We start from the raw sequence: 72089 nt of genomic DNA, 5'->3' as shown, positions 1-72089 counted from the left end.
ACTGAACTGTGAACCTACTAACCTCATTTTCGTCCGACATTTCCACTGGTATTTTAGCAACACAACGTACTGCGAAAACGCAGGTTCGGTACTGTGAAGAATAGCGCGTCTGTGTCGTCTGGTAGCCGCTTTGTGTTCGTGGCGCTGTGCGCGCTGCAGTGTGCATGCGCGGATGTGCGGCCGCTTGCTTTTGATTGGCTTGCGCGACGTGAACCGACAACAGCGCTTCGGTTCTCTAGACCCGAACGGTGTCGCTCCCGAAATGCATACTGAATAATGATGGGACTAATTCGAGTAGTAGACCGTTCGGTGCTCTTGAGTGCCGAAACGATCGGCACAGTGGCGGAAAGATACAGAGTAGGCATCCAGGAGAGGCGCCGCAGGCACCGTCGTGCTGTTAGGAAAGGCACTCTCTTCGGCCGCCTACTGCCATAGTCCATCAACGCCACATTTCGCCGCACTGTCCAAACACATACCTTCTTCGTACGTCTCACGATGTTTTGTGTGGTTACTTCACACAGTGTTGCATGTCTGTCAGACTGACAAGTCTTCGCGAGCGCCACTGCTCTCGCTAGTTAAGTGAAGGTCATCGGCCACTGCGTTGTGCGTGGTGTGAAGTAATTCTTGAATTTTGTTATTTGCAGTAAATTATTGACATTGTGGATCTCGCAATACTAAATTCTCTAATATCCCATGTGTCCAGCTCCAACTACCATTCCGTGTTCAAAGTCTATTAATTCCCGTTGTGGGGCCGTAACCGGTTCAGAAACCTTTTCACATGAATCAGGTGAGTACAAATGACATCTCCACCAATACACTGCCCTTTCATATCTTGTGTACGCGATACTAGTACCATCTGTAAATGTGCATATCCCTACCTCATGACTTTTGTCACCTCAGTGTACTTCGTCACATTAAACATTTCGTAACGGAAATAAACAACTGCCGTGCACTGGCATTTAGTGGTATCAGGACGGAAATAATATTACTGTTGATGTGTACTGACAGAACCATGTGTAACTGTTTTCATCTTTCAGCTAGCATTAGCAGGTACTTTTGCGAAACATTCCAAACTCAATTCAGTGTAAACTCGGCTTTACAGAACACATGTAACGTTTAGTGGGAGTTTCACCTGCAACGCTCATTTCAAACATCCAGTGTGCGTGAACAAGATGACCCGCAAGGGTAGCCGAGAGCGCTAACGCGCTGCTTCCTGAACTAGGGTAGGCTCGCCGGCCCCGGATCGAATCCGCCCGCCGGCCCGGCGAGAGCTGATGTGACGGCCAGCCTGGATGTGGTTTTTAGGCGGTTTTCCACATCCTGCTAGCTGAATACCGGGCTGGTCCACACGTTCCGCCTCAGTTACACAGCTCGCAGCCATCTGAACCCACTCAAACAATTCAGGGATTCCACTAGACACAGACAGTTGGGTTACACTAATTCCGCCCTGGGGGGTACGGGGTGGTGGCAGGAAGGGCATCCGGCCACCCCTTAAACATTTACATGCCAAATCCGATTAACGATGGCCGACCCTGAGTAACTGCGGGACAAGGCTCAAGCGATAGATAGATAGTGTGTGTGAACAAGAAGCAATGTGGCTTTTCTGCTGTCACAGCTCTAAGCTTGCTAAGGTACTGCTTGAGTTAATGTAGTTGCTATCCTCATACTCCCAGCCCCTCCATCCCTTCTTACAATGCTAAATGGGTACTACGATTCCTTTCAGGGTAGCCCTCCATGTAATTTCGCTGGAGCTGGTGCAGAATTATATCAGCCTTTTCTGTATGTTGTTCAGTAATGCGCAATTTCAGAGCACTGGCTTCTAACAGTGGATTTCTTCTCGTGTGCGTTTTAACAGGAATGTGGAATTGCTGCAGCGGTGCCTAGGCGTGATGTTGCTGGGGCAAAGTATATCCATCGGCTCTGCAGCCTGCTTCCAGATGTATCAAATTGCCACGGTCAGTGATCACATCCTACTACTATATTGTCACGGGAGTGATTGTAGATATTGTTTCTTCCGTAAACGGAAGCGAAAGCGGCATACTTATTCCTTTACATACAGTAATTAAAACATAAAATTCACAACAAAACGAACTTTTGCCAACATATTTCCTGCAATAATTACGTATGATTTGGGTAAACTGTGTATCCAGTCGGAATTCGGTGAAAGTGTCCTGTCTTTCATTACAAGACATACGTTGGTCTCCATTAGACACTTTGAACTCTGACGAAAGAGTACACTTGCCAGAGTTACTGGTAATTTAAAACTCAAGTAGGCATAATAAGTTGTACTAAACAGAGCAGTGCTGTTAATTATTATTAACTTCCTGGTATTTTTTTTTTAACAATCGTATTGACCAACTAGGATCACGTTAACAACTTGAGGTGCTCTTCTTTCTTTGTTGTTGTTCCCTATTTTTCCAGAATTCCCTCATTTTCTCCCCATGAAGTCTCTTCCTTTCTTCTGTCCACGTTGTTTCCGATTTTTTATTTCTTCTGCTTTGAAAGCCTTCCAAATTTAGTATTTTGTTTATAAAACGGTTCTTTCTGTTATTTCTGATTCTTTGCTGTTGTTTCTTTCAAGATCTTGTCTTACTTCTGTAATCCATGCTACTGTCCATTTCTTCTTCCAGAAATATAGGAGTATTTGTTTTGTTAGCCTATTTCCATCCATTCGGTAGAGATGCCCAAAAATGTTTAATCTTCATTTGGCCATTACTTCAGATATTTTCTCTATATTTTGTGAACTGGGGAGGTTACAAATTCATATTGGTACTAGTTATGAAAGGCAACGGCCTTGCCGCAGTATATACACAGGTTCCCGTGAGATCACCGAGGTTAAGCGCTGTGGGGCGCGGAAGGCACTTGGATGGGTGACCATCCAGCCGCCATGCGCTGTTGCCATTTTTCGGGCTGCACTCAGTCTCGTGATACCAATTGAGGAGCTACTCGACCAAATAGTAGCAGCTTCGGTCAAGAATACCATCATAACGACCGGGAGAGCAGTGTGCTGACCCCATGCCCCTCCTATCCGCATCGTCCTCTGAGGATGACACGGCGGTCGGATGGTCCCGTTGGCCACTCGTGGCCTGAAGACGGAATGAGTACTAGTTATGAAAATCTGATAAAAGTTAAGATTTTTATATTATACGGAAACAATGACTAAGGACTGGGACAGACGGTGGAATAACTTTAGTAGAAATGTTCATGAAGTCAAAGTCAGTCCTGTTGCTAGTTGGTAGCCTTCCAAGAGAAACCTCAAAACTGCGTAGAAGCCTAATGGTGGAGATTATTACATGACTGAAATAAAACGTGATTTGAGCTCTATGGAAGAGCATCTTACTAAATACCATGTAATGATAGATTGGAGTAGCGAGGTACTTGGCTAAGAATATTCCTCCAGCTAAACTGAAGTTCTTGCCAGTCTTTGATCAGAATGATTAACACTGGATGAAGTGGTCTGCAGAACAAGGTCACACGGAATTAGAGGACTCGGAGAGGAGGGCACCCACTCCTCAGTTAAATTGTACATTTGACTCCATTTTAGCTAGTTGCCCAGTTGAACCCCAATGAAGCTTTCACACGATGTTTCATTTTTATACTACAATTACTCTTTTCTGTACAAACAGCAAGTAATTTTTCTTTTTTTGGTATCACTTAATGTGAATGAAGACTGTTTACTAACAGCTAGTGCAGAACTGTTCAACTGTGATCAGAGAGGTAATGTTGAGTTTCTCTCGATTATATATTTGTGTCTAAAGCGACCATCACAGTTGTGGGGTACTACAACTTTGGTCTTTTAAAGATAATGCGCCTAGAAAACTAGAACAGACCAATTGCCAATGCTTATGAGACACAACGTGCAACGTCTTCACACTCTTATAGTGGTTTCCGTCCTACAGCACAATCTGCCATCATGATTCTCTTCTTTCTACCATGATGGCAGGGCACCTCTGAAGCAAGATGGATGTCATTAATTCGATAACATTTTAAAGTGCCAAGAGGAATTTTGTACCACGTGGAAGATTTAGATTAATCCAGTCAAACATCTTCCCAAGAACAGAATGTACCAATGAGAAGATTTTAGTTTTTCTTTTACTGGACTTAATTAGCACAATCGTTTATAGTTTTCTGCGTGAATAATCCTTTACAAAACATTCTGATAAATAAGTCATTATTTTATTACTGGCCACATCCCCAAAAAGATTTAAAATGGCTTAATGGTGTGAAATGGGTTAGTAATTAGGAATGCTACGTATATCTACAGTTTTATAGATATGTGTAACTTCACCATCTTTTGGTTTGCCAGAAAATCTAACCTTTTGTGATATAGGTCCTGAGTCTGAAGAAACTCAAAACTAAGATAGCTTGCAGGATGTGACGTTGTTGCTAATTGGCATACAGAAATTTTTTATTCTTTCATTTCTTTTACTTCATTATACGCTGTACATATTTCTTTCATGTTACAGAACATTTTTCACTTTGCTCACTAGCATGATATATGAGTGAACGAATCTCTAATTTTCTGATTATACAAAATTTCAACTTATGTTCGATCTTCTTTCTAATGCTTTTGTTAAATGCACTGTGTAAAACTGAATGTAGCTCAGAACTGTTGTGAAAACTGTGAGGCGGCAGCGACGTTGATAGCTGCAGTTGAAGAGTGATAGTCAACGGGTGTGTAGTGGTGTAGCGTGTACGTGTGTTTGTTGCAAACAGTGAAAACAGCATGTCGCATGAAAACACACGAAACATTATCGCCGAGATTTTGTATTGTTTACACAATTTACTCTAAATTGGGACGTGAACACTATGAGAGAAATAATTAGAGTGTTTCAGTATCTCTCGTTTTGGGAAGTGTTATGTTCGGCAGTAATAAAGCACATGCAGGTAACCACAGATGGTAGATGTTTGCATCTAACGGAACAGCACACACTAATGAAGTTAAAGGTTGTTATTTTATTTACAACCTAATGAATGGCCGCACGCAGTAAAATATTAATCACCTCTGTGGAAACATTTGAACTGTTTATTACCCGTGGGAATGTTTCCACCGGAATTACAAATTCCCGTCAGTAGAATGCGAGTTGAATGCGCATGGACCTTAGCTGTACGATCGTGAGTTATTGTGAAGTTTACACCTTTCGAAAATTGTGAGCGGATGGTTAATGACTGGAGTGCATGCAAAAAACGTTGTATTTGGACACATACGATCTTGAACCACGAAAGCAAAAATTACGTTCGACCAGTCTGTGATCAGAGGAACGCTACTGAAAATAATATCACCACTTCGAGTGTTCCATTCCAAGGAAGAGGACACATCCACTGCTGTTTCACAACTGATGCAGCAGCTTTATTCGTGCCATTAACACTGACGAGCCGCAGTGGACGTCACTGAGTACCGACCGCGAGCAGATAAGCTGCAACGTAAAATTGTCGCTCTTGCCATCACTCACTTCAGACTTAAAAAACAGATAAGCAGTTCCATCGGTAATTTCCTTAGTTATGTCACAAAAACTTTGTTTCTTTTAAAGCAATTTAGTTTCAGTGACGTGTGTCAGAACGTATGTTGCCTTTGTTGATTTCTCTATCATCCCTAGCCGTTGCTCTTTGCCAATATCATTCTATTTTCATATACATCCACGTGTTTACTCTGCTATTCACAATAAAGTGCCTGACAGAGGGTTCAATGAACCACCTTCAAGCTGTCTCTCTACCGTTCCACTCTCGAACGGCACACTGGAAAAACGTGTACTTAAATTTTACTGTGCGAGCCCTGATTTCTCTTATTTTATCGTGATGATCATTTCTCCCTATGTATGTCGGTGGCAACAGAATGTTTTCGCAATCGGAGGAGAAGGCTGGTGATTGAAATTTCATGAGAAGATCCCGTCGCAACGAAAAACGCCTTTGTTTTAATGATTGCCACTCCAATTCACGTATCATGTCTGTGACACTATCGCCCCTATTTCGCGATAATACAAAACGAGCTGCCCTTCTTTGTACTTTTTCGATGTCATCCGTCAGTCCCACCTGATGCGGATGCCACACCGCATAGCAATACTCCAGAATAGGGGGAACAAGAGTTGTGTAAGCAGTCTCTTTAGTATATCTGTTGAACCTTGTGAGTGTTCTTCCAATGAATCATAGTCTTTGGTTTGGTCTACCCACAATATTATCTGTGTCTTCGTTCCAATGACGTTATTTGTAATTGTAATCCCTAAGTATTTAGCAGAATTTATAACCATCAGATTTGTGTGACTTTTCGCGTAATCGAAATTTAGCGGATTTCTTTTAGTACCGGTACTCATGTGAATAACTTCATATTTTTCTTTATTCAGGGTCAATTGACACTTTTACACCGTACAGATATCTTATCTAAATCACTTTTCAAGTCGTATTGATCATCTGAAGACTTTAAAAGACGGTAAATGACACTATCATCTGCAAACAATCTAAGACCGCTACTCAGATTGTCTCCTATGTCGTTAATATAGATGAGCAACAATAGAGGGCCTATAACACTTCCTAGGGGAACGCCGGATGTTACTTCTGTTTTACTCGATGACTTTCCGTCTATTACTACGAACTGTGACCTTTCTGACAGGAAATCACGAATCCAGCCGCACAACTTAGGCGGTACTCCGTAGGCAAGCATTTTGGTTAGAACGGTGTCGAAAGCCTCCTGGAAACCTAAAAATATGGATATCGATAGCATTTATTACTTCATGAGTATAAAGAGCTAGTTGTGTTTGACAAGAACGATATTGTCAGAATCCGTGCTGACTACGTATCAATAAATCGTTTTCTTCGAGGTACTTCATAATGTTCGAATACAGTATATGTTCCTACTTACTCCTACTTCCCTTTTTGGGTATTAGTGTGTCTTGAACAATTTTCCAGTCTTAGGTAAGGGTATTTCTGTGAGCGAGTGGTTGTATATAATTGCTAAATATGGAGCTATTTTATCAGCGTTCTCTGAGGGGAACCTGACTGGTATACAATGTGATTTCAGCTGCTTTGTTACACATCCTGGCAGTTATTCCTGATTGGAATTCAAGAATGTTTACTTCGTCTTCTTTTAAGTTATGTTGGTTCTTATTGCTTGTGTTTTACACACCATCTGAAGGGTTATATTGCTTTAGGTGTATGCAGTGTTACAGCAGGCAAAGTAACGAGTATTATTGTGATATGTGGTTATTCGCGTAAATTTAGGCATCCACCATTAGATTCTGAGTGCCGACGAGTCATTGCAAGGCTGCTCATTCGCTACCGGTGCAAGGAGTGCTGTCAGTGAGAACTACGGCAGTTGTCCAATTACATGAATAGTGTTTACAATCAGTAAGACAGCATATTACTGCAAACTCATCACCAGGTCAGAGTTTATTCGGCTTTCCGGCTTAGACAGTTATAACTGAGCAAACCTAGAGCCTTTTACATCATTATTTTCGAAATCTCGTATGGGAATTTTTTAGATTTTAATTCTTCCGGGATGCAGTCATTTATTGGCTTGCGTTCCTTTTATCGTAATAATGTGGACGATCAGGCATTTAATAGTCCACATATAAACAACAACTTGTTGAAGAAAAAGCATTGAATTACTTTGGACTGATTAAAGTAATGGCATGTTTAATCGGCTTAAGCAATGTTTAGCGAGGAATCTTAGTGGCATCCTAAATCACTTGACTTGCTCCATATGGCTGTAGGTAGCTCAGACTTTTGGTTAGGGCTATCGGTTTTTCAGGAACTAAAGGCCGGAGGAGGAGACATCCAAAGTCGAATTGTTTTAGAAGTGGGACTCTAACGAAGCTCGAAAGAAATTACACGGTGTCAGCAAATGAGACGCATATCATAGTCTGGGGCTTCTGTAACTATAAAAATTTGTTATTCGGAAAACAAGACGATCTTTCATACTAGCCATGGCACCTTCAAGTTCCTAAACGACTGTCGCTTGCTGCATAATCGACTGGCTCAATGGGCCCAGTTCGTGCAGCAATACGATATGGAAATTAGGTACATTGAGGGTGCTGATCATGCAGTACCAGAAGCCTCATCAAGACTGTCAGAGAGCAATGAAGCCGTAGAAAGAGTAGAGAATATTGACGATACAATCGAAGTAAATTATTGGAAGACGGTAGAGTCGAAACATGGAACACTAGAGGCATGTCACAACATGAGGAGGTATCACTGTGCCGACAGTGTACTCAGGTCCTAAGATCAGTCTTAATGAAATACAAGAGCTCAACATAGAACATATAAAGGAACGTTATGTCTGAATAACATATGGAGAGTGTTCTTGCCGTCGAAGTACATAGAATCTATTACATATTATTTTAACTTAGTCTACGGACTTTGTGGGGGAAGGAAATGTATGCAGAGGTATTTGTGTGTGTGACTTTTAATAACAATGTTGCACAATTTTCTAGACCGAATTTTTCTAAAGTAATAATTAAATGGATAACTTTTTAATGACATTGCACAGTAGAGTTTTGCATGGATAGTGAGTGTGCTACAATTAAAGTCAGCTTATCGATCTTCTGTTTGTGTCTGAAGAAGGGATTAACGTAGAACACGTAAGAATTTCAGTTTAAAAGTAAAATCACTTTTTAACGAAGATTTAAGATAGATTAAAGTTTTAGAATTTAACTGCAGTCACGTTTCATTCAGAAATGATGAACGAAATTCGCTCCCTCAGAGCTGGCAAACAATCTTCGTAGTTTTAGTCCGACATTTCAGGGGAAATCGTACAGTAAGTGACCACTGCTCTTGTCGAGTCTCACTGAGGCTCACAGCGGTTATGGGAGCTAATAGGAACCACAAATACAACGAAGGTTTGCCCAAGGTAGGGAGTGATTTAATTCGTTTGTTTATTAGGACTTTACTCTATGGTGGATACAGTTGTCCGGTAAATACTGCACTTTGGTGATCAAGTTCGATAATGTAATGTGCCTTATCAAATTAGGAAAATGTATTAGTAACACCAGAAAAAAGTTTAACAAATATTTTCTAACCTAAAAGGTGAAAAATATTTACTTTCGATAATGTAGAAATACGTATAGGCCAAACCGGGCGAATGTCGGTGAGCGCGCGTGGCGTAGTGACACACTAAATGCAGGTCAGGTGACTATTTAATGCGAAAAAGGGTTGTGCGGCCTGCCTACGCAGGAAAAACAGCTAAACCCGCCATCAAAGTCTGCAGTGCGTGACCTCAGATTCTGTTAACTTCCAAAAAGGTAGAATAAAAATTCTTCGCTCATTACAATCCTATCAATGAATGCGACAATAAGCACACAAGCGCCTATGATACAATTCATCGTCATTTAATTTACAATCTGGAGATCCAGACCCACGTCCCATAGCTTATCACCTATGAGAGAGTCCGTACCAAACCCATCACAGGCGACAGAACCACCGTCCAGCTCCTCCAGCGAAGCGTATTTTAGTACAGCACATCAATCAGCCAGCTGGAGTTCTTAATAGCTACAGTCATATGCCGTTAGACATATTTGGTTTGTGCACTCAGATAATCCTTTCAGTATGTGATACCTACATGAATGCATACATTACATATTCTCAATTTCCTGTTAAACCTTAATATTTATTATAAATAAAATTTCTTCTCTCAGAGTTTCATTCATTGTCGGTCAATTTGTTTGAACTCTAGAGTCATAACTATTTAAGTCAATTATATTCCTGACCCGCAAGCATTTGCCTCTAAATAATATGCGTTTACATTTTGAGTTACTCCCGTTATAAATGGGCCATGGGCTTTGATGAGTACCACATCTTCTGCCTTAAATTTGGGCATTCTTACTCTTTCGTTTTGTCGATGAAATCCTCCCTGTGTCGGCTCTTTCCACAACGTCTTAGAACATTGACTTTTTAGTTTTGATTTCATAGCCATGGCATGGAGAAAAATATAGTGCCTCCGCTTCCAAACTCTTAGTTCGTCTTTCTTTTGTGATTTCTTTAGGAGTGAAACTAGTGCTCTAGTTGGACAATGACTGCATAACTTCTTCAAAATCATTTATGTACATGCTGCACTTCATATGGTTTCTGAGACAATTGTTAACTACAGTGTAAAATTATTTCATTCTCATACAATTACTCCGGATTACTCTGAGGATGGCATGTTGAAACATGGACCACCTCCATCAGCTTCTCAGCTGTCCCATCTCGCGATCGCTTCGACCAAAATTAAACAATGTTGTTCAACAGCATTCTCTTCGACTTCCCTACAATCAGGAAATAATTCCGAAATTACTTTTCATACACTGTCTTCGCTGTTGTTCACCTTACATTTTGAGAAAAAATATAAAAACTGAACTCCACCCGAACAGGCCATGAAGGCCCAACGGTACCGACCAGCCGCCGTGTCATCCTCAGCCCACGGGCGTCACTGGATGCGGATATGAAGGGGCATGTGGTCAGCACACCGCTCTCCCGGCCGTATGTCAGTTTACGAGACCGGAGCCGCTACTTATCAGTCAAGTAGCTCCTCAGTTTGCCTCACAAGGGGTGAGTGCAACCCTCTTGCCAACAGCGCTCCGCAGACCAGATGGTCACCCACCCAAGTGCTAGCCCAGCACGACAGCGCTTAACTTTGGTTATCTGAAGGGAACCGGTGTCACCACTGCGAAAAGGCCGTTGGCTTGATAAAAAATATACTGCACCTAAAATATACACAAAACCATCCTTTGTCTTTGGTAACGTACCGAAAGTATCTACAGCCATGATATCCAGTACTTCTTCTAGGGTGTATGGTTTGCACTGGATTTCAGCTGGCTGCATGAGTTACTTTTGATTTCTGTCAATAGTCACATGACTTTACTCATTACGCAATTTACTTGAACTGAAATCTTTTTTCAGCACTTAAATAATAAAACCGTCCACAGAATTCATTAACAGTTGCATAGCTCTATGGGAGCGTTCAAGCTCGCATTGTTACGGTGTTTACGACAAGTTTTTGTCATATTCGTGAACTTCTGAAAAACGTCTATACACTGAAACTTATCATTCAAATTTACTTGACTAGAGGAAACAGGGATCCTAACAACAGTTTAAAGGAAATATACCCGACTTACTCAATTTTCCAAGAGTGAGACACATATTCCGAAATACTTACTGATCTCTTTGACAATTCCGAAAATGATTAACAAGTGTAAGAACTACCTTTCTCTAAGTCTGTAGATGATTTAGAGATAGTGCTGTTGGGACATAGTGGCTGATGACTGATCTCTTCCTGTCTCAGTTTCGGTGACCAGTATTACAATAAGTCTTGGTGTTCGTTGACGTCATTGTGCTCTTGGCCTCACCCAACGTTGCCATCAATTTTAGTGCAGAAAATGTTGCAATCCGTAACAAATAATAGTTAAGACTTTTTCCCATCATCTGCTGATGACACCTCTCGTATTAGAGTTGGTTGCACGTATTCTGAGTTGTCAACATCACCAATGTGAAGACGGAATTCTACTCACGTCCGAACGCTCTGCCTAACTATCTGCATCCGTCGTTTTCACCTCATACATATAGATGGGTGTCTTAAGGTTAGCTTGACCCCCAATGAAAAAAGCAAACTGGAATCCCACCGTAACTGCATTTACATTATTTTACCAATTTAAAACTTTTATATCTGATTTGGCGTCAGTCAGTATATTTTAGAAAATTACAATTATGATCAGCTTAAGACAATTAACACTTATTGCATACTTATCTTCATTTAGATGTGTTGCGTGGCACCGCTTTCTAGCTGTCATGGCTTGTATTGTTCGTATGAGAAATTTCTCACGTAAGTTTTTCTGTTATAAACTATGAAAAATTCGGTCCAGAAATTTGGGATACGTTGCGTATGCCCAACTGTTGAAGAGTTGTCGTTGTCGCAGGATTGGAAATCGGATATCTCCAGGATTCTTGATGATCCGCGATATCTCACAATGAAGTGTAATGCTACATTGTGTCCCAACTTACCATCACAAAGAACTGTGATGTTGCTAGAGCCTACATACATTTGTGAGTGTAGGTTGGTGTCATATCATAAAGCAGTCCGCTAGCTGCGTGGTATGAAACATCCGTTCACAACGGCATAGTAACCCGATTCTCAGATTTTGAAGAACTTTAATAGGGGAAAGCCAAAAAAAAGTCCAGGGTTGAGTATTGACACATACGTTCTTGATATATTAGGTGGACTCTCTTCCTAAATTCCTCTTCCGAGAGCTGTAGCTGCTAAAAGACTTATTATGAATGTAAAAAATTTTACAGTGCTTGCTTTGCTGGATCTCTTCTGATTTTCAAAGGAAAATGCAGTGTATGCAAATAATTAGCACATGTACGGTTTTTTTTCTTGTTGTACGGCATGGAATTCCTCACCAAACATTAAGACGTTACAAAATATAAGTGGCAGGTTCCCAGAATTTCAGTTCATTTTCATTGTCTGGAGAAGAAGGAAGACGAGAAAGACATGCAAAACGCTGTCAAGTACTTACACTACTCTCTATTGGCAAGTTAAAGCGAAAAACATGCTGACACATTGTTTATCTCTGAGACGGCGATAAGCAGCTCTGCTGCTGGATCAAACCACATGTCCTCTCCGCCTTACTTCCTCTCATCCATCTCCACACAAATGTGGGAGATACATTTGCTGAATTGACAGACCGTAAGAGGGGTGGCTTTCTCTTATATCCTGTAGATGTGGAGATGCTTGTTAAGGTGGAAAAGTTCTTACAGCTTACGAATATTTCGCACAAGACATTAGTTCCATTTGTTGTGTGCACACTATGCCTGTCTTTTGATCCAGTGACGGGCTCTGAAGGTGTCGTAACTGCCTCGTATACAGCCCTCACGTAACAACACACACCGTTTGCTGCATGGTGTATGTTCATATGATTCGTATCATAGTTCCTGTAACGTAGTTGCTCTCTGAGCTTCAAGCACTCCAGTGGAAATCGATGACAGCTATGGTATCATCATTCGTCTAACAATAACACAGTTCAGCTGAATTACGGTGGATCTGTTACATGTTACATTTGTGGGCTGCCATTACGTAAGAGAACTCCACGTGCGCTTCACTTTCGTCAAATCAGTAAACCTCGTGGCGCATCACACAATGAACCACCTATATTACGAGCAGCCATATGAGATATCACCCTTTAACCACAGCTTGAGTTGGTTCAATTATCACTTCATTATTGAGCACAAGATTGGTTTTGGTCTGGACTGAGTAAGTGCCTATCTGTGAGCACAGAGAAATGTATTTCATTTTAGAAAAGGGTTACGAAGCATACAACGCAAGGCATCCTGGATCCACAAGGTTTAACCAGACACCATTTCAGTAACTTTCTGAAACTCTACAGCACGAGAATGTGCACCCTTCATGAGATGCACATCCTGATGGTACTAAGTTCAGCACACTGGAAGGAAAGCGATTTTCCAATAGGAATATCTGTATTCTACAGTCAACTTACATGCACTGTAACAATTGGTGCAAAGTATGAGAAAACGGCACTTGCTTGGCAGGAAGTTACTAGCTGAAATTTAGGTGTATGCAAGGCTTTGCATGGGACTATGGCTCTTTGGAGATGAATTCGAAAGTTGTGGCCTCATGCCAGGGAACATAATATTATTCTGGATCCTGTCGATTACTATAACGCACATAGGTTATCATGGGACACATTACTCGATACCACATTTGTCGCACTAGAACTTAAAACTGATGTCAAATGTAGTTTTCCTTAGAGCATAGGATTCATGTGTACATTTAAAATGTATTGATAAGTATGCAGACGCAAATGGGTCAAATGTTCTACAACAGCATAGATTCAAGTTACATGCTGTACTTGGATGATAACAATATGAAAGATTCGCCATGTAACAGTTTCTACCTACTAGATGATATCGACGGCTGACTGAAGCTGAAACCGATGGAATATATTTTTAGACAGTGACAGATGGTTCTGGCTTAGTGTAGGTATTGGAGATAGGCATGATGTACCTTAGTACTTCGCGTGACAAGCTCAGCGATTTTACACTGTGGCTGGACCACCAAGGTGTGTGGCATGGTCTCTTCCAAAAGCTGGTAACAGTGCTGGGTGATAAAAAGAGATATATTATACATTAAAGAAATCTCCAGCAGTTTCTCAGTTTGGCCTTTATGTATATCTGAGTGAGTGTGTGCGTGTATGAATCTGTGTATGTGTGTGTGTGTGTATGTGTAGAGGTATATGTTTTCTTTCTGTTAACATTTTAATGATGAAATTAATACTGACATATGGTGGGTATTTCCGTAAGACCGTGCAAAAATGTAACAGGACATAGAGAATGCTCCACTAAACAGTCTGAGGTAGTGAACTTGGGCTCAGAGAAGCCAGCTTAAGGAGATATGGAAGTAAACATTTCTACTGCTTTGTCTAGTATCACTGTTTTCCACCTTATTTACAACTAACGTTATTACAATTTTGCACGTGCTGTACTGTCTATGTACATGTACACTCTTTGACATAAAACTTGACCGGCGGCCGGCCGCTTCAGAGGCTAAGTCCGCGCCGATCGCGACATGGGACAAAAAAACTGGCCAACTCGCTAATTCTCTAAGTCCGGTTATCTGCACAATCTGGCAACACTGTAGACTGCGGCACTTCCTGGAGGAAAACTTGTCCCATGATAGAGAAAGTCTAGGCTGATTACGCCTGTGGTCTAGCGGTAGCGTGCGTTGTTTCTGTTCATAATGTCAGTGGATCGAGAGCAGCTGGCATAAAATATTTTTATAGCCTCTTCTGTCTGAATGCTGAAGACGTGAATGTAATGGTAGCGCAGATTCAATCTATTTCGCTTTGTGACACACCGATATCAAAATTTTATCCAGTAACGATTTTGCGGCAGATTTCCTGCAGACTGTCCTCCTCTGGACGCCGTATGCGGCAAAGCTCCGGGATCCATTTGCTGGCTACTGGCAGCGGCCGTGGCGACAGCAGCGGCGCTGCACTCCCCCGTTCTTTATCGAAAGCGCCTGCTACCGCTCATCGCTTTTGATGATTTAAAACGCTTTATTATTAAATGTTGCTCCACAGAAAATTTCTACAATTTCCATTCACGCTCAAAAGCAACGGAGACAGACGCCCTGATTAGTAGGCGGGTATTATATTACATTAATCGGCAAGAGCTGAGTATGGCCCGAAATTAATTTTATAGACTGGGACGAAATTAAACCACCTCACTACATTCGATGAATTTATAAATGCTTCATACCTCGTTTCTTTTCCTTTCAAACTCAATTATTTGTGCAACTTTTGGTCAATGTTTGGATGTTGTCATCAAGCCAGAGTGAGCGTCTGTGGTGTAAAATGTATTACAGTTCTTGTTTCATTCCTTATGGTAAGTCTATGCGATAAACTGTGTGACTACCTTGCAATGCATGCTCTGTAGCAGTGCAGGAACACTGCGCATTTGGAGTTCCATGTATGGGTTCATGAAGTATTTATTGTTGATCGGAAGTGATAGTTAAGGTCATCAGATTTAAACCAGAAAAATTTGTCGTTTTGAAGGTTTTAGAGAACGGAAAGGAATTGCTAACGCCGGTGTTAGAAAACGTCTACAGTTAAATGCTATTGCAAAAATTTAGAAGAAGGGAACTATATTAATGAACATGTGCACTTCATAAACAACCTTCTGACATGTTAGACCTATATGACGAACAAAGCTCAAATTTATATCGTTGACAGTCGGTTTGAATCTTTTCAGGGTCTATTTTACAGTGAAGCACCTTGGAATTTGCAAAGCAGAAATCCATGATATTAACTTAATTTACTAAGTCGAAATCGGACGAAGATTGATGTTTAAAGGCATTCTTCAGATTTCGCATAAGAAATTTTTACTAGCAGTTTGCAACTCCATTAATTAAAATGGAAAATAAAAGGTTGTAGTCAGCGGCTTCTACCGTGATTCGAACTGCTATGTCTTATAGTACAAGCACTGCAATGCACAAGGGAACCTCTGAGCTAACGACACACTGGCGGCCAGAGGCGGAATATAGTCACTGCGATGTTGCCTGAGCCTCAAAACGCAACCTTAAACACACGAACAGAGGAGGTGGAGATTACTGTTTTAACGTCCCGTCGACAACGATGTCATTAGAGACGGAGCACAAGCTCGGATTAGGGAAGGATGGGGAAGGAAATCGGCCGTGCCCTTCCTAAGGAACCATCCCGGCATTTGCCTGAAGCGATTTAGGGAAATCAGTGAAAACCTAAATCAGGATGGCCGGGCGCGGGATTGCACCGTCGTCCTCCCGAATGCACACACAAACAGGTGTTACTTATGTGAAGAACGCCGTTCTTGGAGTCCAGAAATTAAATATACTTTCTAATTGTGTCATCTTGCAGTGGATTATATCGTACGAGTCTTCGATGTGGAAAACGAATGTCAAGTGAATTTAGCGAGGTAACGCCGACCAACACCCGGAAGTAAATGCACTATCAGAGTGTTGACAAATACTTGCTACAACGCTGCCATTTCTAGGCTCTCTGACGAGGCAGCTCTTCAGCGAAATGCTTGCCGTGATTCTCCGATACGGTTCTTCAGAGTGGAGACGCGCGCGCCCGTTTGGTTTTTATGCGGCGTTCTCCCCTGATGGTTTCTGACGTCGCCTTGTGGGCTATGTATACATATGAGACATTCAATTATCATTAATCCAGAATCATACAAGTTTCAGCTTCCGGCGTGGAAGAAGGCTGTTGACGCCGACATTATATCATTTCAACGTAGGGAAAGCAAAACGGATCATTCAATGTTTCTCATTCAACATAAAGCATGTGAGATAATTTTCCGTAACGTTCATAATCATGTAAAAATACAAACGAAGTAAAAATACACCGGAAGCTTATTCGAATTGAATATAACGCTTTGCACCTCGATGTCGAATTTGTCCACTTGCAATCTTTTGCAGCATACACATAGAATGTCATGATTACCACGAGAATGAAGAAATATGTTGGTAAGGATGGAAGCAAGAAGAGACGCAGTCAACAAATATTCTATTCCTCATGGCATTCATTTCATTTGACACGTAAGAAGAGGTAAAGCGGGAATTTACTTTCGTTAACACGGAAGATATGCCGCACATATTGATAACGAGGAAATCTGCGTCTTCATACGTTTCCTCCTTGAAATCTGTATGCTCTATTATATACTAAGTAGCCCGATCATTGTTTCAGTAATGTTACCCTCTTGTTTGACCCCGTAACGATGAACAGATTCCAAATGCATGTCTCCCTTCCTGGGTTGCTTTTTGTGTTTTATTGCTTGGAATTCCTGAAGCAGACGACTGTGCCTTCCCCCCTCGTGGGTTAGGTCTCAAAACTAAACCGCTTTGTATCCAATGGCATAATTTATTCAGACAGCATCAGCATAAGACTATCAAACAAAGCCTTCCATTTACAGTTGCAGCACTCTAACCAGCACTGACCAAAGTGTAATCCACGGTCATGGTCCTAAATTACCAGCTGTCTGCTACTGTGGCAAAGTCCGTACTACACTTTCGATTCCGCAGCACCATTTTATCTGGTAACACTGTGTAGTTGCACAGTTGTGCTACCAGGTCTGTCCTCACACTGTCAACTTTATGTATCTCACTTCTCCTGTAGCGTAGATCACGAGGAGCCGAAGTAAATGAGTGTATTCTGCATGACGTAACATTCAGTATTCCCTTCTTTCATAGCCACTCTTCATGTGCATCGATACCAAATAGGAATGCGAAAACTCTTGCGAGTGAGAGAATGACAATAACAATCGTAACAAGAACAAGCAAATAATGAATGATGTTTATTCCAACGCAGAACGAGAATGGCTTTAAATATAAAAATCTGTATCTATATCTATATCCATATCTATTGATCTTTGAGTTGGCACAATGCAAATATATTCTTAGCATTTAGTTACTGAATTTAGTTCTGGATGTTTGCAGAGAAAAGGAAAAGTCGGTACTTCTCGCTAGTGTAATATAATGTGAACCAGCAACTACCCTTTCCTTAGAACACGACTCAAGCAGGTCCTCAAGTAGGTAGCAAGGCACTGCTGCATTCTGTTCCCTGACATTGCTCTGATGACGGTTAATGCAGATAGTTCCGATTATGAAATACAAAACGTATTGCAGGTTAGTTCCTAGGATAGTAACATTAAATTTGCGTTGTAGACGGCACATGAACGTGACGACTATCCATATTACTCATCAATATAAAAAGACAATATTTTGGGAATTTAGCAGGATTACTCAAAATGAATTCTGAAATTGGGTGACTGACTGCACAGGTGCTAAACGTCGTCAAGAGTATACGACGTCCTAATCGCATTAGGAATATGAAGATCGTCTTCGACAGCTCGCAACTTTCACATTGCTATCTCCACCCTACTCCAGACAGCCCTTGGTGGAGTTGCACTACGTTGCCGATGTTATGGAAGGCCTTCAAACCGACAACAGACCACATATTGAAAAATACAAGCGAATTCCCTTGCAGCGTAAGCTTATTGTAACAAATCTAAAAATTATTGGAGAGGAACAATGTCCTATTCAAAAAAAGTAAAATGTTACACACTGTTGACGTCAAACGGACATTATCTATGTCCTGTCTTGTGTCCTACTCATCTATAATATCAAGTGTACTATGAAAATGATTATATATAATGGATGATAGGGTAATGCATTGATACCAGATGGTGGGGGCCGTCCGGTGTGGCCGTGCGGTTCTAGGCGCTTCATTCTGGAACCGCGTGACCGCTACGGTCGCAGGTTCGAATCCTGCCTCGGGCATGGATGTGAGTGATGTCCTTAGGTTAGTTAGGTTTAAGTAGTTCTAAGTTCTAGGGGACTGATGACCTTAGAAGTTAAGTCCCATAGTGCTCAGAGCCATTTGAACCATTTGAACTATTTAACACAAAATGACATTAAAAATTAAAGTTATTCACGAGCAGCTAGTTGAGAATATGTATGAACATTAAATGACACGACGAACTGAAATAATATGACGAAGAGTTCAGCACTCACTGGGAATAGAGCCCCACACATATCGTTGTTGACTACACACAAAGAGACGTCAGCTACCGAATTTTTATCCACCAGCTGCTCAGAATTGCATCTTGAACTTACAGTCATCTCGCAAATAGTTCTGTGTCTCACTGGGAGTTAAAAACGTCAGATATCGTTAGTGTTGACAACGAATGAAAATACATTAAAAATCAAAATTATTATCCACCAGCAGATAGGTGTTCTCATGATAGAGCTTGATAATACATAATTAAATCTTTAGTGCCGGGCCAGGATTCGACCCCATTCACGCGTAATATGTGAAGGTGTTGAGGAATCTGCAGTTTTGAACAAACAACAAATTGTAGCCGAGCTGTATTGCCACGAAGGGATCAAATTCCGCGTTAAGGGCGGTCTGAGTTGCATTCCCAGTTTAGAACCAATTTTATCGACATACAGAAGCTCAAATAAAAGATGGAATAAGTGTCCTGTGACCATACATAGCGTTTGTGTCGTCACTTGAAATAAATAACTAGTATAAGAAAGGTTACTGGTGATAGAGTTTCTACATGTCGCCACTCCAGACTTTATTGTGGTTCAACCTACCGTCTACTTGGTAAAGAAGGAATATCATCTTGAATGTGAATTTTCAGACCACGCAGCCATTATATCTCCTTCACTTGGTGTAGCCAGGAGAGAATGGAATCTGTCTCTCCCTATCTAAAATCATTGACGGAAGTGGGAATCGAACCCAGACCATAGGTATAACAACCTACCATCCGTCCAACAGACCACGAAATCCTCTTCTCTGCGAGTCATTTTTCAATCGTAACGCAGTTGCGCCACACTGGATGAGAATTCTGACACACAGGCTCCCTGTAGTAATTTGCAGCATGTTCAGTAAATTCATTTACTTGGTTGACCGAATCACCATGAACTAGCTGCCTCGGCTACCCAGTGCATACATTCGACTATTTTGTAATCACAGAAATAAAATCACGTAACTGCCACCTACACACAACTGCCAACAGTGTAGGATGCAGAAGTTTAAATAGGAAGTGTTCCTTTCCACTTGAGCTATTCTATTGCGCTATCTGTTACTAGAAAACGTCGTTCAGTCCAAAAGAAAAGCTGTAACTGTTTGTCTCTCAGAAGTCAAGACCTGGCCATATGCATAATCTCACAGTGCTGTGGAATCCAAAAGTTCTGGAGGAATAGTTGCCGAGCTCTGGAGCTGCTGTAGCTACGTGTCAGCTTGTAGCATAGATAAGATGTCGCGAGTTCGAATACATTCAGTGCTACATTTTTTAAAACGCAATTCTGCTCTCTGCTGAAGGTATCAATCTAATGGAACTTTGAACATAATTCCCTTCACTTCTCAACCCAAAGTAGTCGCATGTGGAAAAAGGGCTAACTACTGTGACATTTTGTTCTATTCAGGTTTAATAGACAACAGGCAGCAGATGCATCTCGAAGATGTGCAGGGAGAGCGCATCGTGCCATAATATGTCAGAAAAGTATTTTCTACATTAGCCGTCGTGTGGTAGTGATATTTTATTCTTCTTCAAACTTTGTTTGACAGCTTTAACTCAGAACAAGTTTTCTACATGCATGTAATCAATAAACCGCATGTGCATTGTTAGACTGTCATAGGTAACATCAGAGAATTCGCATATATCGTTGATGATTAATTTCTCTCTCATGTTTGTTATTGGTTTAACAACACTAAAGGAAACCTTACGAAAATTGTGCACTGTATTATAAGAAATGAAATAAAACTAACCATGATAACCTTACGACGAAAGTATCTGTACACAAGGATGCCTCTATCGACACGAATTAGTAAAATACTACTCACTTAGATTTTGATTTGGTCTGTGTTTAATTGGTATGCTGTGTCATACTCAAGCGGTATGCAAATGTGGCATTTCATAAATATAGTTACGTATTCCTAGAAACCCAAAATTCGCTTGGCAGCAGCGGAAAGAGGCCTTACCTGTTGTGCAGCATTGTAAGTTTTTCAACATTGCACTATGAGCTGAAAGCATTTTCTTGCGATTTCCTTATTGATGTTTGATCTGACTGCTTGTAGCTCTTTCACAGAAGGGATAAAAACGTTACAGTCAGTGAGACTGGAACTGCGAACCGTAACAGACGCTTTTTCACAGGTCAGCACGTTACCACAGAGCTGGCGAGGAGGTATGGGTCTTAGCTTCCTATTACGAGGGCGATAGTAACTAGAACTCGTAAACCGCTATTTGAAGGTCGAGATTAGTTGCGGTTTCCACCTGCAACGACTTTCCTGGGCTGAAAACCGTAAATTTTCAATCTTTTGTTACCCTTCAAGCGATAATAACTCAGATTATTCAATGGAAATGACAGGTAAAATCAAGTGAACTTTGAGGCTTAATTCCGTGCACACCAGGAAGTAACTCGTCGATCACAGAGTTGCCAAACATACGTTGCCTTGTTGCCAAATCTCAGTTACAGTACCAGCAGGAAGAAGACGAACCGATGTGATCCTACAGCGGTCTGGGAAGTGACCATAGCTGGTGTCTCCAAGTCGCGGCTGCTACGGCCTGGAATACGTAATGCGTCTGATTCGCTTTCTGTAACTAGGTTTAGGGACTGGAGCGTAGTTACTAATAATACTCAGAACTGACTGCAAACTGAGCATCATAAATCAGTAACTCTCATTGTTGTTTTTATATTTCTTTCGTAAGTGTACTCAAAACTAAGAAAGTCATTCACAGGCGTTTTCGTGCCTCGCCGATAGTCGAGCACAACATACAAATAAAAAAGAATGTGTGTGTGTGTGTGTGTGTGTGTGTGTGTGTTTGTGTGTGTGAGGGAGAGAGAGAGAGAGAGAGAGAGAGAGAGAGAGAGATAAATAAAAAGCAATGAGAGAGAGTGTAAAAAATTGTTGTAAAGAAATTGAATCATGGTATTTAAAGTAATCTTTCATTAAAATGACACGTTCCACATCATTACGAAATGTCGTATTCATGATCTATGGAACAAGAGTTAATCTAATGTAATCTCATCTAATCTAATCACATCATATTGATGATTAGCCATGAAGAGTCATGAATTACCGAAATTTTGGCCAATACCAGTAACCAAATCTAAACTTGAAAATAAAGGACGACAATTTTTGTAATAAACCGTGACTCCTATCAAGACCCTTTCGTCCCTGTTATCTAACCACGAAAGATGTCTGATATACCTCCATTCTGAAGTAACAAAGTGTGCATGCATTTAAAGATGAAGTGCATGATGTGAAGTTCTGTGACGGAGATACGAACCCAACACGTAATCCGATTGTTAACTAAGAAAAATCAAATGTTACTTATCGGTTTTTCTTACGAGCCGCTAGGTGTCTGAATCTAAAATAAGGATACACACTTTTGTGCCTAAGCGACAATCGAACTGCACACCTACCGTGCATCCACGAATATAGCTTAAGTATCAGTTGCTTACTCATGAACAGTAAGATGTGTGCGTGTTTGACCAGAAATAACGACACCTGTTGCGATTGTTGGAAACACATGAACAGACATTGAAATTGCGCGTTAATTTTCACTAGCAGGTGGGTGTGCACTTGATAAAGCTAGAAATGAAATTATGAATATTTTTGTACTGGATCAGGTTTCAGACCCACATACTTCCCTTTGGAGGAGACCTAGAGAAGATTGCAGTCTTGGGAAAAGGAACGAAATGACTGAACTATACTGTTCCGAGAGATTCAGATCCTCGAAAGAGGAGATACGAATTCGAATCACAGTCCAGCACCAAATTTTTAAACGTCTCTAGTTCAATCAAGTCCCTGTCCCTTTAAATGGCTATCGGTTCATCAAATAAAATAAAATTTCCTAATGTAAGTAAGCTTACTGGCGACTGTATTTCTGTTTACCATGACTTCCGCTGTGTCATTTCCCAACGTAAACCGGCTCTGCCCAGTTGGTAATGAAGGAACGTGATGTTTAATGCGGATTCTGGATTATAACGTCTTTCTCTTGAAGTTACCAGAGGTAAAATAAATCTGTTTGTGCCTCTTAAAAGTAAATGCCTGAACCCACGCATTGCACCTGTGATAGCTCGTTCCACCATACCATTGTGGCCACATTACCCAGCCCCAAGAGTGTGCTGTAACGGATGATGTGCTTAGCTTACAAAATTAGTCACGGTGGAAAAAATGCGAGTCTATTAAATGGTCAAGTAGAAGCAAGCTTCTGACGCAGAGATTATGCTATTCTCATGTCAGCAGGATGTAAAGACTCTTCTAGGCATCATAGGCCGCATGTGAAGCCATTTTGATTTTTCACAAATTCAGCAAATTTCTTAGTTCGAGAAAATCCACTGTGAAGTGTGAAGTTGCCGGATAATTCGATTATTACTGTTATTATTAATATCATTCTATTCATACCGCTGCTGTAACACAAGTGCTTGAACATCATTTAATGCCTTTTGGTCACTATAGATGTAGTTTCCCAAGAACAGGTTCTTTCCCTGTCTACGGAATCCTTTTCATGTTAATATCAAACACCAGCAATTACTCGTAGATTACTTTAAAACTAAAGTAATTGACGAAGACGTTACTTGGTAACAAAAACGCACTGCCTTTCTTCATTTACTTTCGCCTAGAAATGGCTATCGAGTACTGACAAACCAAAAGGCAAGAGATCTTACTGCCTTCCGATATACGTTGCTGTTAGTTCTTCCACATGATTTGGTCGACATGACCTGTTTCAAGTTGTGTATGACAGACAGTGTTTTAGAAAATCTATTGTTTCCCTTTGAAATAACAGAAGTATTTTCATTCTAAGCTGTCCAAGTACAAAATTTTCGCAATATTAGTTCAAATTTAATATTCGCTTCTATAATGTAGGAAAGTATTTCACAGTCGCAAAACTCGCATCCGAAACGTTGACCTTACACTTAGTCGCTGACCATACATTCTAGCTCAGAGTGACACCAGTTTAAATAACCTAATGTAGCGAAGACTGTTTGCCAGTGCTCTTTCTCACCGGAAAATACGCAATTCACTCATTTGGCTCCATAAGTACACTGTAACAGTAATTTCTGTGTGAAATTTGTCAGTAAGCTTTTGCCTTCCAACCGGCAAAATACGGCAGAGTACGGCCGGTAAACAATTCACAAACCACGATTTAGTGCCAATAAGACGATTTCTTTAAACATTGTCGAAGCTGAGGGAATTTAGTTTCTGCTTAGATCGTCTTAAGCAGCAACGTTCACAGATATCTCAAATAGGAAAAAGCTGAATATCCAGGTACGAAGGTTGTAAAACAAACTTCCCACAGTTTGTGTCAGGTTGATCTTTTCGTCTGATAACACTGCTTAAGTATTTTGTCTAAGAGGTATCACAAGTAGTATCCCTGTAGCTGTGGGAATCATTGGTTGAAAACGAGTTTAACACCAATGGGTACAGTGATGCTAAATTTTCACAATTATTATCAACCTAAGCCTGAGTTCATCCACAAACTGAGGCGTATTTATAATATTGGAGCTAGACTGTGTATCCTTGTCTTTCTTGAGTGGTCATTGGAAGGCGTTTACACACACGTATACAATACTATGAATACTTCGAACGCTATGGTTAACGTTGCTCTCATAAGCTACTTTTTTTTTAAATTCTTCTGGGTCTTCAGCGTGCAATATGTGTTGTAGATACAGTCTCAGACCGAAAAATTGACTGCCGAGTCGTTCACGTAAGGTGGACAATACAGTCGTGCTCCTCTCAGAATTCTATGTCTGGCAATATGCTCGATCTAGCAACATGTAGATTGCGGCACTTCCCAGAGGAAGTCTTGACTCCAGTCTTAGTACATTACTCTTGACTACGACCGTAGTCTTGAGGTAAAACGCGAGACCAGCTATATGATATTGTAGATTCGATTGAATTACACTCATAGCTTCAGCACTGAGAGGAAAGGGGCGATAAAAATTTTGTCGATATGTGCTTTCGGTCGCCAGACGTCATATTAGTTGGTCTCGCGTTTTACCTGAAGACTACAGTCGTGTTCCAGCAGCGGTATGAATAAAATGATAGTAATAATAACAGTAATAATCGAACTATCCGGCAACTTCACACTTCAAAGTGGATTTTCTCGAACTAAGAAATTTGCTGAATTTGTGAAAAATCAAAATGGCTTCACATCCAGCCTATGATGCCTAGAAGAGTCTTTACATCCTGCTGACATGAGAATAGCATAATCTCTGCGTCAGAAGCTTGCTGCTACTTGACCATTTAATAGACTCGCATTTTTTCCACCGTGACTAATTTTGTAAGCTAAGCACATCATCCGTTACAGCACACTCTTGGGGCTGGGTAATGTGGCCACAATGGTATGGTGGAACGAGCTATCACAGGTGCAATGCGTGGGTTCAGGCATTTACTTTTAAGAGGCACAAACAGATTTATTTTACCTCTGGTAACTTCAAGAGAAAGACGTTATAATCCAGAATCCGCATTAAACATCACGTTCCTTCATTACCAACTGGGCAGAGCCGGTTTACGTTGGGAAATGACACAGCGGAAGTCATGGTAAACAGAAATACAGTCGCCAGTAAGCTTACTTACATTAGGAAATTTTATTTTATTTGATGAACCGATAGCCATTTAAAGGGACAGGGACTTGATTGAACTAGAGACGTTTAAAAATTTGGTGCTGGACTGTGATTCGAATTCGTATCTCCTCTTTCGAGGATCTGAATCTCTCGGAACAGTATAGTTCAGTCATTTCGTTCCTTTTCCCAAGACTGCAATCTTCTCTAGGTCTCCTCCAAAGGGAAGTATGTGGGTCTGAAACCTGATCCAGTACAAAAATATTCATAATTTCATTTCTAGCTTTATCAAGTGCACACCCACCTGCTAGTGAAAATTAACGCGCAATTTCAATGTCTGTTCATGTGTTTCCAACAATCGCAACAGGTGTCGTTATTTCTGGTCAAACACGCACACATCTTACTGTTCATGAGTAAGCAACTGATACTTAAGCTATATTCGTGGATGCACGGTAGGTGTGCAGTTCGATTGTCGCTTAGGCACAAAAGTGTGTATCCTTATTTTAGATTCAGACACCTAGCGGCTCGTAAGAAAAACCGATACGTAACATTTGATTTTTCTTAGTTAACAATCGGATTACGTGTTGGGTTCGTATCTCCGTCACAGAACTTCACATCATGCACTTCATCTTTAAATGCATGCACACTTTGTTACTTCAGAATGGAGGTATATCAGACATCTTTCGTGGTTAGATAACAGGGACGAAAGGGTCTTGATAGGAGTCACGGTTTATTACAAAAATTGTCGTCCTTTATTTTCAAGTTTAGATTTGGTTACTGGTATTGGCCAAAATTTCGGTAATTCATGACTCTTCATGGCTAATCATCAATATGATGTGATTAGATTAGATGAGATTACATTAGATTAACTCTTGTTCCATAGATCATGAATACGACATTTCGTAATGATGTGGAACGTGTCATTTTAATGAAAGATTACTTTAAATACCATGATTCAATTTCTTTACAACAATTTTTTACACTCTCTCTCATTGCTTTTTATTTATCTCTCTCTCTCTCTCTCTCTCTCTCTCTCTCTCTCTCTCTCTCTCTCTCTCTCTCCTCACACACACAAACACACACACACACACACACACACACACACACACACACACACACACACATTCTTTTTTATTTGTATGTTGTGCTCGACTATCGGCGAGGCACGAAAACGCCTGTGAATGACTTTCTTAGTTTTGAGTACACTTACGAAAGAAATATAAAAACAACAATGAGAGTTACTGATTTATGATGCTCAGTTTGCAGTCAGTTCTGAGTATTATTAGTAACTACGCTCCAGTCCCTAAACCTAGTTACAGAAAGCGAATCAGACGCATTACGTATTCCAGGCCGTAGCAGCCGCGACTTGGAGACACCAGCTATGGTCACTTCCCAGACCGCTGTAGGATCACATCGGTTCGTCTTCTTCCTGCTGGTACTGTAACTGAGATTTGGCAACAAGGCAACGTATGTTTGGCAACTCTGTGATCGACGAGTTACTTCCTGGTGTGCACGGAATTAAGCCTCAAAGTTCACTTGATTTTACCTGTCATTTCCATTGAATAATCTGAGTTATTATCGCTTGAAGGGTAACAAAAGATTGAAAATTTACGGTTTTCAGCCCAGGAAAGTCGTTGCAGGTGGAAACCGCAACTAATCTCGACCTTCAAATAGCGGTTTACGAGTTCTAGTTACTATCGCCCTCGTAATAGGAAGCTAAGACCCATACCTCCTCGCCAGCTCTGTGGTAACGTGCTGACCTGTGAAAAAGCGTCTGTTACGGTTCGCAGTTCCAGTCTCACTGACTGTAACGTTTTTATCCCTTCTGTGAAAGAGCTACAAGCAGTCAGATCAAACATCAATAAGGAAATCGCAAGAAAATGCTTTCAGCTCATAGTGCAATGTTGAAAAACTTACAATGCTGCACAACAGGTAAGGCCTCTTTCCGCTGCTGCCAAGCGAATTTTGGGTTTCTAGGAATACGTAACTATATTTATGAAATGCCACATTTGCATACCGCTTGAGTATGACACAGCATACCAATTAAACACAGACCCAATCAAAATCTAAGTGAGTAGTATTTTACTAATTCGTGTCGATAGAGGCATGCTTGTGTACAGATATTTTCGTCGTAAGGTTATCATGGTTAGTTTTATTTCATTTCTTATAATACAGTGCACAATTTTCGTAAGGTTTCCTTTAGTGTTGTTAAACCAATAACAAACATGAGAGAGAAATTAATCATCAACGATATATGCGAATTCTCTGATGTTACCTATGACAGTCTAACAATGCACATGCGGTTTATTGATTACATGCATGTAGAAAACTTGTTCTGAGTTAAAGCTGTCAAACAAAGTTTGAAGAAGAATAAAATATCACTACCACACGACGGCTAATGTAGAAAATACTTTTCTGACATATTATGGCACGATGCGCTCTCCCTGCACATCTTCGAGATGCATCTGCTGCCTGCTGTCTATTAAACCTGAACAGAACAAAATGTCACAGTAGTTAGCCCTTTTTCCACATGCGACTACTTTGGGTTGAGAAGTGAAGGGAATTATGTTCAAAGTTCCATTAGATTGATACCTTCAGCAGAGAGCAGAATTGCGTTTTAAAAAATGTAGCACTGAATGTATTCGAACTCGCGACATCTTATCTATGCTACAAGCTGACACGTAGCTACAGCAGCTCCAGAGCTCGGCAACTATTCCTCCAGAACTTTTGGATTCCACAGCACTGTGAGATTATGCATATGGCCAGGTCTTGACTTCTGAGAGACAAACAGTTACAGCTTTTCTTTTGGACTGAACGACGTTTTCTAGTAACAGATAGCGCAATAGAATAGCTCAAGTGGAAAGGAACACTTCCTATTTAAACTTCTGCATCCTACACTGTTGGCAGTTGTGTGTAGGTGGCAGTTACGTGATTTTATTTCTGTGATTACAAAATAGTCGAATGTATGCACTGGGTAGCCGAGGCAGCTAGTTCATGGTGATTCGGTCAACCAAGTAAATGAATTTACTGAACATGCTGCAAATTACTACAGGGAGCCTGTGTGTCAGAATTCTCATCCAGTGTGGCGCAACTGCGTTACGATTGAAAAATGACTCGCAGAGAAGAGGATTTCGTGGTCTGTTGGACGGATGGTAGGTTGTTATACCTATGGTCTGGGTTCGATTCCCACTTCCGTCAATGATTTTAGATAGGGAGAGACAGATTCCATTCTCTCCTGGCTACACCAAGTGAAGGAGATATAATGGCTGCGTGGTCTGAAAATTCACATTCAAGATGATATTCCTTCTTTACCAAGTAGACGGTAGGTTGAACCACAATAAAGTCTGGAGTGGCGACATGTAGAAACTCTATCACCAGTAACCTTTCTTATACTAGTTATTTATTTCAAGTGACGACACAAACGCTATGTATGGTCACAGGACACTTATTCCATCTTTTATTTGAGCTTCTGTATGTCGATAAAATTGGTTCTAAACTGGGAATGCAACTCAGACCGCCCTTAACGCGGAATTTGATCCCTTCGTGGCAATACAGCTCGGCTACAATTTGTTGTTTGTTCAAAACTGCAGATTCCTCAACACCTTCACATATTACGCGTGAATGGGGTCGAATCCTGGCCCGGCACTAAAGATTTAATTATGTATTATCAAGCTCTATCATGAGAACACCTATCTGCTGGTGGATAATAATTTTGATTTTTAATGTATTTTCATTCGTTGTCAACACTAACGATATCTGACGTTTTTAACTCCCAGTGAGACACAGAACTATTTGCGAGATGACTGTAAGTTCAAGATGCAATTCTGAGCAGCTGGTGGATAAAAATTCGGTAGCTGACGTCTCTTTGTGTGTAGTCAACAACGATATGTGTGGGGCTCTATTCCCAGTGAGTGCTGAACTCTTCGTCATATTATTTCAGTTCGTCGTGTCATTTAATGTTCATACATATTCTCAACTAGCTGCTCGTGAATAACTTTAATTTTTAATGTCATTTTGTGTTAAATAGTTCAAATGGTTCAAATGGCTCTGAGCACTATGGGACTTAACTTCTAAGGTCATCAGTCCCCTAGAACTTAGAACTACTTAAACCTAACTAACCTAAGGACATCACTCACATCCATGCCCGAGGCAGGATTCGAACCTGCGACCGTAGCGGTCACGCGGTTCCAGAATGAAGCGCCTAGAACCGCACGGCCACACCGGACGGCCCCCACCATCTGGTATCAATGCATTACCCTATCATCCATTATATATAATCATTTTCATAGTACACTTGATATTATAGATGAGTAGGACACAAGACAGGACATAGATAATGTCCGTTTGACGTCAACAGTGTGTAACATTTTACTTTTTTTGAATAGGACATTGTTCCTCTCCAATAATTTTTAGATTTGTTACAATAAGCTTACGCTGCAAGGGAATTCGCTTGTATTTTTCAATATGTGGTCTGTTGTCGGTTTGAAGGCCTTCCATAACATCGGCAACGTAGTGCAACTCCACCAAGGGCTGTCTGGAGTAGGGTGGAGATAGCAATGTGAAAGTTGCGAGCTGTCGAAGACGATCTTCATATTCCTAATGCGATTAGGACGTCGTATACTCTTGACGACGTTTAGCACCTGTGCAGTCAGTCACCCAATTTCAGAATTCATTTTGAGTAATCCTGCTAAATTCCCAAAATATTGTCTTTTTATATTGATGAGTAATATGGATAGTCGTCACGTTCATGTGCCGTCTACAACGCAAATTTAATGTTACTATCCTAGGAACTAACCTGCAATACGTTTTGTATTTCATAATCGGAACTATCTGCATTAACCGTCATCAGAGCAATGTCAGGGAACAGAATGCAGCAGTGCCTTGCTACCTACTTGAGGACCTGCTTGAGTCGTGTTCTAAGGAAAGGGTAGTTGCTGGTTCACATTATATTACACTAGCGAGAAGTACCGACTTTTCCTTTTCTCTGCAAACATCCAGAACTAAATTCAGTAACTAAATGCTAAGAATATATTTGCATTGTGCCAACTCAAAGATCAATAGATATGGATATAGATATAGATACAGATTTTTATATTTAAAGCCATTCTCGTTCTGCGTTGGAATAAACATCATTCATTATTTGCTTGTTCTTGTTACGATTGTTATTGTCATTCTCTCACTCGCAAGAGTTTTCGCATTCCTATTTGGTATCGATGCACATGAAGAGTGGCTATGAAAGAAGGGAATACTGAATGTTACGTCATGCAGAATACACTCATTTACTTCGGCTCCTCGTGATCTACGCTACAGGAGAAGTGAGATACATAAAGTTGACAGTGTGAGGACAGACCTGGTAGCACAACTGTGCAACTACACAGTGTTACCAGATAAAATGGTGCTGCGGAATCGAAAGTGTAGTACGGACTTTGCCACAGTAGCAGACAGCTGGTAATTTAGGACCATGACCGTGGATTACACTTTGGTCAGTGCTGGTTAGAGTGCTGCAACTGTAAATGGAAGGCTTTGTTTGATAGTCTTATGCTGATGCTGTCTGAATAAATTATGCCATTGGATACAAAGCGGTTTAGTTTTGAGACCTAACCCACGAGGGGGGAAGGCACAGTCGTCTGCTTCAGGAATTCCAAGCAATAAAACACAAAAAGCAACCCAGGAAGGGAGACATGCATTTGGAATCTGTTCATCGTTACGGGGTCAAACAAGAGGGTAACATTACTGAAACAATGATCGGGCTACTTAGTATATAATAGAGCATACAGATTTCAAGGAGGAAACGTATGAAGACGCAGATTTCCTCGTTATCAATATGTGCGGCATATCTTCCGTGTTAACGAAAGTAAATTCCCGCTTTACCTCTTCTTACGTGTCAAATGAAATGAATGCCATGAGGAATAGAATATTTGTTGACTGCGTCTCTTCTTGCTTCCATCCTTACCAACATATTTCTTCATTCTCGTGGTAATCATGACATTCTATGTGTATGCTGCAAAAGATTGCAAGTGGACAAATTCGACATCGAGGTGCAAAGCGTTATATTCAATTCGAATAAGCTTCCGGTGTATTTTTACTTCGTTTGTATTTTTACATGATTATGAACGTTACGGAAAATTATCTCACATGCTTTATGTTGAATGAGAAACATTGAATGATCCGTTTTGCTTTCCCTACGTTGAAATGATATAATGTCGGCGTCAACAGCCTTCTTCCACGCCGGAAGCTGAAACTTGTATGATTCTGGATTAATGATAATTGAATGTCTCATATGTATACATAGCCCACAAGGCGACGTCAGAAACCATCAGGGGAGAACGCCGCATAAAAACCAAACGGGCGCGCGCGTCTCCACTCTGAAGAACCGTATCGGAGAATCACGGCAAGCATTTCGCTGAAGAGCTGCCTCGTCAGAGAGCCTAGAAATGGCAGCGTTGTAGCAAGTATTTGTCAACACTCTGATAGTGCATTTACTTCCGGGTGTTGGTCGGCGTTACCTCGCTAAATTCACTTGACATTCGTTTTCCACATCGAAGACTCGTACGATATAATCCACTGCAAGATGACACAATTAGAAAGTATATTTAATTTCTGGACTCCAAGAACGGCGTTCTTCACATAAGTAACACCTGTTTGTGTGTGCATTCGGGAGGACGACGGTGCAATCCCGCGCCCGGCCATCCTGATTTAGGTTTTCACTGATTTCCCTAAATCGCTTCAGGCAAATGCCGGGATGGTTCCTTAGGAAGGGCACGGCCGATTTCCTTCCCCATCCTTCCCTAATCCGAGCTTGTGCTCCGTCTCTAATGACATCGTTGTCGACGGGACGTTAAAACAGTAATCTCCACCTCCTCTGTTCGTGTGTTTAAGGTTGCGTTTTGAGGCTCAGGCAACATCGCAGTGACTATATTCCGCCTCTGGCCGCCAGTGTGTCGTTAGCTCAGAGGTTCCCTTGTGCATTGCAGTGCTTGTACTATAAGACATAGCAGTTCGAATCACGGTAGAAGCCGCTGACTACAACCTTTTATTTTCCATTTTAATTAATGGAGTTGCAAACTGCTAGTAAAAATTTCTTATGCGAAATCTGAAGAATGCCTTTAAACATCAATCTTCGTCCGATTTCGACTTAGTAAATTAAGTTAATATCATGGATTTCTGCTTTGCAAATTCCAAGGTGCTTCACTGTAAAATAGACCCTGAAAAGATTCAAACCGACTGTCAACGATATAAATTTGAGCTTTGTTCGTCATATAGGTCTAACATGTCAGAAGGTTGTTTATGAAGTGCACATGTTCATTAATATAGTTCCCTTCTTCTAAATTTTTGCAATAGCATTTAACTGTAGACGTTTTCTAACACCGGCGTTAGCAATTCCTTTCCGTTCTCTAAAACCTTCAAAACGACAAATTTTTCTGGTTTAAATCTGATGACCTTAACTATCACTTCCGATCAACAATAAATACTTCATGAACCCATACATGGAACTCCAAATGTGCAGTGTTCCTGCACTGCTACAGAGCATGCATTGCAAGGTAGTCACACAGTTTATCGCATAGACTTACCATAAGGAATGAAACAAGAACTGTAATACATTTTACACCACAGACGCTCACTCTGGCTTGACGACAACATCCAAACATTGACCAAAAGTTGCACAAATAATTGAGTTTGAAAGGAAAAGAAACGAGGTATGAAGCATTTATAAATTCATCGAATGTAGTGAGGTAGTTTAATTTCGTCCCAGTCTATAAAATTAATTTCGGGCCATACTCAGCTCTTGCCGATTAATGTAATATAATACCCGCCTACTAATCAGGGCGTCTGTCTCCGTTGCTTTTGAGCGTGAATGGAAATTGTAGAAATTTTCTGTGGAGCAACATTTAATAATAAAGCGTTTTAAATCATCAAAAGCGATGAGCGGTAGCAGGCGCTTTCGATAAAGAACGGGGGAGTGCAGCGCCGCTGCTGTCGCCACGGCCGCTGCCAGTAGCCAGCAAATGGATCCCGGAGCTTTGCCGCATACGGCGTCCAGAGGAGGACAGTCTGCAGGAAATCTGCCGCAAAATCGTTACTGGATAAAATTTTGATATCGGTGTGTCACAAAGCGAAATAGATTGAATCTGCGCTACCATTACATTCACGTCTTCAGCATTCAGACAGAAGAGGCTATAAAAATATTTTATGCCAGCTGCTCTCGATCCACTGACATTATGAACAGAAACAACGCACGCTACCGCTAGACCACAGGCGTAATCAGCCTAGACTTTCTCTATCATGGGACAAGTTTTCCTCCAGGAAGTGCCGCAGTCTACAGTGTTGCCAGATTGTGCAGATAACCGGACTTAGAGAATTAGCGAGTTGGCCAGTTTTTTTGTCCCACGTCGCGATCGGCGCGGACTTAGCCTCTGAAGCGGCCGGCCGCCGGTCAAGTTTTATGTCAAAGAGTGTACATTCTTTTTTTTCGTGCAAGGAAAGAAGGAGGACATGCCTGATTACTAGGAAGTCATGATGCAGATTTGGTTTATTTTAGTTGCCCATAAGGTGTCTGTGTTGTATCATCGATTCATAGCATTTTCTGTAATGGGACGTTGTAAATACGGTACAACATGATGGTGCACCATCTCAATTCAGTGGGGATGTCCGCAACCATCTGAAAGCTGTATTTCGTGGTCGCTAGATTGGAAGAGGAGGTCCTATTCAATGGCCTACGAGGTCACATCGCCTCAATCCACTTTATTGTTCCCTATGGGGGTATCAAACACAATTGTGTATGAGACCCCAGTGGATATGGAGATGGAATTAGTTGCAATAATAGTAGCTGCCTGTGATGTGCTTCGAAACACATCAGGAATATTTGTCAGGACGTGTCAGAAACTTGTTCATCGATATAATGCCCGCATTGACGTTCATGGCTGTCAGTTGCAGCACATTTTGTAAGATACAGTATAAATGGTACGTTCATAGTGTCAATGAAGGTATTTGAAGTTAACTGTAATTACTGTAAATAAAAATGTATACAGTAATGTAATTTTATTCCTATTATCTCCTCAAGCTCGCTTATCTGACCCAAGGTTCCCTACCTCAAAATGTTCAGTGGAGCATCCTATACGACCTGTTAAGTTTTTCCACGCTCTTGCGGAAACTGTTTTGTGCATACTGGGTTTTATAGATATTGTAATTTCATTTCAAACATACACACACACACACACACACACGCACAGTTTAACAATGTTGTCCCCAGAAACAGATTACTATAAAGCTGAACGGGAAGCAGGACAATAGATGACTACCATCCGAGATTAAAACAGCTGTCATGCAGATGAAAGAGCTCTTTATAATCGTCATCAAAAGTCGCAACTGTATTACAAAGTATCGTATAATCCCTGTGTCAGTAACAGAAAAGAGCCGTACAGGCGCGAACATAAAATCACAGTTGTCATTTGAGAACAGTTTGAAAAATGTAAAAACAAAAAACCTTTCAATAACCGAGTGAGTTTGAAACTGGGATCCTAGGAAGTCGGGAGAATATGGGAGAAGTGATTGCTCATGGAACTCACTGAACACCAAATTCAATAATTACTTGCCATCGTTGTTATAAAATGTGAGACCTCTCAAGTCGCAATAACTGAGAAGTGTCAATATTACCAACACAGTTTTAAAATCTCACTGTGACTTGACGTGACACCACACGTACCGTATTCGTTATTTCTGTGAAGGCCGGACGGTGTGGCCGAGCGGTTCTAGACGCTTTAGTCTGGAACCGCGCGATCGCTACGGTCGCAGGTTCGAATCCTGCCTCTGGCATATATGTGTGTGATGTCCTTAGGTTAGTTAGGTTTAAGTAGTTCTAAGTTGTAGGGGACTGATGACCTCAGATGTTAAGTCCATAGGGCTCAGAGACATTTCTGTGAAGGGGAGATGTAAATAGACTAATTTCAGATATGTGTGAGAGAGTGGCCTGCATCATAACAATCGTTTATTTTACATTGCCTTATAAGTAATATCCTTGTAGTAGTAAATACGATAAACTACCCAGCTTCTAGACATTGTGATGTCGTTTAGGTTTCAATGAACCATACATTTTTCCTTATAATGGGACATACATGGTTTTTATGATACCTATCTTGCTTGGATATAAAGATGCCTTCCCCACAGAAGAAGTGTCACGTTAACAAAAAGTATCATAGGATTAAATGCAAATATTAAATACAAATTAATAATGCTGGAATCATGCAATACGAAGTACCACAAGGTTCAGACCTGGGTACACTACAATCAATGACCTACGTAAATCAGCTTGCAAAGTCTTCGAGGTACTTCAGTATTCAAAACCATTAATGTCTTATCAATGGGTCACTGATAATGATCGAGAGACCAAATTCAGCCTTGTAAGTCTCAGTATAGAAGACACTTGAAGTGATCTAGAACTCAGATCTGCTATTTGTAAAATTTAAAAATTACCCTAACGTAACAGAAGTTGATATTAATTATTATACACTGAATTAAACACTAGATGAAATATTTATCTGTGTCAACCACGATAACACTCTTCAATGCAGTTACACATAAATTAGGCAAGAAGCTCTCTTAGATGTACATTTTCCAGAAGAATCTCAATTTGAGTCCACTTAAATATACGATATCTGCATAGTCCCCCCATGAACCATGGACCTTGCCGTTGGTGGTGGGGCTTGCGTGCCTCAACGATACAGACAGCCGTACAGTAGGTGCAACCACAACGGAGGAATACCTGTTGAGAGGCCAGACAAACGTGTGGTTCCTGAAAAGGGGCAGCAGCCTTTTCAGTAGTTGTAGGGGCAACAGTCTGGATTGATTGACTGATCTGGCCTTGTAACACTAACCAAAATGTCCTTCCTGTTCTGGTACTGCGAACGGCTGAAAGCAAGAGGAAACTACAGCCGTAATTTTTCCCGAGGGAATGCAGCTTTACTGTATGATTAAATGATGATGGTGTCCTCTTGGGTAAAATATTCCGGAGGTAGGATAGTCCCCCATTCGTATCTCCGGGCGGGGACTACTTAGGAGGATGTTGTTATCAGGAGAAAGAAAACTGGCGTTCTACGGATCGGAGCGTGGAATGTCAGATCCCTTAATCGGGCAGGTAGGTTAGAAAATTTAAAAAGGGAAATGGATAGGTTAAAGTTAGATATAGTGGGAATTAGTGAAGTTCGGTGGCAGGAGGAACAAGACTTTTGGTCACGTGATTACAGGGTTATAAATACAAAATCAAATCGGGGTAATGCAGGAGTAAGTTTAATAATGAAAAAAAAGTAGGTGTACGGGTAAGCTACTACAAACAGCATAGTGAACGCATTATTGTGGCCAAGATAGACACAAAGTCCACGCCTACTACAGTAGTACAAGTTTATATGCCAACTAGCTCTGCAGATGACGAAGAAATTGATGAAATGTATGATGAGATAAAAGAAATTATTCAGGTAGTGAAGGGAGGCGAAAATTTAATAGTCATGGGTGACTGGAAAGCGTCAATAGGAAACAATAGGAAAAGGGAGAGAATCAACCATAGTATGTGAATATGTATTGGGGCTAAGAAATGAAAGAGGAAGCCGTCTGGTGGAATTTTGCGCAGAGCTTAATCATAGCTAATACTTGGTTTAAAAATCATGAAAGAAGGTTGTATACATGGAAGAACGCTGGAGATACTAAAAGGTATCAGATAGATTATATAATGGTAAGACAGAGACTTAGAAACCAGGTTTTAAATTGTAAGACATTTCCGGGGGCAGATGTGGACTCTGACCAAAATCTGTTGGTTAAGAACTGTACATTAAAACTGAAGAAACTGCAGAAAGGTGGGAATTTAAGGAGATGGGACCTGGATAAACTGAAAGAACCAGAGATTGTACAGAGATTCAGGGAGAGCATAAGGGAACAATTGACAGGAATTGGGGAAACAAATACAGTAGAAGAAGAATGGGTAGCTTTGAGGGATGAAATAGTGAAGGCAGCAGAGGATCAAATAGGTAAAACTACGAGGGCTAGAAGAAACCCTTGGGTAACAGAAGAAATATTGAATTTAATTGATGAAAGGAGAAAATATAAAAATGCAGTAAATGAATCAGGCAAAAAGGAATACAAACGTCTCAAAAATATCGACAGGAAGTGCAAAATGGCTAAGCAGGGATGGCTAGAGGACAAATGTAAGGATGTAGAGGCTTATCTCACTAGGGGTAAGATAGATACTGCCTACAGGAAAATTAAAGAGACCTTTGGTGAAAGGAGAACCACTTGCATGAATATCAAGAGCTTTGATGGAAACCCAGTTCTAAGCAAAGAAGGGAATGCAGAAAGGTGGAAGGAGTATATAGAGGGCCTATACAAGGGCGATGTACATGAGGACAATATTATGGAAATGGAAGAGGATGTAGATGAAGATGAATTGAGAGATATGATATTGCGTGAAGAGTTTGACAGAGCACTGAAAGACCTGAGTCGAAACAAGGCCCCCGGAGTAGACAACATTCAGTTAGAACTACTGACAGCCTTGGGAGAGCCAGTCATGGCAAAACTCTACCATCTGGTGAGCAAGATGTATGAGACGGGCGAAATAACCTCAGACTTCAAGAAGAATATAATAATTCCAATCCCAAAGAAAGAAGGTGTTGACAGATGTGAAAATTACCGAACTATCAGTTTAATAAGTCACAGCTGCAAAATACTAACGCGAATTCTTTACAGACAAATGGAAAAACTGATAGAAGCCGACCTCGGGGAAGATCAGTTTGGATTCCGTAGAAATGTTGGAACACGTGAGGCAATACTGACCCTACGACTTATCTTAGAAGAAAGATTAAGGAAAGGCTAACCTACGTTTCTATCATTTGTAGACTTAGAGGAAGCTTTTGACAATGTTGATTGGAATACTCTCTTTCAAATTCTGAAGGTGGCAGGGGTAAAATAGAGGGAGCGAAAGGCTAGTTACAATTTGTACAGAAACTAGATGGCAGTTATAAGAGTCGAGGGGTATGATAGGGAAGCAGTGGTTAGTAAGGGAGTGAGATGGGACGATGTTATTCAATCTGTATAATGAGCAAGCAATAAAGGAAACAAAAGAAAAGTTCGGAGTAGGTATTAAAATTCACGGAGAAGAAATAAAAACTTCGAGGTTCGCAGATGACATTGTAATTCTATCAGAGACAGTAAAGGACTTAGAAAAGCAATTGAACAGAATGGACAATGTCTTGAAAGGAAGGTATAAGATGAACATCTATAAAAGCAAAACGAGGTTAATGGAATGTAGTCGAATTAAGTCGGGTGATGCTGAGGGAATTAGATTAGGAAATGAGACACTTAAAGTAGTAAAGGAGTTTTGCTATTTGGGGAGCAAAATAACTGATGATGGTCGAAGTAGAGAGGATATAAAATGGAGACTGGCAATGACAAGGAAAGCGTTTCTGAAGAAGAAAAATTTGTTAACATCGAGTATAGATTTAAATGTCAGGAAGTTGTTTCTGAAAGTATTTGTATGGAGTGTAGCAATGAATGGAAGTGAAACGTGGACGATAAATAGCTTAGAAAAGAAGAGAATAGAAGCTTTTGAAATGTGGTGCTACAATAGAATGCTGAAGATCAGATGGGTTGATCACATAACTAATGAGGAGGTATTGAACAGCATTGGGGAGACGAGGAGCTTGTGGTACAACTTGACTAGAAGAAGGGATCGGTTGGTAGGACATATTCTGAGACATCGAGGGATTACCAATTTAGTATTGGAGGGCAGGGTGGAGGGTAAAAGTCGTAGAGGGAGAGCAAGAGATGAATACACTAAGCAGATTCAGAAGGATGTAGGCTGCAGTAGGTACTGGGAGATGAAGAGGCTTGCACAGGATAGAGTAGCATCGAGAGCTGCATCAAACCAGTCTCAGGACTGAAGACCACAACAAGAACAACAACATCTGGATAATTTTGTACGTTTTACGTAATTGTTGTCCTATGGACCATATAACTAGACAAAACAAGGATTTCTTCAATCAGAAGAGAACAATAAAAATATTGTGCTGTGTACATAACTATACGCCTTCAAATAGATCTTGGAATTCAAAATGGCACTCAGCACTATGGGACTTTACATCTAAGGTCATCATTCCCGTAGAACTTAGAACTACTTAAACCTAACTAACCTAAGGACCCCACACACATTCATGCCCGAGGCAGGGTTCGAACCTGCGACCTTAGCGGTGGCGCGGTTCCAGACTGAACCACCTAGAACCGCTTGGCCACACGTGCCGGCTTCTTGGAACTCACTTCCGAGTATATTTACTCTAAAGTGGTAATTCTTGCAACAACGAAAACCTGCTTTAGATCAACAGTAATGTTAACAGCACAAGACGCAAAAATTACTGAAAATCAGTCTACATCTACATCTACATGATTACTCTGCAATTTACATTTAAGTGCTTGGCAGAGGGTTCATCGAACCACAATCATACTATCTCTCTACCATTCGACTCCTGAACAGCGCGCGGGAAAAACGAACACCTAAACCTTTCTGTTCGAGCACTGATTTCTCTTATTTTATTTTGATGATCATTCCTAACTATGTAGGTTGGGCTCAACAAAATATTTTCGCATTCGGAAGAGAAAGTCGCTAACTGAAATTTCGTAAATAGATCTCGGCGCGACGAAAAACGACTTTGCTTTAATGACTTCCATCCCAACTCGCGTATCATATCTGCTACACTCTCTCCCCTATTACGTGATAATACAAAACGAGCTGCCCTTTTTTGCACCCTTTCGATGTCCTCCGTCAATCCCACCTGGTAAGGATCCCACACCGCGCAGCAATGTTCTAACAGAGGACGAACGAGTGTAGTGTAAGCTGCCTCTTTAGTGGACTTGTTGCATCTTCTAAGTGTCCTGCCAAAGAAACGCAACCTTTCGCTCGCCTTCCCCACGATATTATATATGTGGTCTTTCCAACTGAAGTTGTCCGTTATTTTTACACCCAGGTACTTAGTTGAATTGACAGCCTTGAGAATTGTACTATTTATCGAATAATCGAATTCCAACGGATTTCTTTTGGAACTCATGTGTATCACCTCACACTTTTCGTTATTTAGTGTCAACTGCCACCTGCCACACCATACATCAATCTTTTCTAAATCGCTTTGCAACTGATACTGGTCTTCGGATGACCTTACTAGACGGTACATTACAGCATCATCTACGAACAACCTACGAGAACTGTTCAGATTGTCACCCAGGTCATTTATATAGATCAGGAACAGCAGAGGTCCCAGGACGCTTCCTTGGGGAACACCTGATATCACTTCAGTTTTACCCGATGATTTGCCGTCTATTACTACGAACTGCGACCTTCCTGACAGGAAATCACGAATCCAGTTGCACAACTGAGACGATACCCCATAGGCCCGCAGCTTGATTAGAAGTCGCTTGTGAGGAACGGTGTCAAAAGCTTTCCGGAAATCTAGAAATACGGAATCAACTTGAGATTCCCTGTCGATAGCGGCCATTACTTCGTGCGTTGCACAAGAACGATGTTTCCTCAAGCCATGATGATTACGTATCAATAGACAGTTCCCTTCGAAGTGATTCATAATGTTTGAATACAGTATATGCTCCAAAAACCTACTGTAAACCGACGTCAATGATATAGGCCTGTAGTTCGATGGATTACTCCTAGTACCCTTCTTAAACACTGGTGCCACCTGTGCGATTTTCCAATCTGTAGGTACAGATCTATCGGTGAGCGAACGGTTGTATATGATTGCTAAGTAGGGAGCTATTGTATCAGCGTAATCTGAAAGGAACCTAATCGGTATGCAATCTGGACCTGAAGACTTGCCCGTATCAAGCGATTTGGGTTGCTTCGCAACCCCTAAGGTATCTACTTCTAAGAAACTCATGCTAGCAGCTGTTCGTGTTTCAAATTCTGGAATATTCCATTCGTCTTCCCTGGTGAAGGAATTTCGGAAAACTGCGTTCACTAACTCCGCTTTAGCGGCACAGTCGTCGGTAACAGTACCATCGGCACTGCGCAGCGAAGGTATTGATTGCATCTAGCCGCTTGTGTACTATACATTCGACCAGAATTTCTTCGGATTTTCTACCACATTTCGAGACAATGTTTCGTTGTGGAACCTTTCAAAGGCATCTCGCACTGAAGTCCGTGTCACATTTCGCGCGTCTGTAAATTTTATCCAATCTTCGGGATTTCGCGTTCTTCTGAACTTCGCATGCTTTTTCCGTTGCCTCTGCAACAGCGTTCGGGCCTGTTTTGTGTACCATGGGGGATTAGTTCCATCTCTTGCCAATTTATGAGGTATGAATCTCTCAATTACTGTTGTTACTATATCTTTGTATTTGAGCCACATCTTGTCTACATTTGCATAGTCAGTTCAGAAGGAATGGAGATTGTCTCTTAGGAAGGCTTCTAGTGACACTTTATCCGCTTTTTTAAATAAAATTATTTTGCGTTTGTTTCTGGTGGATTTGGAAGAAACGGTATTGAGCCTAGCTACAACGACCTTGTGATCACTATTCCCTCTATCAGTCATGATGCTCTCTATTAGCTCTGGATTGTCTGTCGCTAAGAGGTCAAGTGTGTTTTCGCAACCATTTACAATTCGCGTAGTTTCGTGGACTAACTGCTCGAAATAATATTCGGAGAAAGCATTTAGGACAATCTCAGATGTTTTCTGCCTACCACCGGTTTTGAACAAGTATTTTTACCAACATATCGAGGGAAGTTTGAAGTCCCCACCAACTATAACCGTATGAGTGGGGTATTTATTTGTTACGAGACTCAAATTTTCTCTGAACGGTTCAGAACCTATATCATCGGAGTCTGGGCGTCGGTAGAAGGAGCCAATTATTAACTTAGTTCGCCTGTTAAGTATAACCTCCACCCATACCAATTTGCGCGGAGTATCTACTTCGACTTCACTACAAGGTAAACCACTACTGACTGACACAGACACTCCACCACCAATTCTGCCTGATCTATCTTTCCTGAACACCGTCTGAGACTTCGAAAAAATTTCTGTAGAACTTATTTCAGTCTTTAGCCAGCTTTCTGTACCTGTAACGATTTCACCTTCTGTGCTTTCTATTAACGCTTGAAGCTGAGGGACTTTCCCAGCACAACTACAGCAATTTACAACTACAATTCCGACTGTTGATCCAAGCACGTCTTTGGTCATTCGTATTGAGTTAATAGTAGAGTTGTTCTTAATGAAATGTCGTAGACATAATTCAGGAATCTGGAATCTCGGAAGATTAACGAAAATTACACTGCCTGACAAAAACGTTAAGCACCCAGAATTCATTGCTGGATGTCAGTGCAACTCCGTACACATACGCACCATCGGCGGGTGTGTAAATGATTAGGCTAGCAGGACATAGAGATAGGCCGAACGGCCAACACAGCGCATGAGTGTGGTTCGTGTTTGGTTTTGTTACCAGGACTGGTACGGTGTATTAAGGGCTGGACAGTTAAATGTTTAGTGACGATTGTGAAGGACACGGAAATACCACGGACTCGTGAGCGACAGAATTATCAGCACCTGAAAAAATTTGTGTCTCTGTCGGGTCGGATGGTCGAAACGTGCAACATTCAGATCTGTGGAGCATCCGGATGTTACGATAGCCTGATACCGAACTGCATGGGAACGTGAGGGTAGCCTCACTCGTCATCAAAGCTCCACTACTGACCACGACGAGTGAGGATCGCCAGACCGTGTAACAAGCACATCGTAATCTTTTCACATTCAGAACCTGCCGTCTGAAAATAAGTAATGGACTCCTTGCAACATCATATACCATCTCACACCATTGGTCGAGGGTTGCTAGTAGCCAAGCTAGGGACCTACCGTCCAATGGGTAAGCTGCCATCAATATCTCAACGCAACGCAAACGGAAGCGTTCACAGCTGTGCCGTGGCTAATATGCATGGACAGTTGATCAAAGACTTCGCACTGTGTTGAGTGACAAATCGCAGTTCTGCACAAACCACCACTGTCAGCGAGCACGGCGGTGACCTGACAGTGGTCCAATGCTTCAGGTGCTACTCCAGGCATCGTGGTGTGGGGAACATCGGATATGCCTTCAGGCTATGGCTGGTAGTGGGTGAAGGAATAGATGGAACGATGGTATATCACAGACATCCAGCGTCATCTGTGTTACCTCTGATGCGATAGCATTGTGGTGCCATTTTCAACAGGACATGGCTTGTCCCCAAGTGGTACATGTCATGATGAACTGTTTGGAAATGTTGAGGTAATCCCTTGGCCAGCAAGGTACTCAGAGCTGTACCCAAAAGGAAATACGTGGGGCATGCTCATGTGTGAACTGTGTCCCAATCCAGTAATTAGAATATCAAGAAACAGTTTTGGAACAGCTATTCTAAGGAGAGGATTCCCACCCGAATCACTGTGTGCTTCAAGGCCAGAGTGCCTTCTGGATCGCAATTTGTGATGTCCTTTGTAAATCTGATTCGCTTTTGTAATAACTGAAGTAACATCAGGTACACTCAATACTCGTGACATTTTCTTTAGTTTCCCCTTCCCTTCTGTGTGCTTCACTTTAATCGGGTAATGAATAATGAACCTTCGCATTATTCAAATGGTTCAAATGGCTCTGAGCACTATGCGACTTAACTTCTGTGTTCATCAGTCGCCTAGAACTTAGAACTAATTAAACCTAACTAACCTAAGGACATCACACACATCCATGCCCGAGGCAGGATTCGAACCTGCGACCGTAGCGGTCTCTCGGCTCCAGACTGTAGCGCCTAGAACCGCACGGCCACTCCGGCCGGCTTCTCATTATTCCTTATAGATATTTTTGATTCTTTATGTTCGTGAACTGTTGATTGCTGTTAGTAGAATTACAACAACAGTTTTTATTTTAAAATGGCCTCACTCCTAACTACGTGAGAATAACCATTATACACTCCTGGAAATTGAAATAAGAACACCGTGAATTCATTGTCCCAGGAAGGGGAAACTTTATTGACACATTCCTGGGGTCAGATACATCACATGATCACACTGACAGAACCACAGGCACATAGACACAGGCAACAGAGCATGCACAATGTCGGCACTAGTACAATGTATATCCACCTTTCGCAGCAATGCAGGCTGCTATTCTCCCATGGAGACGATCGTAGAGATGCTGGATGTAGTCCTGTGGAACGGCTTGCCATGCCATTTCCACCTGGCGCCTCAGTTGGACCAGCGTTTGTGCTGGACGTGCAGACCACGTGAGACGACGCTTCATCCAGTCCCAAACATGCTCAAAGGGGGACAGATCCGGAGATCTTGCTGGCCAGGGTAGTTGACTTACACCTTCTAGAGCACGTTGAGTGGCACGGGATACATGCGGACGTGCATTGTCCTGTTGGAACAGCAAGTTCCCTTGCCGGTCTAGGAATGGTAGAACGATGGGTTCGATGACGGTTTGGATGTACCGTGCACTATTCAGTTTCCCCTCGACGATCACCAGTGGAGTACGGCCAGTGTAGGAGATCGCTCCCCACACCATGATGCCGGGTGTTGGCCCTGTGTGCCTCGGTCGTATGCAGTCCTGATTGTGGCGCTCACCTGCACGGCGCCAAACACGCATACGACCATCATTGGCACCAAGGCAGAAGCGACTCTCATCGCTGAAGACGACACGTCTCCATTCGTCCCTCCATTCACGCCTGTCGCGACACCACTGGAGGCGGGCTGCACGATGTTGGGGCGTGAGCGGAAGACGGCCTAACGGTGTGCGGGACCGTAGCCCAGCTTCATGGAGACGGTTGCGAATGGTCCTCGCCGATACCCCAGGAGCAACAGTGTCCCTAATTTGCTGGGAAGTGACGGTGCGGTCCCCTACGGCACTGCGTAGGATCCTACGGTCTTGGCGTGCATCCGTGCGTCGCTGCGGTCCGGTCCCAGGTCGACGGGCACGTGCACCTTCCGCCGACCACTGGCGACAACATCGATGTACTGTGGAGATCTCACGCCCCACGAGTTGAGCAATTCGGCGGTACGTCCACCCGGCCTCCCGCATGCCCACTATACGCCCTCGCTCAAAGTCCGTCAACTGCACATACGGTTCACGTCCACGCTGTCGCGGAATGCTACCAGTGTTAAAGACTGCGATGGAGCTCCGTATGCCACGGCAAACTGGCTGACACTGACGGCGGCGGTGCACAAATGCTGCGCAGCTAGCGCCATTCGACGGCCAACACCGCGGTTCCTGGTGTGTCCGCTGTGCCGTGCGTGTGATCATTGCTTGTACAGCCCTCTCGCAGTGTCCGGAGCAAGTATGGTGGGTCTGACACACCGGTGTCAATGTGTTCTTTTTTCCATTTCCAGGAGTGTATTTTGGTAATTGACGATATAATCATGTATCTACACTCCTGGAAATTGAAATAAGAACACCGTGAATTCATTGTCCCAGGAAGGGGAAACTTTATTGACACATGCCTGGGGTCAGATACATCACATGATCACACTGACAGAACCACAGGCACATAGACACAGGCAACAGAGCATTCACAATTTCGGCACTAGTACAGTGTATATCCACCTTTCGCAGCAATGCAGGCTGCTATTCTCCCATGGAGACGATCGTAGAGATGCTGGATGTAGTCCTGTGGAACGGCTTGCCATGCCATTTCCACCTCGCGCCTCAGTTGTACCAGCGGTCGTGCTGGACGTGCAGACCGCGTGAGACGACGCTTCATCCAGTCCCAAACATGCTCAATGGGGGACAGATCCGGAGATCTTGCTGGCCATGGTAGTTGACTTACACCTTCTAGAGCACGTTGGGTGGCACGGGATACATGCGGACGTGCATTGTCCTGTTGGAACAGCAAGTTCCCTTGCCGGTCTAGGAATGGTAGAACGATGGGTTCGATGACGGTTTGGATGTACCGTGCACTATTCAGTGTCCCGTCGACGATCACCAGTGGTGTACGGCCAGTGTAGGAGATCGCTCCCCACACCATGATGCCGGGTGTTGGCCCTGTGTGCCTCGGTCGTATGCAGTCCTGATTGTGGCGCTCACCTGCACGGCGCCTAACACGCATACAACCATCATTGGCACCAAGGCAGAAGCGACTCTCATCGCTGAAGACGACACGTCTCCATTCGTCCCTCCATTCACGCCTGTCGCGACACCACTGGAGGCGGGCTGCACGATGTTGGGGCGTGAGCGGAAGACGGCCTAACGGTGTGCGGCACCGTAGCCCAGCTTCATGGAGACGGTTGCGAATGGTCCTCGCCGATACCCCAGGAGCAACAGTGTCCCTAATTTGCTGGGAAGTGACGGTGCGGTCCCCTACGGCACTGCGTAGGATCCTACGGTCTTGGCGTGCATCCGTGCGTCGCTGCGGTCCGGTCCCAGGTCGACGGGCACGTGCACCTTCCGCCGACCACTGGCGACAACATCGATGTACTGTGGAGACCTCACGCCCCACGTGTTGAGCAATTCGGCGGTACGTCCACCCGGCCTCCCGCATGCCCACTATACGCCCTCGCTCAAAGTCCGTCAACTGCACATACGGTTCACGTCCACGCTGTCGCGGCATGCTACCAGTGTTAAAGACTGCGATGGAGCTCCGTATGCCACGGCAAACTGGCTGACACTGACGGCGGCGGTGCACAAATGCTGCGCAGCTAGCGCCATTCGACGGCCAACACCGCGGTTCCTGGTGTGTCCGCTGTGCCGTGCGTGTGATCATTGCTTGTACAGCCCTCTCGCAGTGTCCGGAGCAAGTATGGTGGGTCTGACACACCGGTGTCAATGTGTTCTTTTTTCCATTTCCAGGAGTGTAGTAAGCAAAAATTGAAAGACAGGTAACTGCTATTTACTACAACTGATGAAGTAGCAGCTTTTCTATGGGAAAAGTTACCCAGATAATTTTATTGTGTTAATTTTTGTTTGTTCACTGCTTTACATATTCGCTGCAAATAATTATTAACACAGTCATAAGTTTTTGAAAGCTGTGTTTTATTAGTCAACGTACACTACAGTATTTTTACTCCAAAAGTGATAGTTCACCATCATGTGGGGCCAGAAACTATGAATGGCTGAGCAAAATGACAACAGCCAATGAAATAATAGCAGTTTAGTAGCCAGTGAACTCGTGAGTATAAAAAAGCCAGTAGGCCATTGGCATACATACAACAGATAAATAAAGTGACACAGTAACGCCGAGGACATTTCGATGTCTGGAGTAGAATCGATGAAATGTAATTAAGGCAAGGTAAAGGGTCACTAGCACAGAGAAGGTGATGGTATAAATAGTGCCAGAAACAGAGAAAGAATATAAATTATCCCTCCTACTATACTATCTGTTTGTCAAGTAGAATGTATTCTATAAAATAATGGTTCTCATAATTAATTTAAATGTTGACTTCACAGTGATCTTACACTTCTTGCGATGTGTCTACAATCGTCTTCAATACAGTTCATGTAGGTTGCTCTCACTTAAATTCCAAAGAATTTTTCCCATATTTCTTTTCTACTTACGGTGCTGAAAACAGCGGGAATACAATTTTACATCATATTGTTATTATTATTAATATTTATTATTATCATTACAGCTGTTGTAAACAAATGGTAGGTGAAATGCTATTACTTCAGGAACCGTAGTTTCCAAAGCCCTTTCGTCATCAGGATCTCCTAAACTGCCTTTAGAAATAATGATATTTCATTTAATTCCTACATTTCATTCAAATCTGCTTGTATTCCAGCAATAGTCAAAGGTTTTCTACTCATAACGTAAATATATGAAGAGCTGGAGGAAAACGCTAACAAGGAGTGAGACAATACAGAGCAGCTAAGGCAAGGATCTGAAAATGGTCACAAAAGACAGACGGAAATGCATTTTCATTGTTTTAGCATTTCGTACAATAGCTGTTCAACTTAACAGTCATCATTCTTTTTACTGAATGGTACATTGTAGAAACAGAAAAACACTATAGATTGTGGTCATACCCCAGCTGTACCTAGTCCATAAACTCCGAATAAACTGTAATGTGTTGCAAATATAAAACTAAACGAAACATCATTGGGTGCATTAAGTCAGAGGGAAAAAGTCATATATTTTTAAAATAATGGTTTTAAAAACAATGGTAATACAAATTTGAAATGCTCTCATAGGTCCCTTTCGACGCCACTGTTTCTAGGAAGGCTGGGACTAAAATCCACTCATATAGGGACTACAAGGAATGTTAAAGGGAGCCTGCAGTGAAAACAGCTTACAAATGAAGTGATCATGAAATTCAAGTGTGAAAAACAAGAATTCCAGATAAATTCAAAATATCTGCATTCATGTTCAGGAGAAGAACAGAAAATCTTGAACGACTAGAGATAGGACGTTCATATTCACAGAACATGTCCATTACTATGTTCTGCAGAAATGTATTGCATTTGAACCATGTCGGCGCACAGGTCAACATCGATATCGCGCCGCAACACCAACTGCCCATAAAATGTGCCTGCGGCTCTCGTTGTCGCTTTAAACAGAAGGTAATGGATCAGTGTGACTTGAGCACGCGCGCAGGATGCCTCGCAGACGTATGCGCAAACCGTACTAACAAATCTGTGTTTTCTGGCGAATCAAGGTTCTCCTCGATTGAAAATGATGGCGGCGTTTTGGTTCGCCACAGACAGAGGGAGCGGCATCATAGTGACTGCATTTGCAGAAGACACACAGTGCCAAACAATGTCTTATTATGCAGGGTGCTATTGTTTACAACTGAAAGAGAAAAGTAAAATGCAGATATAAGGTACAGCAGAACGTATAACATCCATAACGCAAATCATCAGATTAGAATGTGCATTACAGGATATAAATAAATTACACGAAAACATGCCACACAAAAGAAATCATTTTTCAAAACTACTAACATTATACTGTTAAACTATCTCCTACATCTAACGACGACATGTATCAAAATGAACATTTGGTTCACAGCAGTGCGTAACAGAGAAATGAACGTAGTGGCTACTGAGGAGTACTAAGGAAATGAGGTATGTTGAGTGCAGTGTTACAAATTAATACTAGAATGAAACGAACAGTTAGTGCACTACATGAATATATGTTACAAAATAGTAGGCAAAGAAAGACGTCAGTAGGGAAATACTACTAGCCTGTATTTCAAGCCATCCAGTCAATAGCCGGGAAGCGGGGTGCCAGAAAGTTTCAAATATGAGTATCGTAAATAAAACATAAACGTAAGTCTGTTCGTATTCGAACATGCTGAGTGAAAGCCAGGTAATGCATTAGAAAGGAAGATAAAATTACCTAACAACACTGCTATTCTGAGAGAAATGTAACATCTTCTGTTTGAGTAACTAATCTTTTAAAACCTGTTCGACAGTTTTGATACGTGGTTAGTATTTCTGACGTAATTTGCAAGTATATTTTGCACTTATTCTTGAAGGAAAATTAAATCTCAACGGAGTTTCCTGCAGTTCAAACAATTATGCCACTTCTATAATCATAATACAAAGTGAACAATCTGTACCGGTTCTTTTTGTTATAATATAATGAACCTTCCCCCACATTTTAGCGTTACTAGGGAAACGCACATTCCCAGTGACAGATTAGAATTTAGATTCCGTTAAATATCCACTAACTATAGATGTCGGTGTATTATTTTAGCGTTCTGTTGCCCATGCACAGAGTTAACAGGGCTTCCTCAAAGAAGTTTACAACGTCTCATTTCTTCCACATATATATTTCCACAGCATATAAAAGGAAAAAGGTATTATTTACGTATAGTTTGGTTACAGATGCCGTTCGTTGTTTAATGAAATAGAAAAATAAAAGGAATTACTAGTGTTAGAATGCATGGCTTGATCGCCTTTATTTACCTCGTTATTTATCCGTCCATAGCACTTCATTTAATATCTTACTGCTCATTTGTCCAAGCATGTGCAGTTTCATTAACAAACTCTGGGCCCTTATATTTGAATATGTTTCCGTCGTCAGTAAACTGACCAAAATTAGTAACTGCTTAGAATGGACCACTGCTTAGTTCAGCAACCTGAATGAAATATGCAGATGACTATTTTGAAAAGCCACGTAACAGGAAATATTGCACAGAGCAGACTGACACCTGAATTACGTTACTGTGCAATATGTGAAATTTAAAGCAATTCATTAATACTCATATCAGATCTGACTTATGAGAAGAAATTTTCCCCTCACCATGATATATACCTAAAACAATTTATCCGCTAATTGCATTGCTTGTTTGCTTTGTCTTTACAATGTAATCTTCTATCTTATTGGCAGACACATTTTTTCTTAAGTCATTTTATGATCATCAATGGAATTATTTGGGGTTCAGTGTTAATACCTCGTATACATCAGTTATCATTGTCGTTAATTCCTTTTACTGTCATACAATTTGAATGCTGTATAAAGATAACTGTAACATTTCCTGTTTTAGGAAAACCGATGTCCTACATATAATTTTCCTTTTTTATTATTGTTCCTGTTATTAATGATTTCTTGAAATGCCGCTTACACAATGCTTTCAGTCTCTGTGTTAAGTTTGTATTTGTAAAGAGATTTCATTGTGGGTATTTTATTAGATATGATACAGAGATAATTAAAGTAATACCAAGCATAAAACTTTATTTTTGGCTTGCAACTTGCTGGTAAACCAAATGAGAAGTTTCGTTGTTGTCTATAGTAACTGGTCATTGTATCAGTTACATTCTATAGTCATAAATGACGAAATGTTTTTTTTTCATCAACTGTAATATTTAATTTTCTGGTACTTAATAACAGAGAGCAGAATATGGTCTTCTACAAATGGCAAAGTTCGGCTGCTACTTGTTTATCCTCCTGGCAGAACTATTCATTTACTGCTGGTTTGGGGATGACCTCATTACAGAGGTGAGTTTTTCTTCACAAATTACCTGACTTGCAAACGCATATGAATTCAGTTCATCACATACCAGTCTTGCTAAGCACATCTAGCACATTTCAGTCCTTTTTTGTGGACAGACCATGGCACACATTAAACGGCTCGTATTATAGTTTTATGATGTGAGTTCCACTTGAAATATGCAAAAGTGTTTTCAGAACTATACATTCAGCTTTAAAATGCATGTTTCAAAAAATGAAACTAAAAATAACTAATCATATTTTATGACAGAATCCATAATTGAGTTGCAACAAACATTAAATATTTTACTACGGCCACATATGGAAATATATTACACAGTATATCTTAATTTCGGCATGATACATGAAGTTGACATTGATTTTCTAATATCAAGAAATTGCATAGAATTTTCGGAGGATTGTGGTGTGTACATCAAACAAAATAATTATGGTGACTGATAATTTTATAATCATATAGTTAATTAGTTAATGTCATGTAATGATTTGCATTCCACTAATCTATGGCAGAGACTAAAGTGACCAATTGGCTTCTGTAAGTCACTGACTTAGATCATACTCACAACAAATATTTTGTTGTTGTATGCGCCATTTTTGTCACCAGTGCACACAGTTGCATAGATGATTTTCAATTTTTAAATACGATTTTACTAATATGTAATTGTCTGTATGTAATTTGTTCATATTTTCCATGTCATTCTCTCAGGAGTCCTATTTGTGAGTTTTGCTATTTTTCCATCAAAAAGCAAATATTTTACATCGGTTTTACCAAAATAATAATTTATTGATGTCGTATTCGTAGTAGTGAAAGTTCTTCAATTACATGACATAAAATTGAGTAAAGTTCGTACATACATTTGATTATCATCGACAATTCAGTGAATAATTGTTTCATACGTGAATTAATATCATATTTTATCACTCTAAATCAGTTAATGAGTATGTATAGTACTATAATGCAATTTTATCACTTTGCTTTGTGAAATTTTGTTCGTGATAAATTGCCATTTTGTGCCAGAGTTTCAATTTGCAACATTAAGAACATCAGAGGAAACAGTTCACGAAGTACATTAATTGAACAAATCCCTGTACATATTTAAAATATGAGACTGCAACGGTCTTTTCTGTCTTTCCGGGTTGGTGGATTGGAGCCTTTACATATAGGCAGCAAACTGACTTAAAAGCTGTCACTCTAACATATAGGAAATGATAGTTTCCAGTCTCAAAGCATCAAAAACATTTAGATCAGTCAAGAAGTTAGAAATAAATCGGGAGTGAATTTTTTCTTCAGAAGACTTTGGCTGAATTAAGAGAAAATTCCCTCCACCCACTATTTTAAACATAACTGGAGACATAGCCACTCAGACTCAACAGGTCTAATAAGCAAAGCTTGTACAGATTCGCCTATACTGTATCTATGATGCATTAAAGAACTCTGTTACGTGAATGTGTGTTGTAACCAAGCAGTGATGAGTGTAGGAGTATCGAAAATATAGTTTTTACAGTGTGAGTCTGGCAGTATGAAGCAGTCCATTTCATACTTTCTGATCTTCATAAATCTGAGACACTTAACTTACCACATAGTCTCATCGCAAAATGCAGTTACAATTTTATGTGTGGAATATTTTTGCATGTTGGCGCCATGCTTAGTCACAACGACTTGTCTGAGTGTTTGGATGTGCTGTTTCAGAGCGAGAACGTGGCCCTAATGGCTTACGACGCAGTGACGTCTCTACAGGAAAGCCCTTTGTCCGTCAAAAGGTCGCTGCTGGTGCTCATGCATCGTGCTCAGCGACCTATGTGTATCACAGCCTGTGGGTTCTTCCCCTTCTCCAGGGAGTCATTTGTCTCCGTGAGTTCAATCTAGTTCGTTTAATATTTGATCGACAGTAAGTGTGCCCCTCAGCTCATTATGTAATGAGTCAGCTGTACACCTAGAACAACATTAGCAATAGCAAACTGCATCATACAACATGCGTGAGAGATAACATTCATAAATAACAATCGCTTGTAAACAATCCACTCTGCCCACATCCTGAGGTCAGGTCTAATGACTAACATAAAACTAAACATTTTATTTCTTACTTCACAGACCCAAGATGATAAATTCATAACACTCAGTTACACTACACCTCCTATAAAAACGTTCATGAAAGACAGTTTTTTTTTTTTTTTTTTTTGTAGAATGTGGTCGGTAATGCAGTTTAAGATAATCTTAACAGAAGTGGAAGGCTAAAACTGTAATGTTTCCTAATTAGGCTATAAAAAAGAATATAGGTGCGGTAACAGTACATATGACGCTATGTGACCGTGTGACGTGCAGAGTTGGCTATTATATCTCAATGTATCTTTCATAAGCAACTGTGAAGAGCAGTGACTCACGTATTGAGGGAGACGAAAGTGATTACGTGCCTGTGTTCTATTCTCTATTAACCAATAAGTCACTACCTGAAAATAACTAACATATAACTCTACAAGAATGGATTCACAAGTTCACAGAGGGTTGAGAAAATGCCTGTGAAGCAGAGAAGGGTGCTGCATGGTAGGTTGTGCTGAGAAATAATTGTTAAGAAACAGTTTCGATACGTTGTGTCGTTTCCGAACTACACTCATGCTCGTAAATTAAGGATAATAGCAGAATGTGGTGCCACACAACGTGGCACTACACAAAACTGGTGCTAATAGCATAGGCACATAGAGAACACACGACACAGATCTGTAAGTCCACGGTATTGGTGGTAAGTTGAGAAAACCGTCCCGAAACACAAGTGCTACAAAACGCCATTGTTTCCTGCGCATATACCCCGACATCAATATGGGATATGATCACCGTGAACATTTACACAGGCCGCACAACGGGTTGGCATACTCTGGGTCACATAGTCGATCAGCTACTGGGGTATAGCCTCCCTTTCTTGCACCAGTGCCTGTCGGAGCTCCTGAAGTGTCGTAGGGGTTTGAAGACATGCAGCGATACGTCGAGCGAGAGCATTCCAGACGTGCTCGATGGGGCTTAAGTTTGGAGAACATGCAGACCACTCCATTCGCCTGATGTCTTCTGTTTCGAGGTACTCATCCACAATGGGAGCTCGGTGGGACCATGCATTATCATCCATCAGTAGGAAGGTGGTACCCACTGCAGCACTGAAAAGACGGACATGTGCAAAATGACGTCCCGATACACCTGACCTGTTCACTTCATCTGTGAAACATATGCAGGGGTGTAAGTGCTCCAATCATAACCCCACCCCACACCATCAAATCATGACCTCCACACAGGTCCCTTTCAGGGACATATAAGGGGTTGGTATCTGGTTCCTGGTTCACGCCGGATGAAAATCCGGCGAGAATCACTGTTCAGACTGTACCTGGACTCGTCTGTCAACATAACCTGCACCACTGTTTCACTGACCATGTACTGTGTTCTTGACACCAGGCTTTACGGGCTATCCGGTGACTAGGCGACAGTGGAATGTCCTTTGCAGGTCTCCGGGCGAATAAACCATGTCTGTTGAGTTGTCTGTAGACTGTGTCTGGAGACAACTGTTCCGGTGGCTGCGGTAAGGTCCCAAGCAAGGCTACTTGCAGTACTCCGAGGCCGTCTGCGGGCACTGATGCTGAGATATCGGTCTTCTTGTGGTGTTGTACGCTTTGGACGCCCCGTACGGTAGCAACTGGACACATTTTGTGTCTGCTGGAATCGTTGCCATAATCTTGAGATCACACTTTGTGGCACACAGAGGGCCCGTCCTACAGCCTGCTGTGTTTGACCAGTCTCCAGTCGCCCTAGTATTCTACCACTGATAACGTCATCGATATGTGTTCTTTGAGCCATCTGCAACACACAGTCACCATTAGCACGTCTGGAAACGTCTGCACACTTACTCGCTGCACCTCACTCTGACACGCATCAACAAACCTGTGCATACATTGCTGCCAACGCCACCGTGCGACGACCGTATGTGAAATGCATCGCATGGTCATACCCTAAGGTGATTTACACACGCAAAACGCCCACCAGAGAGTTGTTTCACCAAGCATCAGCATTTCCTTAGTTCATGAGCATGACTGTTCAAATGGCTCTGAGCACTATGGGACTTAACGTCTATGGTCATCAGTCCCCCAGAACTTAGAACTACTTAAACCTAACTAACCTAAGGACAGCACACAACACCCAGTCATCACGAGGCAGAAAAAATCCCTGACCCCGCCGGGAATCGAACCCGGGAACCCGTGCGTGGGAAGCGAGAACGCTACCGCACGACCACGAGCTGCGGACAAGCATGATCTGTAAGTTAGACAATCATGCTGTTGCTCGCACAAATTCGGGGGTCTCCAAGATTAAATTATTGTTAATTGCTCTCTACAGTAGATGATAGCGCACGAGACTACTCAGCTCTTGGCTCGAGTTGAACCCTTGCTACTGTCTCATGCCTTGTTTTTGTATCACTGTGTTGTACGGTTTTCTGAAACCAAATGAAATACAAGTTTGGTGACACTGTCTATGTCGGGCCGCACGAACTGGTACACGTCACGGTCTGAGTGGATAACTTTAATGCCAATTAACTCGTAAATGACGTAACCTATCAACTGTTTTTTTAATCAGTCATTTCTAAGAACTACCTACACTGCAACACTCTTACCAACTTTCAGACTGTTTCTGATCAACATACACATTCTTTTAAATTTTGAAAGCAAAAGATATTATTTCTTTAAATTCAGTCTTTAAATTATTGTCATAAATATGGGAATAATACTATCATAAACATGAAAGCACGTAAAAAAGTCAGATCTCTTATTTAACTGAACTTTTCACTAACTGTTTTGTATTTTGGGAACCTTCTTCAAATGAAATTTGAAACTACTGAAATTAAGTTTATTTACTGTTACATTGAAGAAACAAAAGCCCAGATTACTGAAATTAAGATTATGTGAATTTATTTTATAATGAAGAAACTGTTACCCTAATGAATAAAAGCATTCGGGACACAACGAAAGGGAGTTCACATGAAATCAATGTACAGGTTGGCTTTTATTCACTTTTCTGCTATATAATGCATGCAGGCACACTGAGATATAGTGTGTATATGTCACGGATCACGACAAACATACTGGTTTCTTGTGTATGCATTAAAGGTAAGCTGTTTTGGTACTCTTCTTGTATTTTCACAAGCAACAGTACTTTCGTATCTGTGTGTTTTATGTTCGATACCTAGCTAACCAAAGTCTTTGGAAATGTCACATATTACAACTGATGATAACAGTGGATGAATCTGACGTGGCAAATGGATGCTGTGCGAACGGTTCATCATATTTTTTTCATTCACTTTTCTGGGATGTATTTCAGAAAACCCTGTCTAGTATAAGATTCCTTCCTTTGCTTCGGGCATTCTGAAGTGAAATACATGAAATCCAATAATAGCTAGTTTCTCAGATGTGGGGTTGATGTCACTGTCATGGTGCACTGAACGATAGAAAACAATTGTACTGTTTTTCTCAGGTACATGGCTAACCAATGTAAAATCTTTGGTGAAGTCAAACAGACTCGCTTCAGTAGACAAGATTTTATTTGGAAGGAACTCTTTTGATGTGTCCTTTTTATTTTTCTTCAAGGTGCGTATTGTTGTGAACACTTTTTGTCAGTTCTTGCAGTCGAGTAATAACTATCAGTAGATCTGTTCGTGTTGGTTTTGAAAGCAGGTCTGTACAATCTAAGGACAGCTTGCGTTGGTACTGACTTCTTCTTCTCCTCTTCACCCAAACGAAATCCATCAGAACCTTTTAAAGTGTAGCAATATATATTAAACGTATAAAAGGGTTCTAGTTTCTATTACACACTGCATTTACAACCCATATTCGCTAGGTTTGTTAGACATGTACATCTTGAACTTTGATCCTCCTCTGAAAAGTTTGTTCATTTCATCGATAGTTGTGCTGGCAGCTTATGTATAATTTGGCAGACTGTTGACCACAAACAATTCTAAGATTTCTCAAACAGGAAAGGCTGGATCACATTTCTTCTGGACACTGTGGCCACTAAAGTTGTCGGACTTGAGTGCGATAATAAAGCCATAAATCGGTATTTGGACACTGACGCTCTGGTCCAGAATCATATGCAGTCAACAGTGATGGAACGTTTTCCCGACTGGATTTGAAAATAGTTGTGTACATAAGTAGTGACAGAAAACCAGGTCAGTTCCATTCGTTTCTCTAAAAGTTGCTTTGTTTGAATATTTACCACGCAAATCCTCAAGTATCTTGTTTGAAAGTAACACATGGGAGTAAGAGACTTTTTTGTTGTAGATGGTGGTTTTACTCTAGACAAGCATGGAAAGTTGTGTGCAATTGTACGAACGTTTCCAACAGCAAGTATAACTGTCCGCTTGTGTAACTGCCCGTTTGTATTCATTTTTGCCATAATATTAATTCTAATCCTTCACTGATATCGCAGTTGTGTGTACATGTCCTACCAGTGTCACAGTTGGAGCCATGATCACGGGGAATAGAGTTAGAGTCATCATCATCAGAGCTTAATTCATGTATGTTCTGACGAATTCCTGTTTCAACATTTACATTTTCATCTTCATTTTAGGCGTCACCATCATCTACTTCAAGCTATACATTCCCAATCGATACAGTACCAGCGTCATTAATACTCACGAAAACAGTAACTCGTCGGTTGCGATTAGCATTGGGTACTGAAACCAAAGTTAAAAAGGAGTTAACGTCGTTAGGAAAACCTAAGCATAAACAAGTACAGTGAATCCTAAAGAATTAGTACCCTAGTAGCATCAACAACAATTATGAATCCCAGGGATTCATTTGACTATAATTCTAACCTTATGACCGTTGTTTCCACTCATCCTCCCTGTAGTACCTTCACCACGTCACTGCAGGAAGGTAATAGACCTCGGATAAAATCTGGCGCGGAGACACTAAACTTGGGTGCAGAGTTTAAATGATTGTCATTATCATTGTGTGAGGCATAACACCGTGGAAGTTTGGAAACTTACATTTATAATTATGTTAGAAGATACGTATCTTGAGATTCATATACTCGTATGATTCAGTATGAATAAGTTGGAAATGAAGAGTTTATCTTCACATTGTTTAATACTGTTTCCGTTAACCTTCCTTACTGAAATACGTTATCTGGAAAATTTTAAATAACAGTATTATTTTTGTTTAGTTTGTAATACTTTCAGGTTTGAACAATTACATTTCTGGAAGGAACTAAAGTCCTGGTGATGAATGGTAGAATATTACTTGGACTCTGAAAGTGCTAGGATTTCCTAAATTGTTAAGATAACCAGCAGTTCGAAAACTCCACTTCACCTTAGTTATGTCGGAATGTCTTCTTTCTTTATTTCCTGCTATATGTTGTAACTGTATATAATACGAGTATGTACGTGGTGGTATATACATTCGTGGTGTAAGGTAACTGTAGTGTCTTGCAATAAATATCGGACTTATTTGAACGTTTTTGCTGACGATACCTTTCTTGTTTTACAGGTCCTTCGTGTGTCTTACTCATTCTTCGCCATTCTACGAAATTTCCAGAAGGAAGAGTAGCTGCACGCGTCTCCATCCCGGAGTCTTATTTTATTACACTTTGTTCTATTACAGAGAAGTACGCAAATAGTAATGAGCAATACTGCTTAACTTTTTGATGCCGTGAATGAAATATCTGCGTTTTGTGTTTGTCAGTACTGTAGGAGCGTACTTTAATTACTTAGTAGTGTGGATAGACATCAGAAATGTATTTTCAAATAAAATAGGCAATGTGGAACATCTACAGCACTAGCAAGTGCTTACCACTCAGAAAGTGCACTTTATTCTAAGCACGGTCTACATAACTTATTACTAGTCATGTCTCCAAATATTTTTGAAAAATATTCCTCAATGAATACCACAGATTGTCGGCCACGGATTGCAGATGTATATATTGTTTCATTAGACGCAACACACACTGTAGTAACTGTGCAGTATGGTTCACAGAGGTTTCAGCGGATCGTTCACCGGCATGTTTCATAAAATTGTTTTATTACTTTAAACCAACGCTTTTGATTGCTGTAACAATAAAATAGATGCATATAACTACATTTCACGTTGTTCCTGAGATTTTTATTATTATTTTTTAACTAGATGACGATACACAAGTCAGTACAATTACAGAAATGTATATTAGGAGTGTCTACGAGAATGTAGTGCGTGCTACAAAAAGCGCCGGTGAAAATAGAGGCAAACAGCTTCTGAAAATATCAAAACAAAAATCCTCTGTCCTTTTTGTATCTAAAACCAGAAGGGCTCATTATTAGCTGTAGGACGTTCGTGACAAATTGATTATCGGACAACTATATCCCACCAAACTTTATCTGGTACGATATCAGGGGACACAGTTAGTGAGAGAATCGGATATACCTAGTGTTAATCCAAGAAGACTAGCCCAACACCCACCAAATAAGACATTGCGTCTTACTGCTGAAATATGGCATTAGAAATTACGTGGTGCAGGAGCACTGCCCCAAGCCGTACGACCTCCCTGTCATAGGCCTCGTAGAGAACAGTGGTCCATGCGCGCATGATCTATTATACTGAACAGAAATCGACTACTTTTGGCGACTGTCTGTATCACAGTTCCACATAAAGCGTTCTTAATAGCCACCTACCCCAAACAGTTTTACGTGTGATACATAAGGCAGCCACCTAGCCTCAACTTAAATCCCTCCACTACGCTTTTGAATTACTCGAGGAAAACTAATTTTAATATATGACCAAATCCCTGACGTACTAGGCCAATAGGCTACAATAGGGAAATATGAGTAATGCGCTGATTTACAGGCCTATATTACTTACGTCGATTTGCAGTAGGGTTTTGGAGCACATACTGGGTTGGAACATTATGAATTACCTCGAAGGAAACAGTTTGTTGACAAGTAGTCAGCACGGATTCAGAAAACATCGTTCTTGCGAAACAACTAGCTCTTCATACTCATGAAGTAATTGGGGATTTAAAATTTATTCCATGTTTTCATATTTCCAGAAGGCTTTCGACACCGTTCCTCACAAGCGTCTTCTATTCAAACTGGGCGCCTATGGCACATCGCCTCAGTTGTGCGACTGGATTCGTGATTCACTGTCAGAAAGATCATAGTTCGTAGTAACAGACGGAAAGTCATCGAGTAAAACAGAAGTAATATCCGCCGTTCCCGAAGGAAATGCTAAAGGCCCTCTGTAGTTCCTGATCTGTATTAACGACATAGGAGACAATCTGAGAAGCCCTATTAGATTGTTTGCAGATGATGTTATCATTTACCATCTTGTAAAGTCACCAGATGACCAAAACGAGATGCAAAATGGTTTATATAGGATATCTGTATGGTGCAAAAAGTGACAATTGACCCTGAATGAATAAAACTATGAAGTTATTCACTAGAGTTCTAAAAGAAATTCGCTAAATTTCGATTACGAGATATGTCACACAAATCTGAAGGATGTAAATTCAACTCAACACTTAGGGATTACAATTACAAATAATCTAAATAGAAATGATCACATAGATAATTTTGTGGGTAGAGCAAACCAAAGACTGCGATTCATTAGGAGAACACTTAGAAGGTGCAACAGGTGTACTAAAGAGACTGCTTATACCACGCTGGTCCGCCCTATTCTGGAGTATTGCTGTGCGGTGCGGGATCCGCATCAGGTGGGACTGACGGATGACATCGGAAAAGTTCAAAAAACGGTGACTCGTTCGGTATTATCGCTAAGTAGGGTAGATAGTGCCAGAGACATGATACGCCAATTGGAGCGGCGATTACTAAAACAAAGGCGTTTTTCGTTGCGACACGATCTTCTCATGAAATTACAAACACCAGTTTTCTCCTCCGATTGCCGTAACTTTCTATTGGCACCCACCTACATAGGGAAAAATTATCATTACGATAAAATCAGATAAATCAGGGCTGGAGCAGAAAAATTTAAGTGCTCGTTTTTCCCGCGCGCCATTCAAGAGTGGAATGGTAGAGAGACAGATTGAAGGTGGTTCATTGAACCCAGTGCCACGCAATTTATTGTTAATAGCAGAGTAATCACGTAGACGTAGAAACATCGCCAATTTGCAAGTCATAGTCGTCTACGGTCCTACATCGAAGTGACGAACCCGTCTAAAGATGTCTTCCGCGTGTGACGAAGCGACACCACAGCACAATTGCTTAAAAATATTAGTAGTAAAAATTTATTGAAACGTTCGTCGTCCGTTGTGTTAGATTATGAAGAGATAATATTTACAACGTTCGAGGATTGATAGAGTACACCAAAAGAAACTACTTGATTAAGACACAAGATAAGGAGATTGGTTGCAATTGGGCACTGATTTAAATTAACGGGGAAAGATGAAAATTTGTGCCGGCCCGGGTTTAGAGCCCTACAACTAAGTCATCTGGACACAGAGGTCGTCGCCACTGCACGGACAACACTTGAACGCCTTCCATGAGACCCTAATTCTCACCTTATCCACATACCATTAATGTAGTGCCACTTGTCCATTAACCTCATTACTCGCCGCATTTCACCGACAGCCATAATATTTCAAGCCTTACGTGCATTTGCGGTGAAGAGATCCGAAAGGACAGACACCACATACAAAACTGCTTTAAGTCAAAAACGCTTAGTTATTTCTCGGCCCGTGGACCACAAAAGTTAGTAGTGTCTGGAAAAGGGGGATATTTACTGGACTATGCTAAAAAAGAAATGATTTTCGATATAAGTTATACAGAAAAATAGTTATATTTTTTATGACTGTTGAAGTAATAAATAGGGCATCATATCGCTATCCAAAGAACTTCCTTTTATGCCAGTTTTTAGTGGAACCATGGAGCGGCTTACTCGTCATCAAATCGCAAATATCTGTTTTGATTACGTGTCGCAAGGTACCAGGATATCTTATCAAAATATACATTTTGGCAATATCATTCCAAGCGATAAAACTTTTGCTGTGATAGCCTAATAATTATCCGCCGCGTCGCTTAGTTGGACACTGAACGTAAACTTGTGGCATATACTTCAGTATTGCAAAAGGAAGCTTTACAGAGTTCTGAATGAGATCTTGCACAGCGCACAGGACGTGCTGCCTGTCATGTATATGTTTGGAGCAATTTTCATGAGAATAATACACATCTTTGAAACATTAAGCTCGTCACACCTACAGCTATATATATTTCTCTTACAGACACAAATTTTTCAACTGTTAGCATTAAAGTATGACTAGAAATGAGAAACTGCATCGGCATTCTGTGCCCAGCTTCATCACCAAATGTGTTACAACACTCGAAAGAGCCACATTTGGGTGAATGGTTGCCATCATTTTTATTCGTCATTAGCGGCGATTTGGTATAAATCTGTGAGTAAACAATGTACACAATTTTACGGCTGTATCTTACGCTACGAGAGCAACACCTGTTCTAGGACACAAACTCACATTCAAGTCCCACCCTCCAACTCCTGACAAACCACCCTTCCCAAAACACCGCCACCGACTCGTACTCCACTCAACCCTTCTTCCCCTAACCCATTTCCTAAGCGAAAATTCTTCCCTCCCATCTCTTTCCTAAGCCATGCTCATTTTTTCAAAATAGTCCAATCACAGAGCTTGGAAGCAAGTTCTCTAACAATCAAATCTAAGTATTTTACTGCCATAAAAATGAAACATCCAATCACACAGCTTTCTACAAAAACGCAGTTTTGTGCCAGGCAAAATTGCGTGATTCCAGCAAGAGAAATGTTAAATTTTAGGAACATCACCAAATAAATATGATCCACCCACATTTTACCAACGTTGTTTCGAATAAATTGCAGAAGTTTCTGGGAAGCCATAAACAACCTCCTTACAGACCCGATTTCTCCCCACGTGATTTCCACATTCTTGGAGCTCAGAAGATAAACATTCGTGGCTAGCGATATGCTTCGGTCATAGAGGTGGATGCCAAGGTAATATCATGGTCCCGTAGATAACCGAATAATTTCTCGCGTAGATCATCATAGTAGGATTAAATTCTGTATTAAGTTAACGCATTCTTTTATACTCCTCACTCTCTCTCTCTCTCTCTCTGAAAATGTCTGCACAGCCTCAGGCATGGCGGCGTGTCCTAATTTTAACACTGGTATCTCATCACGGCAAAGGTGACCAAACCAAGGAATACATACAATCTTCCGTGACTGCAGTGAGAACTGAAAAAACCCAAGATATTTAGTTACTGGTAACGCTGTGTATTTTTCACTGAGGGCAGTAATGTTAATGGAGTAGTTTACTAGAGCCGCAAATGATTCTAGATAGTCTAGAAAATTCACTATTGTAGAAACGACTGTACTTAGATTCCAGGAGTGGCAAGTACCCCACCCCTGTTTCCCAAGACACTCTTCTTCCCCTCCCCCTCCCGCCGTCCACCCTTGCGGACTCCTATGTACGTGACTGATAATCGTTTCATCCACTACACCCTACACTGTGATATGCGTGCGCATAATTTTTCTTTTTTATGTTAGAGAAACCCTCTTTAAAATCAGAAAGTAATAGCCTGCCAAAATTGAACTTACATCAGCTACAATATTATCTAAGAATGCTCGTCCTCGTAGGTCGCATAATGTTAATATGATAGTGCTGAACTGCAGAAGCATCCAAGGAAAGTCCGCAGCATTAGTATCGCTTATTGAAAATTATAATACCCAGATAGTATCAGGAACGGAAAGTTGGTTGAAACCGGAAGGGAATAGCAACGAAAACTTAAGTTCAGGTTGGAATATTTATGGTAAGGATACTTTAGTCAATAATGATGGCGGCGTATCTTTCACAGCGAAGATTTCGATAATATCTAGCGATGCTATCGGCATTCGAATGTGAAGTAACGTAAACGAAATTAATTATTTAAGGCAGTTGAAAATAGCATTCGGATGCACCGATCGGCCTCCTGGGACAGGATCTGTAGTGTTAGAGCGCTTCAGAAAGAACTTGCAATATGTCGTTAGCAACATTGTGCATTACGTCGGTGTGTTTGGGGATGGCTTCAACTTTCCAGGTATAGAGTGGGAGAGTCACACTATCTAAATTGGTGCCAGAAAAAGGGTGTTGTGTGACATTATTCTGTCTTGTCCATAAATAACATCGAGCACATAATTATAGAACCAACTCAAGAAGGTTCCCGGCGGGGTCAGGGATTTTCTCTGCCTCGTGATGGCTGGGTGTTGTGTGATGTCCTTAGGTTAGTTAGGTTTAAGTAGTTCTAAGTTCTAGGGGACTGATGACCATAGCTGTTAAGTCCTATAGTGCTCAGAGCCATTTGAACTCAAGAAGGTAATATCTTAGCCCTCAAAGTAACAAATAGATCTGAATTTATTGAATCACTTAACGCAGAAGGAGGCATCAGAGATCATGTGTCAATTATGAATGCGGGTATTAGTAGCAATGTTACGAAGGTAATAAAATATTTTTGCGTCACAAGAGTGGTGGAATGTGAATTTATGATTATCTGAGCATACAGAATCCAATTTTTAGTGATGAGGTTGAAGGACTGGAGAAGAAATGGAAAAATTCGAAAGCATTGTCCAAATGTCTTGGAAAAGTATGGTTCGAGCAAGGTCTTGAGGGATGGCAAAGACGCACGGTGGTATAATAGCCGTGTTAGAAAGCTGCCGCATAAACGAAGAGAGCTGCATCACATATCCAAGAACAGTCAAAGCCTAACCGACAAACAAAAGCTGAATGAGGCCAAAATGAGCGTGAGGAGAGGAATGAGAGAGGCGTTTGATGGCCTTGAAAGCAGTTCGAAATAGTCTATTCATTCATTCAGTGACCGTGCAAGAGGTCACTTGGATTATATATATATATATATATAAACAATTGAAAATCCGGGGCGGAATGCAACAATATTATGAGAAGGAAAGTGGCTACTCGCCGTATAGCGGAGATGATGAGTCGCAGACAGGTACAACAAAAAACAAAATCAAATGGCTCTAAGCACTATGGGACTTAAAATCTGAGGTCATCAGTGCCCTAGACTTCGAACTACTCAAACCTAAGGACATCACACACATCCGTGCACGACGCAGAATTCGAACCTTCGTCAACAACAGACATACACACCCACACACACACAAACACACACACACACACACACACACTATGTGTGAGTGTGTGTGAGTGTGTGAGAGAGAGAGAGAGAGAGAGAGAGAGAGAGAGAGAGATGCTACATGTTACTATCTTTAGATAAAGAATAATATTGTCCTCTCGACAGTCTTAAAATCGTAACCGACACCCTTAATTTTCGTCTATGGAATTGGTGAATTTACTCATGGCAATTTTGTTTCTATGTTAGCGATCACTTTCAGAACCCTAATTATCAACTAATTAATTCATTTAGTACGACTGAATTTTGAATTGCTACTGTATTCACGCTTCACTGCCATAAAATAAAGGCAGTGAGTGGCTGAGGGAGTATGAATGAGAACAGTGGCGTATTTAAGTTTACAAAAATGATTACAGGTTTTTTTCATCCTTTTATATCTACAATCGAGCTGATAAATCTTGCAAAAAATCATAAACACAAATCAGAATACGCATGGTGTTTGCTCCGCAAATCGTTCATCGGTTGGGGGGATTCTCCCCTGAATTTATCCCTCTTCCAACACAGCCTGACTTTTTGTACGTGAATGTAATGTGAGGCATAATTCTTCTATTCAAATAGAATCAACTACGGCCAAATGCACCACAAACTACGATTCACGGAGAACAGGGAGCTGTGAATATCATTTAAGAACATTACGCCGGTGCAACAGTATTTTACTCTTTCACCTTGATTGAGGTGGCAGCGGAAAACAGTGCGTTGTGGGCGATGAGTGGCGCACTGCGGCAGCTGTGAACTTCTGTCGCGTCCCCGAAAACTTTCAAACTACACGGACTGGCATTCTGATTATTAGAACTTGGGAAACTTCCCTATCAAGTCCCTGAAACCTCGGCAGATTTCAGCGTATGGTACACGCGTTCGGTGGTCGGGCCAAATAGTGTGACTCACAGGCAGGACGGCGACTACATTCAAGACTTCGTTGCAGATACAACTGAACATGTCGTTTTTAAAGGAACAAAATCGACAGATGTAAAAACAACGTCCGTAGTACTCCAAGAAAGTTTGACAGGACCGTTACTGTTTATAATGTATATCAATTATACAGTATAAACCGTCGGAAGCTCTTTAAGATTGTCCACAGATGATGTAGCTGTCTATAAGAAAATAGCAACGCCAGAAGAAGAATTACCTTAGAAGAATGACCTACAGAGGATTGGAGTAGTACAGGCTCTGGCTGTTGACTCTGAACGAAAATGAATGTAACTTATCACTCAAACATAGCAAAAGAAAAGGTCTTTACAGTTACACTATTAATGAGAAACTTCTGGAAATATAATAGACTGTAAAATGAGTAATTATCCCGAGCTACATCAAGTGGAATGACCACATAAAACATATAGGAAAAGCAGATGCCACACTGAGATTCATAGGCCATGTCACTCACCCACGAAGGAACTAGCTATCAAGGTGCATGTTCGACTGGTTCCTGAATATTATCTACCTGGAACCACTACCAGGTAGGACTCACAGAAATATAGATCCACAATAAAGAGAGGCAGGTTTCACCACGGGATCGTTTACTCGGCACGATAGTGTCACAGAGGTGATCAACGAACTCTAGTGGCTGACGGTTACGAGAGAGGTGCAGTGCATCACGAAGATTTTGCTATTGAACTTTCACGAGAGCTCTTTCCGGGAAGAGTAGGACAACACATTTCTTCCTTCAACATGCAGTCTGTTACATAAGATCATGGTCGGTTTAATCGACAGAAGAAAGTATTTCACAACAGGCTAAAACATGTACACTTGACAGCAAAAAAACAGTGGGTCACTGCCGAATACAACCAACATAACGTAGCTGTGCGGCAGGTCCTCTAAACACCAAAACCCCGTGGGGTACAGTCGTTCGACTAAACACAATGGGTACCGCAAGAGACTACTAGAGACCAAAGGCATTTATGGTACTCAGTCTAAGAGTCAACTAATATCGTCATACATGTTCTTAGCGATGAGACACCTCATAACACTCATAAACTTACCTTAACTACAACAAGTGACATTCCAAAAGTTCTGAGAAAACGGATTATTTTACATATATTGTACAGTAATTTTTAGTCAAAATTAAATACTTGAGACAATATATGGAGTTACAAAGCTGTATGGCAATTGGAAAAAAGTTTTTCGCTCTCGGAGAGGTTTTCCATCCACATGCTGAACGTTGCTCAACGGCGAGTGGCTCTGGAAACTGGTTATTGGACGAACCAGTAAGAAAACGCGATTAACGTCAACGAGCACTCTACGGAAATCTCAACATTAACAGCGAATCACCAGTAATATCACTGTTCTCGTAACGCATCAACAGCTACGTGTACACAAATTTGAACTTTAAATGACATGACCTACATGGTCGTTCTGGACCTGGATTCAAACCCAGCACCTATAGCCACTGCTAACTTAGCTAAGCTTTGTTTGTGCCTTATTGGGACCCGATCGCTAGGCATAAAGAGACATGAAGTATAGACGTTTGCCCCAGTATCCGTTATCAATTCAGATCCTGAAAATAAATGGCGAAAATGTTTGTACTAAATGGGAATCCTGTCATAACAGTTACCTTCCTGGGAATTACCACCACGACGTTTAATATGGTGTCATTCACAAGGAACAAGGCATGCTCATGTTTAAAATTGAAATACTATCATTTAAAGCTTGTGACAGGGATGCGAACCCAGCACCTAATCGATTGTTAACGAAGTACGTAAAATCAGAATTTAAATATCAAATGTTTTCACTAATAGCGAGATGTTGGAATCTTAAATGACGAAAAAATTGTTTTTGCCGGACTCGGATTCGAACCTAGCATCTAGCGGCGTCGTTTTCTAGCCAGAAACAGACGATTAATAGCTATTGTTGGTTCACCAGTAGCGAGATGTGCGCATGTTTAGCTAGACATCAGGCGACGAAAAGTTCTGTGCTGAATGGAATTCAAACAGCGCACACGTGGTCATGAAGACACTTTAACTATCAAATTCTTTTCCAATAATAGGTAGGAGTGGCATGTTTGTACTTCAATGATGTGATGTAAAATACTCTGCTGGCTATAAGTCGTTGGTGATCACAATGAAAACAACGTCAAACCCAAATCCGTTTTCGCCAGTAGGATGGAGAGGAATGTTTGAACTTGAAAAGATGTAAGGGAACGTTTGATCTTGTTGTGATAAAAAGCTCATCATGTGGCTGTGAGTTGAAATGAATACGTACAGCTGACAACGCAGGAAGAGACGTTGAAAATGCAACTATTTTTCACTAGTATTTCGGAGTGCACATGCTAGGGCTTCAAATGAAATAATAATATTTTGTGCTGATCAGGATTCGAAACCAGATAGGTCCCTTTCGAGGAGGCCTAGAAGAGTTTGCAATCTTGGGGAACACAGTGACATCGAATTCGAATCCCAGTCCAGTACCACAATTTTCAACGTATCAGTTTTAAATAAAGTAAGAGCCTTGTGAACTTACATGGCCATTGGTTCATTAAATGAAATACGTTTTCTAGTTTACGACGGCTTGCTGATGACAGAGTCTCTGGCTTCCGGGGTTTCTCCATCTGTCGCAGCACAAACGAATGCCGCTCTGCCCCAGTCGGCAGCGAAGGGATGTTATCTTTACTGCGGATATTGAACTAAGGAGCTTACTGGCGTTCGGCACTTGGCGTTACTAGGGGTGAAGGAGAGTTACTTGTGTGTGTTAAAAATCTACGCCTGACGTGAGATGTTAACCTACACGTTTTACACATCAGTACAAGATTAATCCACCAGATCACAGAACACCCTGCCAAGTACATAATTATGAATTGCAGAGTATTCATTTACATGTAGATACAGATGTCAAGGGACGGGAACAGGAAGGAGGGCGGGATCTGGGAATGGATAGAAGTGCAGAAGTGCAAAATATAAGCGTGAAATGCTTGCAAACTATTGCTTACTTAGATGTGTGCCACAGTTCGTTTTATCTTAGGACCGAGAGATAAGAAAGGGCTGTTTTCAGAACGAAGAATGGGTTATAGGAAAGCGGAGATGAAAGAATACGGTTTCAAAGGTGTTGAGAGGAATGACAGAGAGTAAAGACAGCAGCAATCAAAAGAGTAAATGTAGCTTCAATGGAAACTGCTATATTTGTTTATAAAGTTTTGGGGGAATGGAATAAAATGGCACTTGAGGCGATAGTGTCAGAGAGTGTGTGTGTGTGTGTGAGAGAGAGAACAGAGGAGATATTAACAACGAGTAAACATAATATGAAGTCGTTGGGTATTGTGTGGAGGACGGAGGGTGTATTCATGGATGAAGGGGAAGAGAGACATGTATTTGAAATAAAAAGAACTACTGTGACAGAGTCCATCTACGCAGAATTGTTTGTAAGTATCTAGACAGGGTATAAACGAAATCAAAATAGAATATTTAACAAACTGTATATTCAAAAGAAACCCACTTGAATTAAAAAGGCAACTCAAAGGAAAACTAACCCATATTGTATCGTTTCTGTTGCCACGTAATCTTCCACTAGCTCCCAATGAGGAAAAATTACGAGAAAGGAGACATAACAAAACATTTTAAGGACTCTAATATTTCATCCAGAATCCTTCATTATGTTATACTTCTATCATGCGTCTTGGCATAGAATGCATTAGCCGTCGGACGTAACAGCCTGAAGAAGCTACTTCCTCCCAGGCTTCCAGGACGCTGTCCCTAAGAGCGTCCGCAGTAGTTGGTTGGTTTCGTGGCCAGTTCTCTGTTAATGTTCTGGCGACCTCAGCTCACATGTTTTCCATGAGGTTCATATCAGCCGCCCGTGGCGGCCAGTCCATGTCGTTGACGCCAATCGTGGAGAGCCGCTGCATAACAAATGCAGACTTGTGAATGGGGGAATGGTCCTCTTGAAATGTGACGTCCCCTTCTGCGTACAGCATTCGCACTGACGGCAGCATCACGTTTTCCAGTATGTGGGCATACTGCACGCTGTCCACAGTTCCTTCTATCCTGTGAAGAATTCCCACCCCTCTCGCAGAAATCCAATCCCAGCAGGTAACAGATAGCCGGCCACTTCTTCTCGTCGTGGTTACATATTCGCGTCGATGGTGAGTCGCTAGCGGCCTGTGAACGATTCGTGGATCGTCGTTACTGGTGGAAAACACCTTCTCATCAGTGAAAATTACGTTGTTCCACGACGCCCTAAGATGAAGCTCTGCAAATGCTAGCCGGTATAAAACGTTGTCTTCGGTGAGCTCTTGTTTCAAGGTGGATCATCGTGCATGCAGTCCAGCGTCCCTCAGCCTTCAGCGAATCGTGTCACTGGAGCCGGGGAAGTTGGTATCCCGCAGCAACTGCTTCGCGTACAGAAAGGGATTTTCTCTGTTCCTAGGCACTAGGTCCCTGTCTTTCTGCTGTGAGCTCACTCTCTTCCTGCCTGAGCCAGGAGCCCTGCTGGTGGTGCCTCTTTCAAGGCAGGTCCTCCACCATCTCCTTGCAGTGGTAAGTGGTACGCCAAACCGTCTGCCAGCTTCTCTGATGGAACATCTTCCTTCCTCAATGAGAGCGTCGACTATCTCGAATAGACCTCTCTCGGTGAGCCATTACGGCAGACAGCCTGATGTGTATTTTTTTTCTTTATTGATTTTCAATTCCCCCCGAAGGTGGTGGGCTGGCAGCAGCTTACTACGCTGCTCTACAGCCTACAGACTTTGTTTAAATAAAGGAAGAAGAAAGAAACAAGGTAAAACAGGCGAGAAAATGGTGCTTTAAAGTGTAAAATGGCGTAAAAATGCGGAAAGTTAAAACAGAAAGCAAAAGGGGTTGGCAATGTAGATAAAATGCACAGGAATCAGACAAGTAACATAGTAGACACACAATTAAAAAACACGGCGACAGTCTGGTTTCCGTTCGCAAGAGATAAAAGGCACACCCAGCAACAGTATGATGGCCGTTCGCAACAAGTCCCAAAAAACACAACGTGGAACACTCACTGTAAAACACGCACTGTAGAACACTCACTGGAGAACACTGCACGAAAGTTGCAGCACAAAGATGACACTCCCGAGCCAAAGGCAGATGGGGGGGGGGGGGGGACCTGCAGGATGGGGAAAAACAAGGAGGGAGGAGAGGAAAAAAAACGAAAAGGGTGGGGGGGAACCAAGGAGGGAGAGGACTAATAAAGCGGGAGAAGGGCAGACGCGAGAGGGAATGAGAGGAGGGAAATGTAAAAGGACACGGGGGAGAGAAGGGGGCAAAGAGAGGGGAGGTGGGGAAGAAAGAGGATGGAAGGTGGGTAGAGGGAGCCCAGGAAAAGGACTGAGGAAAGGAGGGGGAGTGAGGATCAGAGTTGATAGGAGGGATAAATGGAGGGAGAGAGGGCATCATCCAGGAGGGGGAGTTGATGGAAGCCACCTTAGGAAAGGAGATGT

This window comes from Schistocerca nitens, chromosome 7 (assembly GCF_023898315.1).
Source record: "Schistocerca nitens isolate TAMUIC-IGC-003100 chromosome 7, iqSchNite1.1, whole genome shotgun sequence".
Lineage (NCBI taxonomy): Eukaryota > Metazoa > Arthropoda > Insecta > Orthoptera > Acrididae > Schistocerca > Schistocerca nitens.
This window is presented reverse-complemented; position numbering follows the sequence as displayed.